Source organism: Humulus lupulus, chromosome 1 (assembly GCF_963169125.1).
Source record: "Humulus lupulus chromosome 1, drHumLupu1.1, whole genome shotgun sequence".
Classification (NCBI taxonomy): Eukaryota; Viridiplantae; Streptophyta; class Magnoliopsida; order Rosales; family Cannabaceae; genus Humulus; species Humulus lupulus.
The window spans coordinates 45,308,768-45,380,856 of record NC_084793.1 but is presented as its reverse complement, the minus strand read 5'-3'; the positions used below and the strand labels follow the sequence as shown (position 1 = coordinate 45,380,856).

Below are 72,089 nucleotides of genomic sequence, written 5' to 3'. Positions count from 1 at the left end.
AGATAGAAAACTAAAATTGAAAAGAGGAGAGGGTAATATGATTCAGATAAAAGGTGAGCATAACACAAGGGCTACACGTATATATATATATAACTTGTGGCCTACGGAGTTGATGTAGTGCATGCTAGTATATGGTAACGTGTGTACAAGTTATACTTGGTAGTGATATTTGATTTATCAGTAAACAAGGCACTACAGATTGCATATGATCTGAATTAGGTGATAACACACAGGTAATAAGTCAGTTACTTGAATATTTAACATGTTGACTTGTCCGTATGTCTTACTTACTTCCATAAGGTATGACATTACTTGACAAAAAAATTCTGAAACACGTAACCCGTTATGGGAGTGAGTCAAACGTTGATTGGCATTTAACTTTTAATATGTACAGTTAAAGTAATTAGCACACCGTTAAGTTTTTTTTTCTTATATAAAAGGCTGCCTTTATGGACCCAATATATATAAAAATGGCCGTTAAATCTCTTCTCTTCCATCATTAAACTAAATTCTCAATAACACCACATGGAGGCAGACATAGTTGGGTCCACCCAGCCAATAAACTAATATGGTTCTATGTGTTGTATCTTTCTCCCCCTTTACAAGTTTCGTGTGCTATAAGAAGAAGTTCAATAGTACACAAGGGCCCACATAATGGATCTAATTGAGATGTGTCATCAGATTCATCATTACAAGATATAGAGCAGGTAGTTGGAGTAGACCCTTTATTGAACATTTCTCACTTGATAAAAAGAATTTAATTTCGGAACTAAATATCAATATTTTTTTTTTTGTTTTGGTTGCAGGAATTAGTTATGGATTCTTACTCTACTGTCAATTCGTGCAATGTGAAGGTGGTAGCCGACTTACGATGGGGAGAAGCATATCTCCCAGATTTGAAACATTCAAGTGAGTACAGACTCACAACCCTCCCACCTGACCCAATCGGATACATTAATAATCTAAAGAAGACATTACATGAGAAGGAGCACGAGATTTTCTCAATCAACCAGGACAAGCACCTATTGGAGGAACACAACAAGTCGGTCAAAGAGAAGATATTGCAGTTGGAGGCAAAGCTTGGTGAGAAGACGAACAAGCTACAAGAATTGATCCATGATGCAGTGTACTCATATGAGGAGTGGAAGATAGATTATGAACGACTTTCGCAAGTGATCCACCACCTGATGGAGGAGCCTATAAATCGATACCAAGAATACCTAGAGCAAAGAGTAAATAACATTGTCGGCCATGAGGTGTCCTTGGATAATGGAAGGGGATAACCACACATATTATCTACCTCGGGACGATTACTTTTTTAATATTGAGGTAATTAGAAATACTTGGTAATCTTATTGTTGTTTGTTAAGTCCTTGCTTTAAGTTAGATGTTGTAACTATGTTATTGTAAATTATAAATTAGTCTACAACATGGAGTTTTAGGACTACTATAGGGCGGTGTTGAAGTGGTCAGAGTACGATAATGAGCTATATTTTTTATTAGGAAGACAAAAATTAGATTTTGGCTAGGTCACAACTTATTGAAGATGAGATTTTTTTTTAGAAATTTTTAAATTTTTTTTTTGGAGTAGTTCATTTGCCACCTTACCTTGTACTGTTCCAATTCGTAGCACATATCAATACATTAGGAGGCTATTGTAGTAGTGGGTGGACTTAACAAAAAATAACAAGGGTTTTTACTCAATGTCAGGAATATATTTACTCTTCATGGTGTACCTAATTTTGTGGGATACACTGGCAAATCAATGGATTTGGGTGCAAATCTAACATTTTCATATTCTTCTGTGGGGGCCACCAAAGTGATGTACAATTGAAGGACAAATCCTTCATACTACACGTTTACCATGTCAAAAAAATTAAAAAATAAGAAATTTTAAGATATCAATTTTGAGACAGAGATTGAACTCTCAATTTTGTTATATTATCTGGTATAAAATCTTTCAAACTTTTGTGTTTCAGATGGAACCAATAATAACAGTTTTTTATTAAATTTTATTATTGTTCATTCATATAACCTTAACTAAAGAAGTGGTTTGTTTTGACTTCAAAATTTAAAATGCAAACATTACCATTATTAAAAGTTAAAGAGACGAATGCCTTGCCATTATAATTTCCAAGAAGTTCCATATTATCATCTGTTACACCCAGATTTCGAGCTATGCAAATTATGACCTCGAAAGTTGGATTCGCAAATAAGTGGACTCATAAGGTTGGAAACATGCTCCAGGATTGTATGTCGAGCTTGCAGGATATAGACGACCTCGAGTATGGTGACCTCGAAGTATTCATGATCTCGAAAGATAGCTCCGGGAACACATTCATCTCCAGGGATGACCTCGGGTCAGGGGTCCTGAGCTCGACGCACATACGATCTCGAAAGCCATGTGACCTCGGAAGATGTCTCCAGCTCGAAAGGTGACGGGAAACCTGGGAGGCTAAAGCCTTAGAGATACGTGATAACCACCTTGAATATCTAAAAGTGTTATAAATATGAGATGTAATCCTCATTTATTATTGTAAATCCCCTAGAATCATGGGATATTATTTGGTCAGTTATACGCCCCTGGTCTTCAGGGGACGTTTCCTTTTATATCAGATTATAGGCATTTAAGGCCATTAATTTTATTTATACAAAAAGAGTAACTACCCAAAATATGTGGGATAGTATTCTTTAGCCTTCTCTATAAATAGAGAGGCCATGCACCATTGTAAAGGACCGAAATTCTGATCCTTGAGAGAAAACTCTGGAGAATTCATTCTTGAAGAATTCCTAGAGATAATCTTGAGTTTAATAACAAAGACTCGTGGACTAGGCAGATTTAACTGCTGAACCACGTAAAAATCGTGTGTTTACATTGTTTTATTTCAATTGGCCATTTTCAGTTATTGTTTACGTGCTCTTCTTTCACTGTTTGACGAAAAACGGCGTCAACAGTTTGGTGCTTTCATTGAGAGCCTTAAGCATTCATCCCTGAGAAAATCATGGCCACAAACAATCAGAACACCCCTGAAGAAAATTACCCAAGACGTCCTGGAAAACAACCAATGGAGAACCCGGACGTTGAGGAGATTAGTGGGTCTTCTGATTCCCGGGGACCACCGCCTCCACCAAGGGATGAGGATATGTACTACAATCCTGAGCGTTACGTTCCTATTGTAGAACTGGAAAACCAGCAGTTGAAACAGCTGTTGGCAGAGGCCAACAAACGGAATGAGGAGTTGACTAGGATAGCCGCAGAGGCGCAGGTGGCTCAGCCCCCGCCTCCGCGCGAGAACCAAGTCCCTCCTCCAAGGGACGTGCATGTTCCTCCCCGGAGGCCCCGTGGGCGTCCGCGAAAGGATGCTGCCACAAGAAGGCTGACTCAACCCTCGGCGCCAGCAGAGCCATCTGCTCCTCCTAGGCCCCAGAGGAGTACCCGAGCTCGGGTCCCGCCTAACCCGCCTGTGGAAGTGCCTGTGGGAACTGAGAATAACCGAACCCCTGCAGAGGCTCGTACTCAGGTACCTGGGAGAGCACCGAACGCGACTGACCCATCTCGGGAAAATTCTGGACCCTCTAGGCCGTGACAAGGGTGGCAGCCACCGTCGCCTATACGGTTCCCTCCGTCACCCATAAGATATCCTTCGCCACCTCGCAGAAATGCTCAACCTGTTCGAGATCAGGATCAAGGGCGTGCAGGGGATGGACAAGGAAACAGGGAGACTTTCCAGGAGCAGAGAGGCACTCCATCTGAGAGAAGACAAATGTCTCGGTCTCGCACCGCGGAGACGAGGCGACGTGGAAATAATCCATCGCGAAACAACCGAGCAATGAGTCTCACCAGTGACGAATCCGGAGAGACCAGGTCCGTCAGCAAACATGACCGAGGTCGTAAAAATACTGGAAGTCACAAGAATCGTCCCGACCTGCGAAATCATCTGAATCAGAGTAGGGGGAAGGGAGATCAAACAAATCCGGACCTGAGGGATCGCTTGAATAGGCGTAGATATCCCTCGCGGAGACGTGAGCCTGGAATCACGATCAATGACCGTCAATTCCAGACAGTACTTCCTACTGACCCAGTCCAAGAAAGAATCGATCAGCTCGAAAAAGCCTTTAGGCTTTTGAAGAATGAACGAGGATTAGGTCGATATGAGGACTCTGATGAGGAGCTTGAGCCGTTTGCTCCCCATATTTCCAACACTCAATTTCCTCAAGGGTTCCGGATTCCTCATGTCCCAACGTTCGAAGGAAAAACCGACCCATGTAGTCACCTGAGTACGTTCAACACTATTATGAGAGCCAGTAACGTGGGTTACGAGCTCAGGTGCATGTTGTTTCCAACATCATTGGCAGGACCTGCCAAAAGTTGGTTCGAAAAATATAAAAGACACTCAATAACTTCGTGGGAGCAGTTGTCTAGAGACTTTAAGAAGCAGTTCCGAGCTATGATGGGAGTCAGACCAGAGGCATCCACCCTAACTAACGTCTGACAACAGCCGGGCGAAACACTGAAAAGCTACCTGACAAGATTTAATCTGGAAGTCGCCCGAGCTCAGGACGTGGATGACAGTGGACACCTAATGGCCATCCGAGCTGGTGTTTTACCCGGAAGTGCCCTTTGGGATGACATGCAAGAGAAACCGGTGAGGTCGATAACCGAGTTTAACAGACGTGCGCAGATATTTGTCAATGTAGAGGAGGCGAGGTCAACGTTCAAAGCGACCTCGCAGACTGAAACTACAACGATAAACATCAACTCTGCCTCAACCTCGGCTGACCCAGCAGCTCCACAGCCGACCTCGGAGAATCCCTCCAAGAGGAAAAAGAACGAAGGAAATAATCCCGAAGCTGAGGGAGGAAAGAAAAAGAAAGGAGAGAGGTATTTCTCCGTGTATAAAGTGCACACCGAGCTCAACGAGTCTCGGGAAAACATATACCTGGCTAATGAAAACCAGGTCCCCTTCAGGCGTCCGGACCCAATGAGAAATCAAAAATCCAAGAGGGATTCCAGTAAGTATTGCCGGTTCCACAGAGACACCGGACACACAACTGATGAATGTCGACAACTGAAGGACGAGATCGAAGGGTTGATCTCGAGAGGTTACTTCCGGCAGTATGTCAAAAACCAGAGTACTGGACAGACTACCGTGAGCCAGAGAGTAGCCGCGCCTCCGACGACACAAAACAATAATTCCCGATCTCGGGAAGAAGACAGACCCCCACCAATAGATGGAGAGGACGTAATAACCATCTCGGGAGGGCCTCATCTCGCAGGAGGGGGCAGGAATGCCCAAAAGAGATATGTTAACGAGCTTAAGACAGGGGACGGGTCTCCTTATGAACCCGAACCTAGGGCACCTAAAAGCCAGAGGATTGAAACACAACCCATAACCTTCACTGAGGAGGACGCCTCCCATGTTCAGTTCCCACATCATGATCCGCTGGTTATTACTCTTCAGCTCGCCAACAAAAGAGTCCACCGAGTTCTCATAGATAATGGGAGCTCAGTCAATATTCTTTACAAAGCAACCCTCGAGAAAATGGGACTCTCCCTTCGCGACCTGAAGGTATGTGCAACTACTTTGTACGGCTTTTCAGGAGAAGGAACTGCCTGCGTGGGATCCATTGAGCTCCCCGTGACCTTGGGAGACTATCCAGTCTCGGAGACCAAGATAATGGAGTTCGTGGTGGTAGACTTGCCATCTGCCTACAATGTGCTGCTCGGGAGACCCGCCCTGGTCGGGCTGGGGGCAGTTTCATCAGTAAGGCATCTGGCCCTTAAGTTCCCGACCCCTAGCGGAGTCGGGACATTAAAAGAGGACCAACTGGCAGGGAGAGAGTGCTATAGCATCTCTTTGAGAAAGAAGCAAACGAGCGCTCAGGCACTCGTTATCATAAAAAATAAAGATGGAATGGTCTTAGAAATCGACGAGGAGATTGATCCGAGGATTGAGGAGAAAGTTGACCTCGAACCTCTAGAGGAGCTCGAAGAAATTCAGCTCGAGGAAGCTGAACCCTTGAGAAAGGTGAAGGTCGGGAAACACCTCCCAGATGAGAGAAAATAGCAATTAATTTGCTTTCTGAAGAAAAACCAGGATGTCTTCGCATGGTCGCATTCCGACATGGTGGGGATAAGCCCGAATGTAGCAAGCCATGCTCTAAACATAGACAAAAGTTTTCTCCCAAAACAACAAAAACGAAGACAGTTGGACGAAGACAGAAAGAAAGCATTAAAGGAGGAAGTTGACAGGTTAAAAGCAAACCATTTCATTAGGGATGCCTTTTACCCTGACTGGGTGGCCAATCCGGTGTTGGTCCCAAAGCCCAATGGGACGTGGAGAACCTGTATTGACTACTCGGATCTCAACAAAGCATGCCCAAAAGACTGTTTTCCATTGCCAAGGATTGATCAGCTCGTGGATGCCACGGCGGGGCATGGCCTGATGTCATTCATGGATGCCTATTCTGGATATAACCAGATTCCCATGCATGCCCCCGACCAAGAACATACGAGCTTCATCACAGATAAAGGGCTCTACTGCTACAATGTCATGCCGTTCAGACTCAAGAATGCTGGAGCCACGTACCAGCGGCTCGTAAACATGATGTTTTCGGAAAAAATTGGGAACAACATGGAGGTTTATGTTGATGACATGCTTGTAAAGTCTCAACTCAACAAGAACCATGTTGATGACCTCGAAGAGTGCTTCGGCGTGCTCAGGAAGTATAACATGAAGCTAAATCCTCAGAAGTGCACTTTTGGGGTATCTTCAGGAAAATTTATGGGCTTTATTGTGAACTCTCGTGGAATCGAGGCTAACCCTGACAAGATCAAGGCCCTGATTGACATGCCTTCACCTCAGAAGCACAAAGATGTCCAAAGTCTGACTGGCAGAATGGCGGCCCTAAGCAGATTCATCTCGAAATCTACGGATCGTGGTCTTCCATTTTTCAACTTACTGAGAGGAGGTAAAAAATTTGAATGGACAGAAGAGTGCGAACTGGCCTTTCAGGAGCTCAAAAAGCACCTAGCGGAACCGCCCATCCTATCAAAACCTGAAACGGGAGAAGTATTGTACCTATACCTCTCAACCACCGAACACGCGATAAGCGCAGTGCTCATTCGAGAAGAAGAGAGGGTGCAGAGACCCGTTTACTACATCAGTAAAAGATTACTGGGGGCAGAGTCAAGATATCCACTGATGGAGAAACTCGCGCTCAGCCTGATTCATTCATCCCGTAAGCTCCGCCCCTACTTTCAGGCACATCCCATCCATGTGCTGACTGATCAACCACTTAGACAAGTCCTATCTAAACCAGAGGCTTCAGGTCGACTCCTTAAATGGGCTGTTGAGCTCGAACAGTTCGAGATCACCTACCACCCGAGGACGACCATTAAGGCACAGGCACTGGCGGACTTTATAGTGGAATGTACAGGAATAGCCGACGACGAGGTAATAACCACGGCCCACGAGCTATGGAAACTTTACGTCGACGGCTCATCAAATGAAAACGGAGCAGGGGCAGGGGTTATTCTGATCACCCCCGCAGGGAGTATATTTCACTCCGCTTTAAGATTTGGCTTTAAAGCATCGAATAATGAGGCCGAGTACGAGGCCCTACTCGCGGGACTACGAATAGCAAAGGAGCTCAAGGCTAAAGCTATACATTGCTACAGTGACTCCCAACTCGTGGTTAATCAAATCTTGGGAGAATATCAGGCTCGAGGCACAAGAATGGCAGCTTACCTGGAGAAGGAAAAATCTGCATTAGAGTATTTTGAGTTTTATACGATCGAACAAATCCCCCGAGAACGGAACTCAAATGCAGATGCCTTAGCTCGACTCGCCACATCCACCGAAAATGAAGAGTTGAATGTTGTACCCATAGAACACCTATCAGCACCTAGCATAATCGACCCAGAAGAGGATGATGTGTGTATGATCGAGACAGAGCCGACTTGGATAACCCCGATAGTTGATTATCTCGAAAATGGAGTTCTTCCAAAAGATCGGAACCAAGCTCGAAAGTTGATGTACCAACTTCCCCGTTACACAATTTTGGATGGAAGGCTGTACCGAAGGGGATATTCCATGCCATTACTCAGGTGCGTAACCCCTCCCGAGGCTAAGAAAATCACCGAAGAAATTCATGAAGGGTTCTGCGGAGATCACACTGGGGGGCACAGCCTGTCCAAGAAGATCATACGCCAGGGATATTTCTGGCCAACCATTAAAGCAGATTCTTTCGAGTATGTGAAGAAATGCGACAAATACCAGAGATTCGCCACGATACCCTAAGCTCCACCAAGCGAGCTAACCATGTTGACATCCCCATGGCCTTTTGCAGTATGGGGCATCGACCTCATAGGCTCTCTCCCGACTGGAAAAGGCGGAGTAAAATATGCTGTAGTCGCCGTGGATTACTTCACAAAATGGACGGAGGCCGAACCATTGGCAACTATAACTTCAAAGAAAATCCTTGATTTCGTTGTAAAGAGCATCGTGTGCCGATATGGAGTACCGAGGAAGATCGTATCCGACAACGGAACTCAGTTCGATTGCGACCTATTCACCAATTTTTGTGAGAAGAACGGTATAATAAAGAGTTTTTCATCAGTGGCCCACCCTTAAGCGAATGGTCAGGTCGAAGCCGTTAACAAAACTCTCAAGAGTTCTCTAAAGAAAAAGTTGGAGGAAGCGAAGGGACGATGGCCCGAGGAATTGCCTCAAGTCCTTTGGGGGTATAGGACCACAGCTCAGACATCAACAGGACATACCCCGTTCTCTCTAGCATACAGCTGCGAGGCAATGTTGCCCATCGAAGTCGAAATCCCAACGATCTGAACTCAGACCTACGACCAAAGTTCAAACCATACTCAGCTCGAGGAAACCCTAGACTTGATCGAAGAAAAAAGAGAAGAGGCTCAGCTGAGAAATGCTGCTTACCAGCAACGCACTATCAGATATTTCAACAAGAGGGTTCGAGATCGAAAGTTCGGAATGGGAGATCTGGTGTTGAGACGCGTATTCTAACAACCCGAGATCCAGCAGCTGGAGTGCTCGGGCCGAACTGGGAAGGACCGTACCAGATAGAGTCAGTCATCCGACCTGGCGTATACAAACTTGCGAGATTGGACGGGAGCCTAGTACCACGAGCATGGAATGGCGAACACCTTAGACCTTACTATCAGTAGTGTAGGAAGAGTGTTGCCTGTAACCATGATTTTCTATCTGTATCAGCTTGTCTGTTTTTGAATTCCATCAAATAAAAGATCTATTTTGTTCAATATGTAATCTATTTTTGTTTTTTATTTTTGCAATCTCTCTTAATTTAATAACCTATGGTCACACTCATAGGATATTAAGGGGGCATCATTGGTATATATACCATCAGCTTAAAAAATAAAAAAATATATATATAAAGTATTTGGATGTAACCAAGTACGCGAGCTTAGATAGTTCGGACATAACTGAATTATCAAAAATATATATATTAAGTATTTGGATGTAACCAAGTACGCAAGCTTAGATAGTTCGAACATAACCGAATTATCAAAAATATATATAAAGTATTTGGATGTAACCAAGTACGCGAGCTTAGATAGTTCGGACATAACCGAATTATCAAAAACATAAAGTACTTGGATGTAACTAAATACGCGAGCTTAGATAGTTCGGACATAACCGAACCATCAAAAACTTGAAACATTTGGAGTTAACCAGAGGTGCAAACCTAACAGGTTTGGAACAAACCGGCCAAAAAAATTAATCGATAATAAGTAGGAACCTAAACCTACTTCGAGATGAGTCGAGATCGAGGCTGGAATATCTTAAAGAAAAATAGTTTCGAACTCTTAACCTCGGAGCAAAAACTGAGGATGAGGAAAAGTGACTAAACAAAAGATATAACCAAATCATATACATTACATACCATATAAGTACTTTCGGGTTCATGGTTAAAGTAATATCCGACCTTGATAAATAACGAGGTCGGAAGCGGATAATTCGAACAAACTATGCATGAATGCATCGAGTTTCGAGCCTAAAATCCAAACTATGTTTGTATGAATAAATAAACATAACTGATTCATCAACATAAAATGTGCAAAATATTTCGAGCCAAGAAATGTAAAGCATGTAAAAGAATAGTTAAAGAAATTGTATCAGCCCCGTGGGCATAAATTAAAATAATTACAAAATAGGGGGCGCAGCCCCAATAAATGATCTCCTTGAGGTCAGATTCAAGGAAGAGGAGTCTCCTTGGCCTTCTCAGCATCTGCAACACCGGATTCCTCAGGACGAATAGCATGACTATCCTCCTGAGCTCCCCCCGAAACGGCGTCCCGAGCAGCCTTTTCCTTCTCGAGCTGCTCAGCCTTCTCCTTCTTGAGTTGTTCAGCTTCTTCCTTCTCGAGCCGAGCATTCCACCTTTCAAGAAGCGGCGCCTCGTGAGGACCTAAGAAGTTGGTGTCCAGATCTTCATTGTAGGCCCACATCCGGTACATGGCCGAGTCGACCGCCTTCTCTTTCTTCTCTTTGTACTCGGCAAGGAGACGAGCTTTTGCATCCTCCATGATGTCGAAGGTGGCGGCCTTGTCCTCTTCAAGCTTCTTATTGGTCTCCCGAAGCTGGATGATCTCTTTTTTATGCTCCTCGAGCTCAGCCTTCAACTTCCCGAGCTCGGTGGCCATATCCTCACGCTCCTTAACTCCTGCCTCGAGCTTCGCATTCGCTGCCTTCAGATCATCGCTCGCCTTGAGGTGAAGATCTTTCGCCTCCTGAGCATGAATCTTGCTCGAATGGATCTCATGGTTTAATTGGTAATTGAGCTGAGCAGTGAAGGCAAGAGCCTGAAAAAGAAATAAACCACCATTAGCTCCAGGTCAGTATGATTACAAGTAGAAAAGGAAGGAGTATAGAAGAATACTTACCGCGGCGGTGTGCTCGATACTCTTCTCATAAAGAGCAGTGCAGTCTCGGGTATCATTTAGGCACTACCACTGGGGAGCTTCGAGGCTGCCATAGCTCTGGCCGATCCGGGACATGACATCCGAGACCAGCGTGGATCCATGGGACCCAGCAGCATTGTCCACCGCATATGCGTCCATATGGGTGGAGATTGATAGCTTCTGAACTCGGGAAGCAGAAGGCCTTTTGGAAAGCGGAGCAGAGGATGATTGACCCACCACAGGAGGTTGGGGCTCAACCATGATGGGGGCACCAACCAGCGTAGTCGGTGCCACCGCAGAGACGACGACCTGCGAGGAGGGCGCCGTCGTGGAAGTGCCGGCCTGAGTAGTCAACGCAGCAACAGAGCTCGGAACCGGCGGTTCAAGGGGAGGTTTTTTCTTGGACCTCTTAGAGCCTTTGCCCGGCTGGCCGGTCTTCAGCGACCTCGCCCTAGGGCGTTTGCTCCTCTTGGCACCAGCAGTGTTGATGAGGGTGTCGAGGTCGGAGTCCATCTCGCATGCACAAGTCACAGACATATAGAGTGATGATAGAAGAAACCTAACTGGAACTCTCCCCCGAGCTCGAGCTTGGGGACCATGAAATTCCCCCGTCTTCAGAGGAGGCGGGGGGAGTGCCTTCCCTATAAGTAGGTGATAACCTCGAGAGGTCCCTATAATCATTGGTCCCGTACTGCACAGCTATCCCATTCCACATCTCGTCCGTGGTGTACATGGTGTCGTATTTCCCGAGCCCACTATCAAACCTATGGACACAGTCATCTACCCAACTCCATATGTAGAAGTGGTATCTATCCTGTGGGCACGAGACTAACCTATTGGGCCTGTGTTTTAGTAAAGTGGGGGACCACATTCTCGAAGTAGGGAGGACTTTACCTTCATCTGAATTCGAGCTCGAAGCTTCATCATTGGCCTCATTCCCAGACCGCGGACTCCTCAGGCGAACTGGGAGTGATGGCCTCGTTTCTCTCCTCGGAGGAAGGGCGCCTGTGGGCAGTGGCACCTCCTCCCAGTGTTCATATTTTTTATTGGACCAGTCAGAGGTTGAATGGCCCTCTCCCAACAGCCCACAAGCTCGGAGCTTGCCCTCGTGTAATAGATACGAGAGAGATCTCCTGCCATAAGGGAGTTGGAGCAAGGCCTCTCTGTGCCCCTTCATTGTTTCATCGGGGGTGGGACGCTGAAAATTAGCTGAAAGGCGAGACACATTTCAACTAAATATGGATTTAAGAACTAAAGTCTCGAGCACAGAAATAAAGGTAACGAGAATACTTACGAATCCGCCTGAACGAATAATGTCGAGACGGGGACAAACCATCTGTCCAGAAGAAGGCCCTTTTGAAATCAGGCGGGTGGTTGGGAAGATCCTCAAAAACCTTCGTCTCCTTGGGGTAGCTCGAGAGGTAGTAAAATCCATCCCCTCCCCGAGCTCGGGAGGGGTTACTTTTTAAACAAAAGAGATATAAAATCTCTTGAGGTGAAGGTCCTTTCCACCCCAGCTCGTGGTACAAGGACCTCAGGGTAGACAGCACCCTGTACGAATTGGTGTTGAGTTGGAACGGAGCCAACCCAACGAAATCAGTAAAAGTCTTTGAAAAAAGACTTCAAGGGTAGCAGTGCTCCCGCCCTCATGTGCTCCTGGCTCCATGCCGCATATTTCACTGTGGCGTTGCGGCCGCCAGGGGCGAAGCAGCTCCGTTCATGACCAGTCAGAGCTCGACACTTCAAGGTGCCCGACAAACCAAGGCCATGGAAAGCCAAGATTTCAGTTATTTGACTGGTATTGGTAACCGAGCTCCAGTAGAGCTCAGCCTCGAACATCTCTCTCCTCGACTGCGAGGATGAAGGTTCCCCCATTAGTGAAAATTTGAGCTCTCTGGGGTGGTATGCGACAGTAACCTTTAAAGCAGGATCGAGAGGAATCGGCCTAGGACCTGAATTGGATTCCGGATAGATGGCCTCCCGAAGAACTCTCCTCTTCCCCTCTATGACTTCGTCTATCTGAAGGCGGTAGTGAGTTCGAATGTCCTCTTGCTCGCGCGCAAGCTCGTATTCTCTTATCCGACGTTGATTCCGGGCGAACAGCGATTCTGGGCTCGGAGATTTTGGCTCGTAAGGGATTGCCAGCAATGACCCCCACCGTCTTTCCAAATTCTGTGACATCTAACGAGAAAGAAAAAATGGTGAGGGTCATGCATGCAAGAATCACGAGCTCGATGGGATGAGCTCGGAGATTTAGGAACAAGACAAACTAAATATTAAGACCCTTATTGAGGAGTCAGGGCGTGTGTTCCACGAAAAAGAAAGGGAGCATGGATAATTTTTTGAAAATCCCGAAATTCAAGGGAAAGAAGAGTGGCGGTTAATCAGGAAAGGCATTCTTGGGTTTCGTGCATATGTCAAGGACAAGGGTTTTTACCCGAAAACTTAGTGTACAAGAAACGTCGCCTAAAATTTTTTCAAAACCCAGAAAATAAGAACCTCATTCAAACATCAAAACTGGGTATGAACCAGAGATGTAAATCCAGGATGGAAGTCTAAAAAGTATAAGAGCTTATCAGATCAAAACCTCCTATCGTATTATGCTAAGGACGTAAACCAGTATATACACGTACACAGCAAGAACAGCGTGAATAAAAACTGACAAAATGGAAAACAAAAATTGCATACTTACACAGTAATGGCGATTGCAGAGAGATTGTCGATTGAAGAAGAGGTTGCAAATAAGAACTCACTGACTCGAACAGACCAGGATTTCTTTGTCTCTTTGGCCGAGAAAACATGCGCGGGACAGAAGCTTTTTAGGAAGGTCTCTGGTTTTCTTTTTTCTTCTTTTCTTGCTTATGGTGAACGAAGGTAAAAGTGAAGGTGAAGAGTGGAGTCTTGTATATATAGGTGGGAAAAAGGAGTTAATCTGGAGTGTTGAACAAAATCCTTGCAAAATCCAATGGTCAGGGATCAATGACAAGATAGCGCCGAAAAGGTGTCAGACGGACGATCATGGGCGTGTTTCCAAGGTACTCAAGTACCAAAAATGAGCAATACCCAATTGACGCGTGTCCATTTTCAAGAGTGTGTGACGGTACAGTTCTCAAAGAAAGTAGTTCAAAAGTTTCCTTCTCTCAGGATTCGAACAAATACTTTTGAGGGGGCAAGATGTTACACCCAGATTTCGAGCTATGCAAATTATGACCTCGAAAGTTGGATTCGCAAATAAGTGGACTCATAAGGTTGGAAACATGCTCCAGGATTGTATGTCAAGCTTGCAGGATATAGACGACCTCGAGTATGGTGACCTCGAAGTATTCATGATCTCGAAAGATAGCTCCGGGAACACATTCATCTCCAGGGATGACCTCGGGTCAGGGGTCCCAAGCTCGACGCACATACGATCTCGAAAGCCATGTGACCTCGAAAGATGTCTCCAGCTCGAAAGGTGACGGGAAACCTGGGAGGCTAAAGCCTTAGAGATACGTGATAACCACCTTGAATATCTACAAGTGTTATAAATATGAGATGTAATCCTCATTTATTATTGTAAATCCCCTAGAATCATGGGATATTATTTGGTCAGTTATACGTCCCCTGGTCTTCAGGGGACGTTTCCTTTTATATCAGATTATAGGCATTTAAGGCCATTAATTTTATTTATACAAAAAGAGTAACTACCCAAAATATGTGGGATAGTATTCTTTAGCCTTCTCTATAAATAGAGAGGCCATGCACCATTGTGAAGGACCGAAATTCTGATCCTTGAGAGAAAACTCTGGAGAATTCATTCTTGAAGAATTCCTAGAGATAATCTTGAGTTTAATAACAAAGACTCGTGGACTAGGCAGATTTAACTGCTGAACCACGTAAAAATCGTGTGTTTACATTGTTTTATTTCAATTGGCCATTTTCAGTTATTGTTTACGTGCTCTTCTTTCACTGTTTGACGAAAAACGGCGTCAACATCATCACATAACCCCAATCTGGGCCATTTCTTCAACTATAGGCATTGTAGGAGTCAAAGGAGGTCACCTATATTGTCAGTTTTTGTTGATGACCTCAATTCAAATATTGTGACATTCTTCTTTATGCTCATTATCCCTCCCAGATTTGTGAAGGAAAAATATGTGCAGGAAAGAGTAAATTGTTTGTAAACAAATACTAAAGTAATAAAGTTTTAAATTTGATGGTTGCGCCTACGAAATATAGTTAATTTAATGGTAAATGAAAGTAGTGCCAAAATTGTACAAGGCAGGTGGATGGTGGTTAAGTTCAATCAGTTCTTCCTCTTTCTCTTACCCAACTTGGACCAGTGTTTGTCTCTAGCCTTTTTCGTTGATAGCATGGGAGGTACAGCCGAAGCTTTTGGAGGATAACAAGACCGCTCTTTTAAGTCAAGGAATTTCTCAACGCTACTTAAACAAGCTTTATAATAAGTCGCTGCGTTATCTTTCACTCCCAATCGAAGCCTATTGGACTCACAGGTCAAGATATCGATTGCAATGTCGAGTCTAGCAACATCCTCAACTTTCTGCAAAATCAGAACAAGGCGCTTAAAATCTAAAACCGCAATTTTAGGACTTATTTAATAAAGCGTTTATAAAATATTAATTAACTAGTAAAAACTTACATAGGACTTCGGGGGTGATTCCCCATCCACAATCCACTCCATAAACTTCATGACAAAAACACCACAGTCATGACCATTATCTTGCTGAGGTACTTGACCAGAGGGCACTACACTAAAAAGGGAAAAAAACGGGACCACCAACACGAGCACTACCCATGATCGTATGAAGCAACACATCAAGCTTCTTTAACTATATCAAAGAAGTATATATAGATTTAATATAATGAAAAATGACATGTCACAAGACTATTAGTATACTCAGGAGACACCCATACCAGTTCGCTTAGTATATGTGTCCTGACCCGTGTCCTATATCGACCAGACACTGAGTCCCACACGCTTGCACAACCTTTCTGGCAGTGTATAACGGCTAGTATCCAATGATTGTTTTCGACATCCTTCATTGGCACTAGGATCTAACAAGAAGAAAATAAAACTCAATTAGCTAACTCACTTTGACAAGGCACTAAGTGGTAAAATAAATCTAATATAACTACCTTCTGCACTTTCTTGAGCAGCATATCAAGATTTACATTGGTACCAAGAAAGGCAGTGTTGCCGGTGTCCCAAAAATATGCACCATTATGACATCGCTGTTTCAAGTTATTTTATTGAAATAACTTTTTAAATTCAAAACAAAAAAATGGAATATTGAACCCAGGAAATTCAAATTTGTATTACAACATACCAGGCCGGACCAATAGGTTGGGAAAATCAAAGTTTGAGCATCGTCATCTATTACACCATCAGGGTTGTCTCTATATCTTAATACACACCCAAAAGCATCAATAATCTGCAAAGCAGTATGAAGTGTCAAATATTTTTCTCAACTTCTTCATATTGAAGAAAAAAAGATTTGGGCAATGTGCTACAAGATCATAATTTTGTTACTTCAACAAAGGTGAACTTTAAATAGAACAGTATTTACCTTCATGTCCACCTCGGCTTCAGGTCTAAGGCTTCTGAAGTACCACCGCTCCAACTGTCCCATTACATTATCGACCAACACATCTCTGAAAATTATTGACTTCATTAATGAACAAAAGTGTCCTAACATGATTGAAACAAAGGAAAAATGGTGATGTCAATAGCCAAAAAAATTATTCACATAAGAATTTATCACCTACCGTAACGACAAACTAAAGTCAAATAGGAAAAGTCCAAGTTCGAACTTGGACTATGGTAGGGCTACTTTCAAATTAAATGCACCAATCTGCTTGCCTTTGCTTTTGTTATACTTAAGAATCATATCCTGAAATGATTTGTCCATTTTGCAAAGCTCTTTGTCTCTCCTTAAAATAGTAGGATCAATCTTCACGTTGTCATCGTCCTCTATTTTGTGAATAACAGGAGTGTCTGTGGTACCATACACACTGACTTCGTATGGAATGACATCTTCTGGTATAACTTCAAAATTCAAAATACCCAAGTCCTCCTTCTCCTTCTCCTTCCCTTCCATGCAAAATTTAGAAGCATCATCTTCCAAACCAATCTCATTCTCAACATCTATCTTCTCATTCCCTGAACATGATAGTACACCATCAACGTTCTGGATATCATTGTAAGGCCCAACATCAACATTGTACTTGTCTGAGGGTAAAACTGTTGGTTCATAATCATTGAAATCATTTTCTATTGCCCCTTTTTCCCTCTCGATATCAGAAATTGAACCCTTTCTGTAAGAATCTTCAAACTCATTTGGACGACCTATGCCGCACTCCAAAAGCATGAGGTCAATTGTCATCTTATGCTGGCTCAACTTTGTTTTCTCATGCAAGTAAATGGTTGGCTCGATTGGGTCTTTAGTCAACTTCCCAAACTGCACACACTTAGCAGCCTCTTCCTTGCTAATATGGGGGGAAGCATTCCCGGGAACCATTGAACTTATCGCAGTATTGAAACTTTGATGTAATCGTTCGAATCCTTTGTCGAAATACAATTTCATCTCCTCTTTAAAATTGTCAATTTGAATGACGTAATGATTTGGAGTACTCAAACTTTGTTGTAAGCGTTGAAATCCCATGTCCAGTTGAATCTTCATCTCCTCTTTAAATTTATCCATTTCATTCTCCTTAGCAATCAATTTCTTCTCCAAAGATTCAACCATTACACACAAAGACGATATCGTGGCAGGTAACTTCAATTGATCGACCCCTTCTTGCAATTCTAACATGGGGATCTGAAAAAAAATTACATAATATTATTAACTCCGACATATTATAGACTTTGCCATCATAACAACAAAGAAAAAAATGACTAAATTTTATCCCATGCTTACTGTATTCGATTCAAACCCCCCTTCCTCTTCAACCCAGTCAAGCAAAGCCTTGGTATCATCATCACACCAAACACCAATAGGGCATAGGGACCTATCTACATACCCTTCCTTCCAAATAATATGGTGACAGTAAAATACCTACAAAATGCAAAGACATACAAAATTATTATGCACCATTCACCAATGCCAACATTATTGCAAAAAACTAAAAAGAAAAAAGTACTTGTAAAAAATAGACGCATCCTCCAACGAACTTCGATGCTTTGCCATGATACCGTCTTATGTTTTTCCACAGATGCGTATATGCCATTGACGCCCAATTAACACGACAAACAGCAGCAACGTCAGTTAAGGACATTATAGGACCCTCACCCTCTCGAGCAACATGGAGAGACGTATTAGGCAGCAAAAAAACACTAACCAAAAATAACAAAAATTGCCGAACAAAGGACATGTCGGCCAATTCACGACGCCTCAATTTCTCCTCCAACAAACTAACAGTATTCTTCTCACCTTTCTTGTAAAAAGGTTGTTCAACAGGGTTACCATGTTTTTGTAAATCTTCGACACCATCATTAACACCCATGGTAGGACTAAAAACTTTACTGTCCAGTTTGAAGTGCTTCCCATGAACATCCAAAGATCCATCATCTACGTTGAACCTACTCAACAACCAAAATATAAGATTTCTTCTCAAGTTACAATCTTTCATCCCTAATAGTGCCCCGAATCCAAACTCTTTGAGCATCTCTTTTTGACCCCCATTCATATGGGAAATAAGGGTGAAGATCCTATGAGGAGAGCATCTATAGTCTAATTTATCAGGTTCAGCCATTTTGAAATCCACTTTAGAAGAAAATGTTCACCTGCCATTAAAATAATAAAAGAGAACACAATGATATATGGCAACAAAATTCTTTTCAATTAATGGGGAAAAAAAATAAATACACAAAGTACCAATGATCTACAGTGGAAATCAATTCAAACTCAGGTACTGCAATTGGTTATCATTAACTTGTGTATATATATTTCAAACATTGAAAAATATAACAACTATGGCAATCAAATATTTAATTTCAATCTCATGTAATACTTACTAATATACAAGTAATAGATTCTTACAGACAAACACAGTCCTTCTCAAGTAACAATGACTAGTGTACAAGTAACCAGTCCACTTCGCTAGATAACAAGGTTGAATATAAAAGTAATAGATTAATATGGACAAATACAGTCATTCAACTATATCAATGCTTCATTCCATGAAATCCCACAAGTAAGAACGACTAGATGTTTTTAAATCCTACAAGTAAGACTCAGTCCAGTTTAAATCCTAGAAAAGTTCATAGTACTGAAAGTGTACAGTTTGAGGTGGAGCGTAATGGAAAACTTGAAGAAGAACAAACTAGAAGTTGGTTACTTGGATAGGAGGAACCAGATAAAGAGCAGCAAAGAACTGATAGCTATTGGTTAGCACGTGATAGAAGCAGAAGAGAGATTAAGCCTCCTGAAAGATATGGATATGCAGATTTAATTGCATTCTCTTTGATTGCTGCAAGTGAAGTGCTAGAAGAAAAATCAAGAAGTTTCAAGGCAGCTTTAGCTAGTAAGGAGAGGCATGAATGGCTTAAGGCTATGAATGAAGAAATAAAGTCCCTGCATGACAACCATAATTGGGACTTGATTGTAAACCCTACGAACTTTAGAATAGAAAGCTGCAAGTGGATTTTCAAAAGGAAGGAATGGATTCCTGGAGTTGAACCAGCTCGGTTTAAACCAAGACTTGTTGCTTGTGGCTTCACTAAAAAAGAGGGTATCGATTTTAATGATGTTTTTTCACCTGTGGTTAATCATAGATCAATATGAATTATTTTGGCAATGGTAGCAGAATTTAATCTACAATAAGAACAGATGGAAGTAAAAACTGCATTCTTATATGGTGAGCTTGATGAAAACATTTTAATGGCTCAACCTGAAGGATTTAAGGTCAGAGGAAGAGAAGATCATGTATGCAAGTTAAATAAGTCCTTATATGGATTAAAGCAATCCCTTGGATAGTGGAATAGGAGATTTGATGACTTCATCACCAAAATCAGGTTTCAGAGAAGCAGGTATGATAATTGTGTATATTTCAAGTTCCTTTCTAACAATGATTTTGTTATATTACTGTTATATGTTGATGATATTCTAATAACAAGTAATAGTAAGTATGAGATAGAAAAGGCAAAAGAAAATCTAAGAAGGGAATTTGAGATGAAGGATCTTGGAGCTGCAAAGAAGATCCTGGAATTGAGATTAGCCGAGATAGGGAAAGGAAACTACTGTATTTGTCTCAGGAAATATATCTCAAGAAGATCCTTAGTAAGTTTGGTATGTTTAATTCCAAACCTGTAATAACTCCAATATCTCAGCAGTATAAACTGAGCGTGTATCAAGCACCAAAGACCAATGAAGATAAGGAATATATGGATAGTATACCATATGCAAATATTGTGGGATCTCTAATGTATGCTATGGTTTGTACTCGTCCAGACATAGCTTATGCAGTGAGTAATGTCAATAGATTTATGTCAAATCCTGGAAACTCTCATAGGCAAGCTCTAACGTGGATTCTTAGGTATATCAAAGGATCACTTGGAAGAGTTTTAGTTTATGGTGGAGCTACAGAGAAGAGCAGAACAACTGTTATTGAAGGGTTGGTCGACTCAGACTATGCTGCCTGTCTTGATACAAGGAAGTCACTCACTAGCTATGTTTTTACTGCTTTTGGCACTGCTATCAGCTGGAAAGCAAACTTGCAAAAGGTTGTAGCCTTATCTACCACTGAGGCATAATACATGGCACTCACCGAAGTTGTTAAGGAAGCTCTATGGTTAGGAGGCATTGCTAGAGAATTGAAACTGCAAAACCAAGTCATCACAGTTTATTGTGATAACCAAAGTGCCATTCACCTGTCCAACAACCAAGTCTATCATGAAAGGACAAAGCAGGTACACATTAAACTACACTTTGTCAGGGAAGTTATAGCTCGTGGATCAATTATAGTTCAGAAGATTTCTATTGATCATAACCCTTCAGATATGATCACCAAACTTCTTCCAAGCAGTAAGTTCTTTCACTACTTGGATCTGATTCAGCTGAAAGGAGATTAAGCCCTTTAGGGGGCTTGAAGTGCAGTCACTAAATCTGGAAGTGTTACTGATCCAAGGTGGAGATTTGTTACTTATTTGGCTCACTCAACATTCTGTTATAACAGCCTACTATCATTTGTAAATCTTTTTTGACAGTTAATAGTCGGTTGCTATTACTATATATATAGTTTTTATTGTATAGTTTTATATGATTTCCAGAAACAGAGAAAAAACTTGTAATTTGAGACATTCTATACTAGAAGAGAGAGTAGAGACATCTGTACTCAAATAAAGTTGAAGATCAAGTTCTAATAAAAGTGACTGCCCCTGGATGTAGGTTAGAGTTGTCTTGCCTCTAATTCCAACCACGTAAAAGATTGTGTTTTGCATTGTGTTTTTCCACCTCTGTTTTACTGATTGGTTTGTGAGTTATTGTGACTTTTAACTTGGTTGTTTAGTTGTGATTCTTGGAGGTTCGTTTTCTGTGGTGAAGTTCTTAATTGAGCCCTACAATCTTAGCATTATCGAACTCCGAAAATGCATCTCAAACTTCACAACTCAAAAAATTTCATAAATTGAAGCAATGCCCACTGCAAATTTCACTAATTTCTACATTTCAAGAAAAAAAATTGCCCGAATAAATTCCAAACATCAGAAGTTTCATAAATACCCAAACTCAAGATTCATGCAAATATCTTAACTAGTAATTACAAAAAGAGGATTTTTGCCAAAAAAACAAAACAACACTGCGAGAGATAACAACTTACCAGTAACATAACAGCTCTTTTCTCCAACTCCGACACTGCAAAATGCGAAACTCACGTAGCCGAACCCTTTAAACAGTAGGTAACCACGCTCCACCCACAACCCACTCCAACGATATAGCAATGGCAGAAAGAACCAGGACGTTACTCAGTAATACTCGGTTGAAGAGGAAGTTTTTTTTTTTTTTTTTTCTTGTTTGCTTAAGGGTAAATGGCAATCGGTACCCGGTTAAAGGGGGTCCCTAAGGGTATATGTGTATTTTTGTATCATTCAATCAACAAATTCAAATCCAACCATTCACTCTAAAAACTAACATATCCTATGGTTGATAATCAATGTTCGACTTAGTCATGAAAATGGAACTGATGGAGTAAAGAAGTCCCCTAATAAATAAATAAAAGTATTATAAGTTTTTTTTGGCAGCAAAAATAATTATAAGTTTTGACTGCATCATTTATGTTACTAATCCGAAGTATTCTCTTCTATAATTCCTTTTCAATTTTTTTTATTTATTTAAAAAAAAAACTCGACCGGTACCTTTATCTATAGCTTGAAATTGCTGGTTCTCATGCAATCGGTCACAAAACTGAGCCAGAGTCAATGGCCACTCTAGCTTTCTCATCCGCTCTGTTCTTCTCTTCTCCATCCACCAATAAGCTTCTTCATCCAACTTACTCCATTGTTTCCTCATCTCCACGCCTCTCTCACTCCTCTGCTCTCTCTTCTTCTCTTTCTATTTTCCCCACTTTTCTCTCAAAGCCTGTATCAACAAGCTCCAGAAGCTTTAATGTATGTTCCTTGAGTGCCAAGGCTAGCGCCGCCGAGAAGAAAAAGGTCCTCATAGTGAACACCAACAGTGGTGGGCATGCCGTAATTGGGTTCTACTTGGCAAAAGAGCTTCTGGGTTCTGGCCATGAGGTCACAATACTCACTGTTGGTGATGAAGGCTCTGATAAGATGAAGAAGCCCCCTTTTAACAGATTCTCAGTTAGTATTATATCGGTTTTGATCCATCATTATGACTTGAATTGAGTCAATTATTGAACTTTTTAACATGGGATTTGTTTATATTTATAGGAAATTGTAGGTGGTGGAGGAAAAACCGTTTGGGGAGACCCATCAGAAGTTGGCAAAGTTGTGGGAGGAGCAGCTTTTGATGTGGTGTTGGATAACAATGGCAAGGATTTGGACACAGTAAAGTATGTTTGATTTTTTTGTTTTATTAATCTGATTTAGGAAGTAGGTAACTGTGTTCGATAATCCTAGAATAAGACACAACTTGCATATGCTATAGTTTTGCTGAACCTATATTTTCTGATCACATTTTATGGTTTATACTATCTATAAATTTTATGAACAGGAAAGCTTGTTTTTGATATTTTGAGTATTGTAAGCTATATTCTTTCATGGAAATATAGTAAGTAGGCAAGCATCTTTATTAATATTTTGGCTCTAGAGGATAGCATGGAGAAGTCAAGTGACCACCATTCTCATTATAATCTTCATAGGCCTGTGGTAGATTGGGCTAAGGGCTCTGGTGTGAAGCAATTCTTGTTCATAAGCAGCGCTGGGATCTACAAGCCAACTGACGAGCCTCCTCACGTTGAAGGGGTTTGTTTATTCATCACTTTCATTGTGTTATCTCCACATGAATACCTCAGTTATTTTATAAAAGCTGACGCCTGAATTTCTTATATAGGATGCTGTAAAAGCTGATGCTGGTCATGTTGGAGTGGAGAAGTACATTGCAGAAGCATTTGATTCTTGGGCAATATTTCGTCCCCAGTATATGACTGGATCTGGAAACAACAAAGACTGCGAGGAGTGGTTCTTCGATCGTAAGTTGATTAGATCATAAACTTTTGCATTAATTTATGTTCAGTATATGAACCCTGCTCTAAAGACTAGGATAATACTTGGCATAAGATGCTTCAAGCAAGAAGGTAGCTAAGATAATGAACAGGATAATACATTAATTTGTATTAGTTAATGTTGCTATTTTTTTTTTCTATAGTGATCTAACTATACGAGCAGGAATTGTTAGGGATAGACCAGTTCCAATCCCAGGTTCAGGGATGCAACTCACCAACATTTCCCATGTAAGGGACTTATCCTCCATGCTTACTCTAGCTGTGGAGAAGCCAGAGGCAGCAAGTGGCAACATATTCAACTGCGTAAGCGATCGAGCTGTAACTTTGGATGGACTAGCCAAGCTCTGTGCTCAAGCTGCTGGTCGCCCGGTCAACATAGTGCATTATGATCCAAAAACCATAGGGAAGGATGCAAAGAAAGCTTTTCCTTTCCGTAACATGGTAATGCAATTATTTTATTTTTATCTTTACAGAAAATTAAAACTACATTTGGGATAAGTTCTTTTGCAAACTACATCCTAATTAGGAACTAACAATTTGACTGATGGGTATTTCAACTCTACGATACATGTTAATATATGAATATATTTGTTGTACTTTGCAGCACTTTTATGCCGAACCAAGAGCTGCAAAGGAAATTTTGGGATGGCAAGCTACCACAAACCTTCCTGAAGACTTGAAAGAGAGATTGGATGAGTACATACAGATTGGTAGAGACAAGAAAGAAGTCAAATTCGAGTTAGATGACAAGATATTAGAATCCCTTAAGGTTCCAGTAGGTGTATGATTGATCAACAAAATTGCTTCTTTTCATCTCCCTGTCGTTTGCTTGCTTGAATAAACACTACACTGAAGACTGAGATTAACAATTTTTTTTTTCTTCTTTATTGTAATAATCAAACATAGATGATATGAGAATCTTTTAAAAAAATAAAATCTAATAAATAACGAGACAAATCATGCTGCAAGTTTATTATCTAAATTATTCTAAATATAACCGCTAGATCACGAAATTCCATCTCAAAAACAACCGACAATGAATAGAGTAGTCCATATTCTGAGAAACACTACTATAAACAATCGCATAGCACTAGAAAAAAGATCATAGAAACTGTAATTGGGACCACCATATGATTAAGCTTTTGTCACCAAGAAATAAATATTTCACAAATTTAATGTCGAGCAAACATTAGAAACTGCACGAGTCAGCAACTGAATATAGCAGGTAAATTGGAGTAGTCAGCTAGCTCCACTAAACATGAATGTGCTGAATACTAAACCTAATCTACAACAAAGGAAGCTGGAACTACTCATGGTAATAAAATAAAATGTAAATTTTGATCCATAATTTCAATCAAGATAAATCCAAATGAGCAGAAGGCATGCGCTAGAGTTCTACTCATCTTGCTTGATCTCAAGGCCCTTGAGTCTTGATTCCAGTTCGTCATCATTATCAGCATCTTCCTCATCAGCATCATCCTCTCCTTCTGGGTCGTTCTCATCCAATAGCCCCAGCATACTGGGTGAATTCTTAAAAATATCCTTCACCTCATCAATTCCTTCATCAGATATGTAGTTTCCATTAATATTTAGCAGCTTGAAACCAGATTTAAGCAAAACAACTTGAGCCAAAAACCGTGCTCCAGCTCTTCTGATCATATTTGTGCTCATATCAACCTCCTTCAACTGGCCATGACCATCTTCCAATGCTTTGCCGATCAGAATGGCACCTTCGTCCTTCAGCTCATTCTCAGACAAGTTTAATATGGTAAGGAATTGTTTTGCAGCTATAGTTGTAGCTAAAGCAGCAGCAGATTTTGTAGTAATGTCATTTCCAGCCATTTCCAGCACTTCAAGTGAAGGAGCAGAATCCTTGAGAGCATGGGCAAGTGCTTCTGTACCTTCATCTTCCAAGTTAAGGTAACTAAGGTAAATTTCAGTAAGATCTGAGAAGGCAGGTATAGAATTACTCAAAGCTAATCCAGCTTCTACACCAAACATATTGTCACGTAGATCTAGCTTCTTCAAATAGGTACAAGTCGCAAGTGCTTCAGCTAGTGCCACACCCCCTTCAGAACCCACCCTTGTTGAAGAACATCGGAAATCCTCCAAAACAGGTGAATGCCCTAACATCTTTGATATCGCAATTGCCCCCTCATCTCCTGTCATGTTATTGTGAAAATGAAGAATCCTAAGCTTCTCTGTTGATGGAATTAAGTCAGAAATGGCTCTAGCAGCTTCCTCTGAGATTCCATCATTCATCAAATAAAGCTCCTCCAAACTATGTTGTGACCTCAATAGTGAACCAAATGCCCTGACACCCTTCTCGCCCATGGCGTTGTTTGAAAGGTCCAGAAACCTCAAAACACATCCTTCCAAGGCTGCAGAAAATATATTCATAACTTCAAGTGCTTCGGCCTCAGGCCTTCCTGCAATAAAATCTGATAGATTCACTTCTGTCAATTGATCTTTAATGGATAATAAGATAGGCTCAGCAACACGAGCTGCATCTAAACCAAAGCTTCTATTGCTGAAGCAAATCTTAGTGTATTTATTTCCCTGTACTGATAGTGGCTTTAAAAGCTCCTCAGCCTCCTTTGCATCAATAAAGGATCGATGACCGCCAGATATATCAAAGACAGTCTCATGAGCAGCACTGTCTTTTTCAGATGTTTGTATCTCTTCATCCTTCTTTCTAGGACCTCTTTTTAAAACTTCCAGCATAAGCCTACTTGATTCTTTGGCATATATTTGCACTGCAGAACCTCCATCACCATCTGGCTCCTTCTCAAAATGCTGGTTTGCAGTTGCAAAAGCAATATTCTCTATTTGCTTTGAATCCTGCTCAGCCTCTTCTTTATTAAGCAGGCCATACTTCCTAGAGAAAATGGATGGAGTTATGAGATTCTTGGTCATTCTTTCTACAAGCAACAGCCTGGTACTCTGGCTGGGGGGCCATAATTTGATTGATGTCAACCGGTGGTTGAAAGTTTGTGCAGTAGAATCCATGTCAAAATTACCTGAAAATGATGTGAACTTACTAGTTTAGAAACTCGTATCAAGCTCAAAAGCTAGGAAAATGTTAACGACGGAAGAATACCAATAAGCAATTTTAGTCAGTAAGTCATTGTCACTATTCACTACCGAGGTGGCAAGGTGCGTATATGTGCATTGTGCACAAACAAACTCCACTTGGCTCCATAATGGTAGAGTTCGCATACATTTTTATATAGTCAAGTCAAAAGACACTCCACAAATTACATAGAGATTACCCAATGGAACCAATGGCAAAAATAACAGCGGAAGTAACAGTCGTATTGATCAGAAATTCAGTTGATGGCATTAAAGACAACAACAGTTCACGAGTATCTCGAAAAATGTATGTAGGAACACATATATTATGCAAACGACAGAACAGTCAAAAGTTGAAGCATAAACAGTTAAACTCATTACAGCAAACGCCTAAAGTTTATTGTTGATATTTCAGTCGTATTTTATTGAAAGATAATTGACTAAAAACTCTCCTTTTCATTTATTAATACTTAACAATGCTGGTTACATAACAGCCATAGAAACATAAAAAGATAAAATTTTCCCAAATTGAATTGCATATGAAAGAAAAACAAGAAAAAAAGACCATGACAGACAAAGAAACCCATCAGGAATTGCACACCATACAATTTATTTTACTATCAAGTATCAAAACATAATCAATTCTATAGAACTATCTAAATCAACAAAAATACATCAGTTTTACAGATCCATGAAATAACGTACATATATTTATATAGATCTATGGTGAATAGTGACAACACCCTAGAATGCAAATTGAGAATAAATCTCAAATATCTGCATACAGAAAAAAGGAAATTCGCAAAAAAATAAAATAATAATTATTAAAAAAAAGATATATATATATATATATATGTTAAAGCATAGTTAGTGTACCTGAGAAGTAGCGAAACCCTAAAACTTTGGCAAATTAAGGTGTCTGGGAATAAGAAAGGAGAAAGAAAGTTGCACTTACTGCAGATGAATTTTCCGGGATTTATATGATTGAGAGGAGGGTTTTGAGGTTTGATTGCGTGCGGCGAAGAGCAAATGATGAAACTATTGAGTGATACCCAAAATGAAAAGAGAATGAAAGTGGAGAGTGGGTGTGCGTGAGGAGGATATTGGAGGGAAACTAATCATTAAACCCTCCGTCTCAAATCTCAAAAATTAAAAATTAAATCGAGAGCCAAAGCGTAGGCACTACGTTCTTCCATTTCCAATGAAATGACTATAATACCTCTTTCTTTACATCTTATTTGCATTCTTACTCACTTTTGTGGGCCGGGTCAGATTTTCTATTCCGTTTGAACGAAGAAATTAAGTTTTATATGATATTTTTAATAAAGTGGCAAAAATATGGTTTTTATTTTAAAAAAAATTTAATTTATGGCTTTTTTTTTAGAATTTTCATTTTTATAAGTTTATTTTTTTATATTTTTATATAAAAGTTGGTTTATGTTATAATTTTAATCTTAATCAAATTTTATTAATTTGGAAAAGTATGTTTGTAATTTGATTATTATTTTTTTTAGCTTATTTGTTTTTTTATATTAAATTTTTATTTGGTTGTTTTGCAAATTTTTTTGTAATATGAATTGTTTTTAAAATTATTTTTTATTTATTATAAAAAAAAAATTCATTTTTTTTAGATCATACGTTTCTTTTTTCAAATCCTGGATAAGGTAACCAGTTACTTGATTGATCTTTGACAGTTATGTAAAAAAAACCCTAAAGCAATGTTAAATAATATGTACCAGGAGGGGTAACCAGTTATCTTAAGAGGAGTAACTTTCTGCCGTAAAAGGGGTAACCAGTTACCATAAGAGAGGTGACGAGTTACTCATATTAAATAAGAAAAAAAACATCAAATTTGAAGGGAAAAAAGGAAGAGCACTTCATTAAAAAAGGAAGAAGAAGTAACTATGATTTTAGTAATATAGGTAACCAGTTATCATAAAGAACCCATAAATATACACACAAAGAACGTGAAGATAACCAGTTATCCATTCACGTTTTCATATTTTTATTAGTTTTCTTTCCAAATTTTGGTATTCCTATAAGTGTTACAAAAAAGGAAAATGCTGGAAAAAATTGATTTGAATTTTTTTACATTTAGTGGAAAAAACTATAAAAAAATTACAATAATAAAATAGTAAAATAATTATGTAATATTAAAATATATGTGTGAAACAAATGAAAAAAAATGGAATGAGAAAGGAATAAGTACAAAAATGAAAAAAAATATGGAAAAAAAACAGGTGAATAAATAAAAATGAAAAGAAGAAGAAGAAAAAAAATGCAAAATGAAAAGAAAAAAATATGAATGAAAAAAATGGTAGAAAAAAAGAAATAAAAAAAAAAAGCTTATATGTGTGAAAAAAAGAAAAAATGGGAAAAAATAATAAATACAAAAATGAAGAAAAAATAGAAGGAAAAAAAAGAAAGAACAATGAAAAAATATGAACAAAAAAAACAAAATAATACAAATGATAGAGAAAAAAAAATAGATAAATAAATAAAAATGAGAAGAAGAATAATGGAAAAATAGAAAGAAAAAAATGATGAAGGAAAAAATTGGTAGGAAAAAAAAAAGAAAAAGGAAAAAATGGAATAAAAAATAAGTAAGAAAAAACAACCGAAAAAAATAATCAAAAGATGAAGAAAAAATTAAAATTAAATAAAATTACCTTTAAAATCAAAGAAACATAATTGTGATAAAAAAAATGTGGTATTTCCATATTTTAGTTAGCTACTAATTGTATTTCTCATACTTTAATTTTTTCTTTAATAGATTTTCCCATACAAATTAAGAAAAGTATAATTATCATATTTTTGCATATTGATATTATATGTTGTACCTTAATTTTAGCCCGAGTTCATTCACTCAGCTTGGGTACAACTAGCAAATAAATATACGGAGAAATAACCAAGGGAATGATATCTGCTTATTATCCACGTGGACAACTCGAGTTTCACGTGGTCACGCGTGCGTCCTAGGTTTAACCCAAGCTAGGGATATGAAAGCTATGAAGCACGAGCTCAGAATATTAAAACAGTTGTCAAAGCACAAGCTTGGAGGAGATATCCATCTCGTGGTAGTTCTAGTATATTGCATACCTGCGGATCCCCAGAGACTCGGGATCCATTTATACGTATATTTATGACCAGACTGTCATATTTAATATCCCAGATATTAGAAGTATATTTACCTTGTGATCAAATCATATCCCAATATAAATGAGAATTATTTGTATTAAATGTAATAATTATGTAAATGTGTGATTGACTCACGCGGTTACCCAAACCTGTCCATGAAATTCCCTTATAAATACTGGAAATATTGGACAGGAAAGGGGACCATTATTCTGTAATGCCGAAACTCTGCCAAAATAGAGAGAGAGAGAGAGAGAAACAGCAATAATATAGACTCGCGGACTATGTGGATTTTAATCACTGAACCACGTAAAAATTCTGTGTTTTTGAGTGAATTCGTTTATTTTTTTTATGGTTTATTAAGCACTAATCTATCTTATTATTTCTTAATACATTGTTGGCGAAAAACTGCATCAACAGTATAAAAGCCATATTTTTTAAAATATCTCAACAAATTATGTGGAATATGGAATTTTTTCTTCTCATTTCATAAATATACATATGTTATGATTTTTTTTAATCTATGACTTTTTCTTAATTTAAGCTAATTGTATAGAAAAATATTTCCATATTGTTAAGTTTTTTAAAAAGAAGCAAACCAAATGCTACACCAATCTCAATAATGATCTACTTTATAGTTGCAAGCCTTCATGAATTATGAAACTACTTGTTGCGTAATAAAGGTGGTCGATAAAAAAAAATATGTGCATATAAATACATTTAATATATATTCTTAAGTATAAGAATGATATTAACAGAAATAGTATTGTTATAATTTTGATATTGTAGTTATATAAGGTGCAATTTATAATTCTCAATTGTAAATTACTTGATTACTTTCTTTTGTTGACTTTGTTATAATTTTAATATTCTTGGTTACTTTTATTATAGGAAATTTAGTTATTTGGTACCTTGTGATTTTGCAAAGTATCATTTTGGTATCATCTATTTTCAATAATGCTTATATGACACCCTATATTTTAAAATCATACATATTTAGTACCCTAGACTTTGATTTGATATATAAAATTTTGTCAATGTGACCAAGCCGTCATCAATTATATGTAATTAAGTAATTAATTATAAATTTGGAACTTATATAATTGAGAGCATTTTGATTAAATTTGTAAAATTTTATTAATTAAATTTGAGTTGAGGGTATCAAATCTGTACGATTTCAAAATACAGGGTACCAAATGAGCATTATTGTAAACACAAGGTACTAAAATGATATTTTGCAAAAACACAGGGTACCAAATAGTTACCTACCATTTATTATATCTAAAAAGTATCAAATTACTTAATGGAGTCAAAAAAGTAAAATGTTAGTTTTTATTATTGTCTTAGGTTACTCTTAGTTGAGGTAACTTTTTGTTATCTTTTTTATGCTTGTAATATTCTAGGTTATTTTTATGGTGTCTAAAAAATACAAAGTTACTTTTTATTATTGTCTTTATTATTTTTATAGAATACAAAGTGTTAGGTTACTTAATGGAGTCTAAAAAGTAACAGGTTAAATTTTATTATTATATTTACAGGTAACTTTTTATTGTTATCTTTGTTATTTACGGGTTATTTTGATGGTATCTAAAGAGTACAAAGTTATTTTTTTATTATTGTACTTTTTTGTTATTTTTATAGATTACAAAGTATTAGTTATTCATTATGACTTTCGTTGTAATGCTTGTAATTATTCAAAGTTACTTTATAGTGTTAAAAAAAATACTAAATTACTTTTTGTTATTATTCTTTTTACATTTTCATTGCAAATTTGGTATATATAAATATATATACTTTATTCTCCAGAAATAATCCTTAAAAATTAAGCTTCAGAAAAAATGAAATGGAAAATTAGTAAAATTGTGTACATACATTTAACGATCACAACTCTCACCACTACAAGTTTTCCTAGTGAGAATGTTCATTGGAAAGAAGCTTAGAATGAAAAAAAAAATACATTTATCACATAGAAACACCACCCAGCGATGTTAACATTCTAACCATCCAGTCTTTTTATTAAATAGAAAAACACTAAATAGCATTGATGAACCCAAAACGGGTATGTTTTAAATATTTATAACTCGCAAGCGCACGAATCGTATTATACAATAGTGTTCGTGTAAGCAAGAATATCGCACCCAAATGAGTTGTCTTAAAATCGAAAAAGAGAACTATTTTAAACCAAAATTAATAAATTCTAACCTAGTTCCAAAAATTGATGAGAATTTGTAATAATAAAAATAAAATAAAAGATAATAATAAAAAAATTAAAAACAATATATATAACATAAATTAATAATAGAAATGAAGATGGTAAAATAAGATTATTAAGGATTAAAATCCACAAAATATAAGTTCAATAATATTTATAAGTACATTGATTCCCAAGTTTTAGTGATAGTTAAAATAAATCAAACTATCATTTTCCAAGTAGATTTATAATTTTAAGCACAAATTACTTATAAAAAGATATGATTTTTCTTCACTTTTCAAAATTATAATTTCAAAGCATTTAGTGTAAATCAATTTAATGAAATAACAAATAAATCAATGAATATTATTTATAAGGCAAAACATAATATTTTTGTTCTAAGCATGGATGTGTACAATTTAATGACACATCTTACACAAAGAATATTATGTATTTGCACTAATGAAGAACAAAGTTTAAATATGTGCTTACAATCCAAAATACATGATATTTAAGATGAAAGAAGATATTTGAAGAAGAAAATTCCATAAGCTTTGTTGCACAAAATGGGAAATCAATATACAAAATAAACACTATCTAGTTACATATTGTTTCATCATCACCTTAATAATCTTAAAAAGATTAGAAACTCATAACTAGAATAATAAATACAAACATAAATAGGAAAATTTGGAGGAGAAACCCCCAAATTTTTCCTCTAAAAATACATAGAAAAAAATAAAAAGAAGAAGAAGATGAAGAGAATTGAGAGGTTTTGAATGTGTAGAAACTTTGTGTAGAGTAACCTCCCTCTCAAATGGACACCAAACTCCCTTATTTATAGCCAAAAAGTGGTATTAAAATAATCAATTCAAATTAATTAAATTGATTAAATTAATTATAATATGACAAATAGGGATAAATTATATGGTGTAATAATTATGTTTTGGGGTAAAAAGTGTAGAAAGTGGAGTAAAAATGTGGTATTTTTGGAGAAAATGAGACAAATGAACATTGATATTTATGGGCTCAATGCAAAATAAAGAAGTTTGGGGCTGCTTTATGGCAGGTGGGTGCTGGGGCGTGTTGGAGGCATGCGGCTGGGATTTGGGCCGAATGCTGGGCACTGGCATTTGTTGGTGCATGGCTTGCTGAAGGAGAAGTTGGAGGCTGGACAGGTGGCGGCTTGTGGCGCAGGGACATTAGTGAATTGCTGAAGCAAGGATGAATTGAACTTGGCTGATGGAGTGCTGAACGTGGGAAGGCAGGTGGGCTTCTTGGGCGTGGGCCTAGTTTGCTGAAGGAGGCCCAAGTGGTTGTGGAGAAAAATGCCACATCTCAAGATATTTTCTTTCAAATTTGTCACTTGTTTTCCTTTCTTTTCTTTATTTTTCAAAGCCAAAAAAATACAACTTACTCCCTACAAAATAAACACAAATTAAATCAAATTCAAATATTTTCAATTATAAAATAAATCAAGCTAATTCTTTGAAAATATTAATTATAACTTAATTTATATTTAACACTTAAGCTCAATAATATAACATTTTTTTACCACAAATTAAACTACAATAATTCAAATAATTAAACTACAATATATTACAACAAAATAACTATAAAAACACACAAAAATATATAAAATCATGATAAGACTAATAAATTCAAAATTACTTAAAAACTTAATAAATTACTTAAAAACTCAAGAATTAAGCAACAATTAGCACATAAAAAGTGGTAAAATAACTCTATTTTGTAGAGTTATCAAGCATAAAAACTTCAAAACAAAAACAAAATATACAGGTGATATCGATCTACCGATTACTAGTTTGGTTTCATGGCTAATTTGAACAATTTCATAGCTTTCTAACTTCAAATCTTTCATCTTTGGTCTTGTTCACTCCTTTTCTTTTAATAGCTTTCAAATCATTCAATGAATGTCGCTCATTTGGAGCTTGAAGAACTCACCGTCGGCGCTGCTAGAGCGACCCACAATTCTTGTCCATGGTGTCGCCAAAGTTGGAGAAGCAGTGGTGAAGAGCAATTGTAGCACAAAAGAAGGAGAGAGCAAAGATCGACATATGAAGAAAGGGGGAGAGAGAGAGAGAGAGAAGAAAGGAAAAGGAAAGTAATTTAGGGTTTTATGAAAATTTAAGTTATATAGGAATAAAAAAATTCGAGATTTTAAGAAAAAGTAAAAAAAAAACCACATTATGTAAAAAAAAAAAAAAACTATTAATCCATATTTATGAAAAAAAAACCCTTTAGTTCGAGTAGTGTCATTGCATTTAGATGAAAATTTTTTGAAAACTACTCACTTTTATCTTTTATTAATTATAAATAGTCACACAATTTATTTTTATAATTAATACTCACAATTAGAGACGAAGTGACTAAAATACTTCTGGCTTACATTTTTAGGCTTCTGTTTTATATTTATGAACGTGTGGTTTACATTTTTTGCTTGTAATTTACATTTCAAAGCCTAATAGTTTATATTTTAAAAGATTGTGGTTTACATTTTAAATAGTTGTATTTTACATTTCAAAAGTTTGTGATTTATATTTCAAAATCTAGAAAAGGTAAAATAAGCATTGTGATTAAAAAAGTGGGCATTATAATTAACTGTTTAAAATTTTAGGTAAACATAAGATGAACTAACTAAATTTGGGCACTACATGTAATTTCTTTAGATGGATCTACTCTCTCTTTGATACATTGTAAAGAAAAATGAAAGTATATATAAAGATTAGGAGTATTTGGAGTACACATTTAAAAATATAACTAATATAATTTATTAAGTATAAATTTTATATTTTGATAATCTAATATGGAGTGTAATTGTAAATTAATCCAATTTATTTTGTAATAGTACAAGTTAGATCAGCTATCTTTTAATCTTAAATTATATATGAACTCTAATATTTTATTACTAAAAACAAATAATTTACTTTAGTAACAAATTAAGCTAAACACTCAAATAATGAACTAAATATACTATTCACTTTTAAATATAACTTCTTTCTTTTCTTTTCTTTTTTTATTTAAATGTTGTGTATATTAAGAGTAATTTTCTAAGCTCAATTGAAAGGTCCATATAAGTAGTCATGAGCATAAGCCCACTATGAGCTCATCCTTTGTACATTGTTAGGGTATAACCCTAGCTCATTCCTGTGAACACCTCTGATGGAATGCATAACTCTTCAAGAGTTTTGGTATGCATCTTTGGGGTGAGCACACCATGCAACCTGGGAACTTTACACGTCACATTTGTCTTGAAATAGCCTCCTTGACCTGAGCTTGCCAATTATGAACTCTAAGTTAATGAGTAGAGCTTAAGATCAAAAGCACGCTGTAGATCGGTCTAAGGAATATCTTTTGTGCATTTTTCTTAGGAAAGTGCATCGCACACAATCTCAATACAGTCACATCATAACAGGACAAACCTAGCGAGATCACCTATCCCTTTATCATGTATCTATCTTATCTCCTCAATAAAAAATTCTCACATCAATTAAAATATTATCAATTTATCAAACGGTTTAGTTAATACTAATCCTTTGCCTTTTTTTTTCTCTCTTTTTTTAGTTTTTTTTTTCAAATGAGCCTCCTTAAACGCAAATGACACTAGTAGGAACTTCATTAAAGTCCATCATGGTAAAATTTAAAAAACAAAACAAAAAAGGTTTGACAGCAAATTAAACATACCAAAACACACAAAGTAATTAAGATAACTAAACTAACACTTAAAACAAGCATAAACGCCCTTAACGCCAGTCGCCAAAGATTTAAGAAATAAGAAGAAGTTCAAACAAAACAAATCAAAAAAATATATAGAAAATTACAACATGACTTCTCTATTGACTTTGTAAATTTCCCACAAAGGGGTCTTTGAGCAAAAGTTTTCGTTGATTTTTTCTCTCATCGATTGCTCTACCAAGCTTTAAAAAAAATGAATTGTATAGTGATATTGCAAGAAGGCAAATAATGTGAAAGATCACCCATCAAACATACTTGTAAAATTTAAAAAACAAACTAGCTTAAGAAGAAAAACTCATTTCATGATTTGGTGATTCATCATCATAAGAGCAAATGATAACTCTAGGATATAGAATTATTTTATTACTTTTAAGTTTACATCTTAATTAAGAAAATAGTATTTTAGGGTCTTTTGTAGTATTTTTTTAATTGTTTTTATGCTAATATATTAATTTGAGTCTGTTAATGTGAAATTGTTGACGCCGTTTTTCGTCAACAGTGAAAGGAGAGCACGTAAACAATAACTGATAATGGCCAATTAAAATATGACAATACAAACACACGATTTTTACGTGGTTCAGCAGTTAAATCTGCCTAGTCCACAAGTCTCTGTTATTAAACTCAAGATTATCTCTGAAAATTCTTAAGCATGAATTCTTCAGAGTTTTCTCTCAAGGTTCAGAATTTCGGTCCATTACAATGGTGCATGACCTCTCTATTTATAGAGAAGGCTGCAGAATACTATCCCACATATTTTGGGTAGTTACTCTTTTTGTGTAAATAAAATAAATGGCTTTAGATGCCTATAATCAGATATAAAAGGAAACGTCCCCTGGAGACCAGGGGGCGTATAACTAATCAAATAATATCTCACGATTCTAGGGGATTTACAATAATAAATGCAGACTGCGTCTCTTGTGGACAACACTTGTAGATATTCAAAGTTATTATCATATATCTCCGAGGCTTTATTCTCCCAGGTCTCACATCATCGTTCGAGCTAACGACATCTCCCGAGGTCACATGTCTTTCGAGATCGTATGCGCGTCAGGGCTCGGAACCCCTGATCCGAGGTCATTCCTGAAGATAGATGCGTCTCGGAAACTACCTTTCGAGATCGTAAATATTTCGAGGTCACCATAATCGAGGTCGTCTCAGTTTTGTAGGCTCGATATTTAATCCTGGAGCATGCTTCAAACTATACGAGTTCATTTGCTGTGAATCCAGCTTTCGAGGTCACATTTAACATGGCTCGAAAACTGGGTACAACATCTTGCCCCCTCAAAAGTATTTGTTCGAATCCTAAGAGAAGGAAACTTTTGAACTACTTTCCTCGGGAACCATACCGTCATACATTTTTTGAAAATGGACACGCGTCAGCCAGGTATTGCTCATTTTTGGTACTTGAGTACCTTAGAAACATGCCCACGATCATCCGTCTGCAACCTTTTCGGCGCCATCTTGTCATTGATCCCCATCCGTTGGATCTAGCAAGGATTTCATTCAACGCCCCAGATTAATCCCCCTTTTTCCATCTATATATACGAGACCCCACTCTTTATCTTCTTTTTTATTTTCGTTCACCAGAAGCAAGAAAAGAAGAAAAAACGAAACCAGAGACCTTCCTGTAAAGTTTCTATCTTGTGCATGTTTTCTCAGCCAAAGAAACAAAGAAACCCTGGTTTGTTCGAGTCCGTGAGTTCTTATTTGCAACCTCTCCTTCAATCGACAATCTCTCTGCAATCGCCATTATTGTGTAAGTATGCAATCTTTGTTTTTCATTTTGTTAGTTTTTGTTCTTGCTGTGTCTGTGTATGTACTAGTTTACATCCTTAGCATAATATGATAGGAGGTTTCTATCCGATAGGCTCTTGTGCTTTTTTAGACTCCCAACATTGAATTTACATCACTGGTTCATATCCAGTTTTGATGTTTGAACAAGATTCCTGTTTTCTGGGTTTTAAAATTATAAGAGACATTTCTTGTACACCAAGATTTTGGGTAAAAAACATTGGCCTTGACAAATGCACGAAACCCAAGGCTGCCTTTTCTGGTTAACCGCCACTCTTTTTTCCCTTGATTTTCGGGATTTTCAAAAAATTATCTACTCTCCTTCCTTTCTCGTGGAACGCACGTCCTGACTCTTTAATAAGGGCCTTAATATATAGCTTGTTTTGTTCCTAAACCCCGAGCTCGTAACTTCGAGCTCGCAACTCTTGCATGCATGGCCCTCACCATTTTTTCTTTCTCGCTAGATGTCACAGAATCTGGAAAGACGGTGGGGGTCGTTGCTGGCAATCCCTTACGAGCCAAAAACCCCGAGCCCAGAATCGCTGTTCGCCCGGAATCAACGTCGGATAAGGGAGTACGAGCTTGCGCGCGAGCAGGAGGATATTCGAGCTCATTACCACCGCCAGATAGACGAGGTCATAGAGGGGAAGAGGAGAGTTCTTCGGGAGGCCCTCTATCCGGAATCCAATTCAGGACCTAGGCCGATTCCCCTCGACCCTGCACTAAAGGTCACTGTCGCATACCATCCAGGAGAGCTCCAATTTTCACTAATGGGGGAACCTTCTTCCTCGCAGCCGAGGAGAGAAATGTTTGAGGCCGAGCACTATTGGAGCTCAGTTACCACAACTAGTCAGATAACTGAAATCCTGGCTTTCCACGGCCTCAGCCTGTCAGGCTCCTTGAAGTGTCGAGCTCCGGTCGACCATGAACGAAGCTGTTTCGCCCCTGGGGGCCATGACGCCAGGTTGAAGTACGCAACGTGGAGCCAGGAACACATGAGGGCGGGAGCACTGTTGCCCTTGAAGTCTTCTTTCAAGGACTTCACAGATTTCGTTGGGTTGGCCCCATTCCAACTCAACACCAATTCTTACAGGGTGCTGTCTGCCCTGAGGTCCTTATACCACGAGATGGGGTGGAAAGGACCTTCGCCTCAAGAGATTTTGTATCTCTTTTGTCTGAAAAGTAACCCCTCCCGAGCTCGGGGAGGGGATGGCTTTTATTATCTCTCGAGCTATCCCAAGGAGAAGAAGGTCTTTGAAGATCTTCCCAATCATCCGCCTGATTTCAAAAGGGCCTTCTTCTGGACAGACGGTCTGTCCCCGTCTCGACACTACTCGTTCAGGCGGATTCGTAAGTATTCTCGTTATCTTTATTTTTGTGCTCGAGATTTTAGCTCTTAGATCCGTACTTAGTAGAAATATGTCTTGTCTTTCAGCCAATTTTCAGCGTCCCACTCCTGACGAGACAATGAAGGAGCATAGAGAGACCCTGCTCCAACTCCCCCATGGCAGGAGGTCTCTCTTATACCTTTTACACGAGGATAGGCTCCGAAAGTGCGGACTTTTGGGGGAGGGCCAGTCCACCTCTGACTGGTCCAATAAAAAGTATGAACTTTGGGAGCAGGTGCCTCTACCCACAGGCGTCCTTCCTCCGAGGAGAGAGGCAAGGCCCCTACTTCCAGCCCGTAGGAGGAGTCCGCCATCGGGGAACGAGGCCAATGACGAAGCCTCGAGCCCAGATTCGGATGAAGGTAAAGCCCTCCCTACCTCGAGAATGTGGTCCCCCACTCTACTAAAGCATAAGCCCAATAGGTTAGTCTCATGCCCACATAATAGATACCATTTCTACATATGGAGTTGGGTAGACGACTGTGTTCATAGGTTTGATAGTGGGCTCGGGAAGTACGACACCATGCATACTACGGACGAGGTGTGGAACGGGATAGCTGTTCAGTACGGGACCAACGATTATAGGGACCTTTCGAGGTTATCACCCACCTATAGGGAAGGTCCTCCCCCTGCTTCTTCTGAAGATGGGGGAATTTCATGGTCCCCGAGCTCTAGTTCGGGGAAGAGTTCCAGTTAGGTCTTTTCTTTACCTGGTTTTCTTTTCTCTTTCCAAACTTATTATCATTGTCTAACTTAGATTGGAACTGCGCAGGTGCCATGGATCCCGATCTCGACGCTGTGTTTTTTAGCGATGGGGGAGCCGAAGCTCAGAAGAGCAAACGTCCGAGAATACCGCGGAAGTCCGACCGACCATCCAAGATCCCCAGACGCCACAAGATGACCCCAACGGCCCAGACTACTGCGAGCACAACCGCGGAACCGACTGTCCAGGTTGATGTGTCTGGCTCGACCACGCCCCTCTCGCTTCCTCCGACCGATACTCAAATAACAGTCGGTCGGCCCCCGAAGAAACCTCTTGTCTCCAAGGTCCAGCTGCCGACGGCCCGACCTCATATTGAGGAGTTCGTGCTTGATGGCACTGCTGGGACCCAAGGGGCTATGCTCAGCTCGGATGTCCTCTCTCGAGTGGGTCAGAGCTTTTCAGGCTTCGGTGCCGACCATTGGGACCTCATGCACAAGGCCTCGGACTGCAATACTCTTTATGATAAGAGTATCGAACTTACTGCCGCGGTAACCTTCGCAACTCTCCTTTAAATGTTTGTATCTCAGCTCGCGATCTAATTCGTTCTTCGTATTTCAGGCCCTTGTCGTCTCAGCACAACTTAACTATAAGCTGACCAACGAGGTACACACGAGCATGTCTCTGGCCCAAAAGTCGAAGGATCTCGAGCTTAAAATGGTTGACGAACTCAAGGACTCGAAGTCTGAACTTGAAAAAATGAAGACCCGTCTCGAGGAGCTGGAGAAGACGAATGCCGAGCTTGAACAGGTGAAGACTCGTCTTGAGAAGGCCAATGCCAAGCTCGAAGAGGAGAAATCTGCCACCTTCGACATCATGGAGAGCGAGAAGGCCCGCCTCCTGGACGAGTTTAAGGATCAGAAGGAGAAAGCGGTCAACCAAGCCATGTAAAAACTTTGGGCTGATAATGCTGACCTCGATACCTGCTTCCTGGGCCCTCTCGAGGCCAAATATGTTGAGCGGTGGAATGCTCGTCTTGAGGCAAGTGAAGCTGCTCGAGAGGCTGCTCAGAAGGATAGTCATGCTATTTGTCCTAGGGGGTCCGGTGCTACTGATGCTGAGAAGGCCAAGGAGACTCCTCTTCCTTAAATCTGATCTCGGGGAAATCACTTATTGGGGCTGCGTCCCCTGATTTTTGTAACTATTTTAATTTATGCCCATGGGGCTGATACAATTTCTTTTAACATTGACTTTCATATGCTTTAAATTTCTTGGCTCGAAATATTTTGCACATTTTTTATGGATGAATCATTTATGTTTATTTATTCATACAAACATATTGTGGATTTAGGTTCGAAGCTCAATGCATTCATGCACAGTTTGTTCAAATTATCCACTCCCGACCTCGTTATTCATCAAATTCGGATGTTACTTTAACCATGAACTCGAAAGTACTTATATGATATGTAACGTGAATGGTTTGGTTATATCTTTTTTTTTTGCTTAGTTACTTTTCCTCGTCCTCGGTTTTCATTCCAAGGTTAAGAGTTTGAAACTATTTTTCTTTAAGATATTCCAGCCTCGATCTCGACTTATCCCGAAGTAGGTTTAGGTTCCTACTTATCATCGATTAGTTTTTTTTTTTTTTTTTTTTTTGCTGGTTTGTTCCAAACCTGTTGAGTTTTCACATTTGGTTAATTCCAAACGTTTTCTGTTTTTGATAATTCGGTTATGTCCGAACTATCTAAGCTCGCGCATCTGGTTATATCCAAATACTTCATGTTTTTGATAACTCGGTTATGTCCGAACTATCTAAGCTCGCGCATCTGGTTATATCCAAATGCTTCATGTTTTTTATAACTCGGTTATGTCCGAACTATCTAAGCTCGCGCATTTGGTTATATCCAAATGCTTCATGTTTTTGATAACTCAGTTATGTCCGAACTATCTAAGCTCGCGCATCTGGTTATATCCAAATGCTTCATGTTTTTGATAACTCGGTTATGTCCGAACTATCTAAGCTCGCGCATCTGGTTATATCCAAATGCTTCATATATTTTTTATTTTTTAAGCTGATGGTATATATACCAATGATGCCCCCTTAATATCCTATGAGTGTGACCATAGGTTATTAAATTAAGAGAGATTGCAAAAAAAAAAAAAAAGAGATAATATACTGAATGAAATAAATCTTTATTTGATGGTAATCAAAAGACAAACAAACTAATACAAATAGAAACTCATGGTTATAGGCAACACTTTTCCTACACTACTGATAGTAAGGTCTAAGGTGTTCGCCATTCCATGCTCGAGGTACTAGGCTCCCGTCTAATCTCGCAAGTTTGTACACACCAGGCCGGATGATTGACTCTATCTGGTACGGTCCTTCCCAGTTCGGCCCGAGCACTCCAGCTGCTGGATCTCGAGTTGCCAAGAATACGCGTCTCAACACCAGATCTCCCATTCCGAACTTTCGATCTCGAACCCTCTTGTTGAAATATCTGGTAGTTCGTTGCTGGTAGGCAGCATTTCTCAGCTGAGCCTCTTCTCTTTTTTCTTCAATCAAGTCTAGGGTTTCTTCGAGCTGAGTGTGGTTTGAACTTTGATCGTAAATCTGAGTTCGGATCGTTGGGATTTCTACCTCAATGGGCAACATTGCCTCGCAGCCGTATGCTAGAGAGAACGGGGTATGTCCGGTTGAGGTTCGAGTTGTGGTCCTGTATCCCCAAAGGACTTGGGGCAATTCTTCGGGCCACCGTCCCTTTGCTTCCTCCAACTTTTTCTTTAAAGAACTTTTGAGAGTTTTGTTCACAGCTTCGACCTGGACATTCGCTTGAGGGTGAGCCACTGATGAAAAACTCTTTATTATACCGTTCTTTTCACAAAAGTTGGTGAACAAGTCGCAATCGAACTGGGTTCCGTTGTCGGATACGATCTTCCTCGGCACTCCGTATCGGCACACGATGCTCTTTACAACGAAATCAAGGATCTTCTTTGAGGTTATAGTTGCCAATGGTTCAGCCTCCGTCCATATCGAAAGAATCTGTTTTAATGGTTGGCCAGAAATATCCCTGGCGTATGATCTTCCTGGACAGGCTATGCCCCCCGGTGTGATCTCCGCAGAACCCTTCATGAATTTCTTCAATGATTTTCTTAGCTTCGGGAGGGGTTACGCACCTAAGTAACGGCATGGAATACCCCCTTCGGTATAGCCTTCCATCCAAAATTGTGTAACGGGGAAGTTGATACATCAACTTTCGAGCCTGATTCCGATCTTTTGGAAGAGTTCCATTTTCGAGATAATCAACTATCGGGGTCATCCAGGTCGGCTCTATTTCGATCATACACACACCTTCCTCTTCTGGCTCGTTAATGCTAGGTTCTGATAGGTGTTCTATGGGTACAACATTCAGCTCTTCATTTTCGGCGGATGTGGCGAGTCGAGCTAAGGCATCCGCATTTGAGTTCCATTCTCGGGGAACCTGTTCAATTGCATAAAACTCGAAATACTCCAATGCGGATTTTGCCTTCTCCAGATAAGCTGCCATTCTAGTGCCACGAGCCTGGTATTCTCCTAGGATTTGATTAACCATGAGCTGGGAGTCACTGTAGCAGTGTATAGCTTTAGCTTTGAGCTCCTTTGCTATACGATGTCCCGCGAGTAAAGCCTTGTATTCGGCCTCGTTATTCGATGCTTTAAAGCTAAATCTTAGGGCAGAATGAAATCTGCTTCCTGCGGGGGTAACCAAAATGACCCCTGCCCCTGCTCCATTTTCATTTGACGAGCCGTTGACGTAAAGTTTCCACAGCTCGTGGGCCGTGGTTATTACCTCGTCGTCGGCTATACCTGTACATTCCACTATAAAGTCTGCCAATGCCTGTGCCTTAATGGTCATTCTGGGGTGGTAGGTGATCTCGAACTGTCCGAGCTCAACAGCCCATTTAAGAAGTCGACCTGAAGCTTCTGGTTTAGACAGGACTTGCCTAAGTGGTTGATCAGTCAGCACATGGATGGGATGTGCCTGAAAGTAGGGGCGGAGCTTACGGGATGAATGAATTAGACTGAGCGCGAGTTTCTCCATCAATGGATATCTTGACTATGCCCCCAGTAATCTTTTACTGATGTAGTAAACGGGTCTTTGCACCCTCTCTTCTTCTCGAACGAGCACTGCGCTTATCGCGTGGTCGGTGGTTGAAAGGTATAGGTACAATACTTCTCCCGTTTCAGGTTTTGACAGGATGGGTGGTTCCGCTAGGTGCTTTTTGAGCTCCTGAAAGGCCAACTCGCATTCCTCTGTCCATTCAAACTTCTTACCTCTTCTCAGTAAGTTAAAAAATGGAAGACCACGATCCGTAGATTTCGAGATGAATCTGCTTAGGGCTGCCATCCTGCCAGTCAGACTTTGGACATCTTTGTGCCTTCGAGGTGAGGGCATGTCAATCAGGGCCTTGATCTTGTCGGGGTTAGCCTCGATTCCACGAGAGTTCACAATAAAGCCCAAAAATTTTCTTGAAGATACCCCGAAAGTGCACTTCTGAGGATTTAGCTTCATGTTGTATTTCCTGAGCACGCCAAAGCACTCTTCGAGGTCATCAACATGGTTTTTGTTGAGTTGAGACTTTACAAGCATGTCATCAACATAAACCTCCATGTTGTTCCCTATTTGTTCTGAAAACATTATGTTTACGAGCCGCTGGTATGTGGCTCCAGCATTCTTGAGTCCGAATGGCATGACATTATAGCAGTATAGCCCTTTATCCGTGATGAAGCTCGTATGTTCTTGGTCGGGGGCATGCATGGGAATCTGGTTATATCCAGAATATGCATCCATGAACGACATCAGGCCGTGCCCCGCCGTGGCATCCACGAGCTGGTCAATCCTTGGTAACGGAAAACAGTCTTTTTGGCAAGCTTTGTTGAGATCTGAGTAGTCAATACAAGTTCTCCACGTCCCATTGGGCTTTGGGACCAACACCGGATTGGCTACCCAGTTAGGGTAAAAGGCATCCCTAATGAATCAGTTGGCCTTTAACCTGTCGACCTCCTCCTTTAGCGCCTTCTTCCTGTCTTCGTCCAGCTGTCTTCGCTTTTGTTGCTTGGGAGGAAAGCTTTTGTCTATGTTTAGTGCGTGGCTTGCTACATTCGGGCTTATCCCCACCATGTCTGAGTGTGACCACACGAAGACATCCAGGTTTTTCTTTAAAATACAAATTAATTGCTATTTTGCCTCGTCTTGGAGGTGTTTTTCGACCTTCACCTTCTTCGAGGGATCAGTTTCCTCGAGCTGAATTTCTTCGAGCTCCTCTAAAGGTTCGAGGTCAACTTTCTCCTCAATCCTCGGATCAATCTCCTCGTAAATTTCTAAAACCGTTCCGTCTTTGTTTTGTATGATAACGAGTGCTTGAGCGTTCATTTGTTTCTTTCCCCTCAAGGAGATGCTATAGCATTCCCTCCCTGCCAATTGGTCTCCTTTTAATGTCCCGACTCCGCTAGGGGTCGGGAACTTAAGGGCCAGATGCCTTACTGATGAAACTGCCCCCAGCCCGACTAGGGCGGGTCTCCCGAGCAGCACATTGTAGGCAGATGGTAAGTCTACTACCACGAACTCCATTATCTTGGTCACCGAGACTGGATAGTCTCCCAAGGTTATGGGGAGCTCAATAGATCCCATCCAGGCAGTTCCTTCTCCTGAAAAGCCGTACAAAGTAGTTGCACATGCTTTCAGGTCGCGAAGGGAGAGTCCCATCTTCTCGAGAGTTGCTTTATAAAGGATGTTGACTGAGCTCCCATTATCTATGAGAACTCGGTGGACCCTTTTATTGGCCAACTGAAGAGTAATGACCAGCGGATCATGATGAGGGAACTGAACATGGGAGGCGTCTTCCTCGGTGAAGGTTATTGGTTGTGTTTCAATCCTCTGGCTTTTTGGTGCCCTAGGTTCGGGTTCATAAGGAGACCCGTCCCTTGTCTTTAATTCGTTAACATATCTCTTTTGGGCATTCCTGCCTCCTCCTGCGAGGTGAGGCCCTCTCGAGATGGTTATTACATCCTCTCCATCTATCGGCGGGGGCCTATCCTCTTCCCGAGCTCGGGAGTTATTGTTTTGTGTCGTCGGAGGCGCGGCTACTCTCTGGCTCGCGGCCGTCTGACCAGTACTTTGGTTTTTGACATATTGCCGGAAGTAACCTCTCGAGATCAACCCTTTGATCTCGTCCTTCAATTGTCGACATTCATCTGTTGTATGCCCGGTGTCTCTGTGGAACCGGCAATATTTACTGGAATCCCTCTTGGATTTTTTATTTCTCATCGGGTCCGGACGCCTAAAGGGGACCTGGTTTTCATTAGCCAGGTATATGTTTTCCCGAGACTCATTGAGCTCGGTGTATACTCTATACACGGAGAAATACCTCTCCCCTTTCTTTTTCTTTCCTCCCTCAGCTTCGGGGTTACTTCCTTCGTTCTTTTTTCTCTTGGAGGGGTTCTCCGTGGCAGGCTTTGGAGCTGCTGGGTCTGCCGAGGTTGAGGCACAATTGATGTTTATCGTTGTAGTTTCGGACTGGGAAGTCGCTTTGAGCGTCGACCTCGCTTCCTCTACATTGACAAACCTCTGCGCTCGTCTGTTAAACTCGGTTATTGACCTTACCGGTTTCCCTTGCATGTCATCCCAAAGGGCACTTCCCGGTAATACACCAGCTCGGATAGCCATTAGGTGCCCACTGTCATCTACGTCCCAAGCTCGGGCGACTTCCAGATTGAATCTTGTTAGGTAACTTTTTAGTGTTTCGCCCGGCTGTTGTCGGACGTTAGTTAAGGTGGATGCCTCTGGTCTGACCCCCATCATTGCTTTGAACTGCTTCTTAAAGTCTTTGGACAACTGCTCCCGAGAAGTTATTGAGTGTCTCTTATATTTTTCGAACCAAATTTTGGCAGGTCCTGCCAATGATGTTGGAAACAACATGCACCTGAGCTCGTAACCCACATTACTGGCTCTCATGATAGTGTTGAACGTGCTCAGGTGACTACACGGGTCGGTCTTTCCTTCAAATGTTGGGACATGAGGAATCCGAAACCCTTGAGGAAATTGAGTGTTGGAAATATGAGGAGCAAATGGCTCGAGCTCCTCGTCAGAGTCCTCATATCGACCATTTCCTCGTTCATTCTTCAAAAGCCTAAAGGCTCTTTCGAGCTGATCGATTCTTTCTTCGACTGGGTCAGTAGGAGGTACTGTCTGGAATTGATTGTCATCGATCGTGATTCCAGGTTCGCGTCTCCGCATGGGATCTCTACGCCTATTCAAGCGATTCCTCAAGTCAGGATTCGTTTGGTCACCATTACCCCGACTCTGATTCAGGTGGTCTCGCAGGTCGTGACGATTTTTGTGGCTTCCGGTATTCTTACGACCTCGGTCATGCTTACTGACTGACCTGGTATCTCCAGAATCTTCACTGGTAAAACTCATTGCTTGGTTATTTCATGATGAATTTTTCCCACGTCGCCTCGTCTCCGCAGTGCGAGACCGAGACGTCTGAATTATCTCAGACGGGGCGCCTCTCCACTCCTGGAAAGTCTCCCTGTTTCCTTGTCTTTCCCCCGCATGCCCTTCATTTTGATCTCGAACGGGTTGAGCGTTCCTGCGGGGGGGCGAAGGATATCTTATGGGTGACGGAGGGAACCGTATAGGCGACGGTGGCTGCCACCCTTGTCGCGGCCTAGAGGGTCCAGAATTCGCCCGAGATGGGTCGGTCGCATTTGGTGCGCTCCCAGGTACCTGAGTCCAAGCCTCTGCAGGGGTTTGGTTATTCTCAGTTCCTGCAGGCACTTCCACAGGCGGGTTAGCCGGGGCCCGAGCCCGAGTACTCCTCTGGGGCCTAGGTGGAGCGGATGGCTCTGCTGGTGCCGGAGGTTGAGTCGGCCTCCTTGTGGCAGCGTCTTTTCGTGGACGCCCACGGGGTCTCCGGGGAGGAACTTGCACGTCCCTTGGAGGAGGGACTTGGTTTTCGCGCAGAGGTGGGGGCTGAGCCACCTGCGCCTCTGCAGATATCCTTGTCAACTCCTCATTTCGTTTGTTGGCCTCTGCCAACAGCTGTTTCAACTGCCGGTTTTCAAGTTCCACAATAGGAACGTACCGCTCAGGATTGTAGTACATATCCTCTTCTCTTGGTGGAGGAGGTGGTCCCCGGGAATCAGAAGACCCACTTCTCTCTTCAACATCCGGATTCTCCATTGGCTGTTTTCCAGGACGTCTTGGGTAATTTTCTTCAGGTGTGTTCTGATTGTTTGTGGCCATGATTTTCTCAGGGATGAATGCTTAAGGCTCTCAATGAAAGCACCAAACTGTTGACGCCGTTTTTCGTCAACAGTGAAAGGAGAGCACGTAAACAATAACTGATAATGGCCAATTAAAATATGACAATACAAACACACGATTTTTACGTGGTTCAATAGTTAAATCTGCCTAGTCCACGAGTCTCTGTTATTAAACTCAAGATTATCTCTGAAAATTCTTAAGCATGAATTCTTTAGAGTTTTCTCTCAAGGTTCAGAATTTCGGTCCATTACAATGGTGCATGACCTCTCTATTTATAGAGAAGGCTGCAGAATACTATCCCACATATTTTGGGTAGTTACTATTTTTGTGTAAATAAAATAAATGGCTTTAGATGCCTATAATCAGATATAAAAGGAAACGTCCCCTGAAGACCAGGGGGCGTATAACTAATCAAATAATATCCCACGATTCTAGGGGATTTACAATAATAAATGCAGACTGCGTCTCTTGTGGACAACACTTGTAGATATTCAAAGTTATTATCATATATCTCCGAGGCTTTATTCTCCCAGGTCTCACATCATCGTTCGAGCTAACGACATCTCCCGAGGTCACATGTCTTTCGAGATCGTATGCGCGTCAGGGCTCGGAACCCCTGATCCGAGGTCATTCCTGAAGATAGATGCGTCTCGGAAACTACCTTTCGAGATCGTAAATATTTTGAGGTCACCATAATCGAGGTCGTCTCAGTTTTGTAGGCTCGATATTTAATCCTGGAGCATGCTTCAAACTGTACGAGTTCATTCGCTGCGAATCCAGCTTTCGAGGTCACATTTAACATGGCTCGAAAACTGGGTACAACAGAAATATTTATAATATGCTAGAAAAAGAGCTAAAAATGTTAATTTTGTCTTTGAAGGTGGGAATGAAACTTGGAATTTTTGGGGAAGCAATTGCCATATTTGATGAAGCAAAAAATCTAGAAGAGATGCCACCTCATCAATTAATTTAGCCTATTTTGACTTCAATTTTGACATGGGAAGGTTTATAGTTGACGACCTTTGCTTTAATTGGTGGCTCAAAGAATATGGGAGGCTTTCATGTGAGCTTAAGGAAAAGAAAGAGAATGGGAGCCCAAAATCATATATAACCATCACTTCCCCTTTTTTTAGGGGATACACTAGCAGTAAGAAAAGGAGGGAGTGACCACTATTGAAGAAACAAGAGAATGAAGAAAAAGAAAAGGGAGAAAGAAGGGAGAGAGAGAAAACACAAAGGAGGAGAGCTTGAAGACAAGAGTCATTTGAAGACATTCATTTTGGCTTGATTCTTTCTACCCTCATCTTAATATTTTTGTTTCTTTTTATTTTTTCCTTTGAATTTTCTTAACTATGAATTGTTTGAATATGGGTGTTGTTGAGCTTTTGATTATGAGCTAAACTTTTCATAGCTAGGATAATTAATGAACTCTATTATGTAATTATTGGTACTTGTTATTAATGTCAAATGCTAAATTGAGGTTTATTCATTCAAGTAATTCTATTGTTTACTATTTGCTTTGTTTGGACATCAATTGTGAGTAATTAAATTAACTTTTAATATCGAAAGGGTTAGGGTTAATGGACACAAGACTTTAATGGTACAAGATTACTCTCTTTGATTGTAATTTGTAATTGTGTAGACAAATATTATTACCTTGCATAACTTGATGGAATTGGTGCTTGGAAATATATTATTGAAGTTAGATTGGCATAGACATATGCTTAGTTTAACTAAATAATTTAAATCATAGTGACTTCGACGAAAGCCTATGAACTTGCTTGGAATTCCTAGTTAATAATACTCAGTTTGTTACAGCATTCCCGTAGCATTAATGTCATTTTTTGCACATAGAAGGAATTATTTATTCTAGCTCTTTTATTTTTATCTTGATATCTTATTATTTTGTTTATTTTATTTACTTTCCAGCTTAGTTTTTGTTGGGGTTAGGCTATAAACAACCTTAGTTTTGTGTTACAACTCAAAACAAAAGATACAAGTAATTTAACTTTAATGATAGTAAACACAAATTACATAAACACAAAGAGATCAAGGTATAGAGTAGACATTTCTTGAAGAGCAACCCTTAGAACATAAAATCACATATCTATGATTTTATGTGAAACACAAAAGTTGCAAGGCTCGACACAAATGTAGATTAGTTGTTCAAAAATCTCTATTCCTAGCCTTATCTATGGAAATGCTTGAAGCTACTACAATGGAATAAGATTGGGATACATAATACTTGGGTCTTCATAAGCCAATCTTTCTTGATGAAGATCTTGGAGAAAACTAGTAATCTTGAAAACGAGAAAGAGAGAGAGAGGTGAGTGATAAAATCACCAATTAACTCATATCAACCATTTAAATAGTATATGACCCTCATTAGACTCAACCAATGAGATTAGAGCATTTAAATTTAAGTTTTGGAGCTAAAACACGTAACTGTACATACACGTATGGATAGCCCATGCAATGTGTGGCCTGGAACCAGGCGATGCATCACCTTGCACCAGGCGATGTATCACCTGGTCCGTTTTAGTCCGTTTTCAAGGGCCACATGACGCGTTGCCTCCCAGAGGCAACGCATCGCTGATGCCTCTGTAATAACACTCCAAACTTTGTCCCAAAACGTCCCCAAATGCTCCCAAACTTCTTGGGTACTCTTTTATACTCCAAATAAACATTTTGGACCCAAAAAGATGATTTAGAAATGCCTATATCGAAAGTCAACTTTCACATGTTAACTTTTGTGAAATCGTTATTGTTTTTACACCTCTTCGTGCCTAGACAATTTCACCATGTATTTAACCAATCACAACATTCCCCTAATTGGTTAAATACATCCTCAATTCTCTAGCCAAACAATATTAGTGTATAAAGTAAAGTACGTTTTGGGTTTGAACTTTACCTTAGTGAAAGCACTACAAAGCTTAAATCAAAATGCTAAGGTATTCTTAAAAGATTGAACCCAACATTCCTAGTGATAAAACCGGTAATGTCTTACACACCTCTATCTGATTACTTATGTATTTCACACTGTTCGCGCTCACCACTTTTAATGGCCTTGTGCTTGATCTATTCATGAACCATCCGAAGAGAAAAGTCTTACTCTCTCGAGAGGCGGCACCACCCCTAGGTTCACACAGGTGAAATTCTTACAACATATTTGCTACCTTTAGAGATGCTTGTTTCTCTTCAACTGAATTTCATTAAAAACCTAAGGCTTAACTCTCATGTCTGGTAGCAACCAACATTAACTCACCCTTGATGGGGCCTTTAAGTTGTTAATGTTAAAACCAGTCCCTTATCGAATGACTTGTCTTACCCATTGAACTCTACGCTCGATGTAAATAAGTTTTGAGTTGGGTTGCCATCATTTGAGAATCTATTATTCATGAAGTTTTAGTCTCTTCCCTTTATTTTTAGAATTAACCAAATCTCTCCCAAGAGGTTTGGTTAACGGATCCGCTAAGTTCTCACATGATTTCACATATGAGATTGATATGATACTCTTATCAATCAATTCCCTCACATAGTTATGTCTTAGACTTATATGTCTAGACTTCCTATTATAAATTTTAATGTAAGCACTAATCAAAGTGGCTTGATTATCACAATGTATCGAAATCGTTGATACATCAACCGCAGTTTTCGGTATCTCCAACATGAGATCTCTTATCCATTCGGCCTCTTTGTCGATTGCCGCTAGAGCAACAAACTCAGACTCCATGGTTGAGTGACATATACATGTTTGTTTCTTAGATCCCCAAGAAAGGACACCCCCACCAAGGGTGAACACCCAACCGATTGTGGAGAGATTATTTCCTACACCAGATATCCAACTTGCATCAGAATATCCCTCAAGTATCTTAGGAAACTTAGAATATTGGAGGTCTAACTCTTTAATCCTTTTAAGGTATCCAAATACTCTTTCAACGACCTTCCAATGTAAGATACTTAGGTTGCTAGTAAACCTACTTAGTTTACTAACCGTAAATGCAATGTCCGCTCTAGTATAATGAGCGACATACATCAAACTCCCAATTGCACTTGCGTACTCTAGTTGAGCCACCGCTCTCCCTTCATTCTTTTAAGGATTTTGACCTTGATCGAATGGTTTGTTTGCCTCTTTGATATTAAGATGACCAAACTTTTCAAGCATTTTCCAAACATAATGAGCTTGACCTAAGGCACACCCATCAATAATTTCTCCCAACTTTAATACCTAATATGGTATCAACCTCTCCAAGGTCCTTCATTTTGAAGTTAGAAGATAGAAACTTCTTCGTTTCTATAATGCCTTTCATGTCATTGCTTAATATCAACATATAGATACACTAAGATGACATAGTGATCACAAGTCTTAGAGTATAAACACTTGTCCGCACTATTGTGTCTAAACCCATCCGAAACAATGACCTTATCAAACTTCTCATGTCATTGTTTTGGGACTTGTTTCAAACCATATAATGATTTAAAAAGCCTACACACCTTATGTTCATTTCCCCTTAGAACAAACCCTTTCGGTTGTTCCATGTACACCTCCTCATCGAGGTTACCATTTAGGAATGTCGTTTCGACATCTATTTGATGAACATATAGGTTGTGTATTGATGATAAGGCAAATAACAATCTTATAGATGTTGTCCTTGTTGGGTTTTATGCCCTAATTAAAACCCAATTTCTTTGTAATCTCATTTATTATCAATAAAAGAATAGAAATCATTTTTTGACTTGATCAATCACTTTGCTCACATGTTTTATTTTCATGATTATTTGTTTAATATAAACTTCTATTAAATCCCGAGCATACAACTAATCATATTCATAGCGACGTAATCACAGTGGAATATAAATATATTACATGTTCAAAATAAGTTAGTCCTAAGATTAGTCAGTGCACATGATTTACATTGACTTGCTAATCTATGATATGATTTACTTTCACATCGCAGTGTTATGTTCTTTCCAGAACATTAGCAAAGTATATAAGATCAGATGTATTTGTTACATTAGACTGGACCGATATTGAAAGTAGACAAGATAAGTAAACATACTGTTATTATCTAGTCTAGTCATATCATATAGTTGACCATAGGTCAATACAATCTCAATTTTGAGTGGTTAGAATTCTAAATGATTGTATTATTTGAGTTCTTTGACTTGTTTGTTACCAGCTTACCCTACAGACTAGCCCATACTTACATCTTGGGAACTCGGTAGTGTAATTGAATGAGAGTGTTAATCATAGATATGAACATCTATAGCTTCTGATGAAGAAGTGAAATGATGGTTTCCTTTTAGTTTGGTTCAAGGTGCAAAATGATAGAGATCTCATTTCAATAATTACTATTAGTTTACTAAAATATCATTTACAAGGAACTAAGTGTTTTAAGAATAAAATATAATGAGGGGTTGTAACGTCCCGTAAAATTTCTTAACATAATTTGCGGAAAACATAACTATTTTCTAAAATAAGGAAATCGAAAATCCATATAAAAAAAAAACGTTTCAAAACATGCAAGAGTTTAGAAGTATGCGCATACTTAAAAGTAAATTATAGTGTCATAATTTTAAAACATTCAACAAGCCCAAAATAATTTCCTAGTTATCGGATGGGTTCTAGTTCCCAAAACATAAATTCCCCAAAAGGTCGGTTCACATGTACATCCTCGCAGATAAACTCCAGCGCTCACTGATTCACTTTGCCTTTGAGGTTACCTACAACATGAAACAGCTAGGTAAGCGAAACGCTTAGTAAGAACAACTTAACAAACATAGCCACATAAATGAAGCAAGAACTTAACTAACTATAACTAGGCATATAATCAACCAAGAATAAGATTCTGATGAAACCAAACCCTAACATACAATTTAAGAACGTGCGAACGTCCTGGAAAACTTATGGTCATGCCTCATAACCAAAATTTGTATCCTGAAAGTACACTTGCATGCAGAAAATCCCAGAGCATACATACAGTCTTAACTGGTAACATACATACTTACTCAGTCGTATCATAACATGCATACTTACTTAGTCATTCGTATCATGTCATACATACTTACTTAGGGTTCTGGAGGAACCTTCAACACATCTTAACATATCTCAATATATCTTAGCATATCTTAATACATCTTAACATATCTCACCATAGCGTCGACGGGTGTAAACTAGTTACACCGGTTACCCAGACTCCTAGAGGAATTCAACATACTTTCTTAGCCATAGAGATTTAATTTCAAAATTAACTTACTTACGTGTCACGGAGTTTAATCAGACTTTTATGTCATGGGTGTTAAGCCAGACTTCTTACATATTGTGGTGGCCAACCGACCTTAGTCCCACAGACATCAGTGGCAAACCGGTTTCTCACATAGTTCCCCAGTGGCTAGCCAGAGTTCATAGTTGTCAAGGTAGCTAGCTAGATTCGGAATAAACTTACTTATGTGTCCCGGAGTTTAACCAAACTCTTATGTCATGGGTGTTCAGCCAGACTTCTTACATATTGCGATGGCCAACCGACTTTAGCCACACAGGCATCGGTGGCGAACCGATTTCTCACATAGTTCCCCGGTGGCTAGCCGGAGTTCATAGTTGTCATGGTAGCTAGTCAGACTCTTATGCCACAAGTGTTAAGCCGGACTTCTTACATATTGCGATGGCCAACTGACCTTAGCCACACAGGCATCGGTGGTAAACTGGTTTCTCAAATAGTTCCCCAGTGGCTAGCCGGAGTTCATAGTCGTCGCAGTAGATAGCCGGACTGCTTACCTTAGTCATGAGTATGCAAATTCTCTAGGACCACGTTCTTGAGTAAACCTTCTAGGACTAGTTCAAATTATTAACTAATAACTCAGTTATCTAAACTAGTCATTAATGTGTTGTAGCCAAACATATCATAAGTTGTCTTACCCGGATTCCTTAGCGCTTGCTTGTGGAAACCTTCTATCTAGAAGCGAGCCTTCACGCTTCGATAACACTGTAGTGAAACCACACAGTGACTCGGATTAAATTATGGCATATTCTTATAGTTAATATTCCACATAGCTACATTCAATAAAGTTCTCTTAGAGACTCTATACAGACATTTCTCTTATACAATTTACAGTGTATAAGACTAGATTCTGTTTTAAATAAATTTACGATTTTATAAAACCTAACTCCCATTTTTTTACCATCTTTGAAGCCATAACCTAGGATCTCTATTACGTCATTTTCGAAAAGAAAGAGCAATTGGACCCCGAGTTTAGAAAATGGTAAAAATAACTTCTCAATAACCTTAAACTAATTTGGGATTTTTTAGATATCCAAAACTTTAGCAATTTTGAAAACAACTTCATTTCCAATTCCGAACCTAACTTTTTCACTATTCATTTTAACGTGATAAAAAAATCCCTCTTTTAAGCTCATAATCAATGTTAGGTTCTCTAACCACAACCCTTTAAAAATTTTGTTCACGTATTATGCGTCCTATTGACGGGAACTAGGTGAAAGCTCATGTCAAAAATTCAATTTAGGTTAGGAGAACTAACCTCCCAAAATTCGTATTTTGTTAAGGTTTGAAATTACTATTTTTCCCTGTTTTTAGGTAACTTAGAAGAATTACTACTCTTAAACTTGAAATATTTTAATCTAACATTTTACCAAAGCCTTAATACCTATCTTAAAAATTTTCTCACCAAGTTTCAAAATTTTTGGGAAGGCAAAACCCATTAAACCACTTAAAGAAATCTGGGCAGTGCCTGCTGCCTAGGAGTTTTTCTCAGATCTTTAGGGTTCTTAGAAAAATTATTTCTCTTACATCGTAACCCATTTTTTTTTTAATTTTTACCAGAATATTTAATCATATCTAATTTAGTTTCTCTCAAAATTTCATAATTTTTAGGATAGGGAAACACATTAAAAAATGTAAGACAATCTGGACAGTGTTTGCTGCCCATAAATTTCATTTTCAGATTATTAGGGCAAACTTTGAAAAACCATTACACTTTAACCATTTTGCATTTTCCTCTAAAAAAATTCTGTGATCCTTATACATATTTAAAATAACAGTTTGCCAAATTTCATAGCTTTTGACTCTGTAAAATGTGTTCAATATTTAAAACAATCTGGTAGTGCATGCTGCCCAAAATTTTTACAGATTGCATCAAGATGCCAAAAAGTTCATAACTTCGGTTTGAAAACACATTTTTTCGATTTTCAAAAGCCTAAACCCAAGTACTCATCTAGAAATATGCAACCATACAAATTATTTCCACAAACAGAGATATTTGGGTACGATCTAACCCGTTGGAAGTCAGACCACGAAAACTTGGCAACATGCATTTTTACACATTCTAGCAAAACTAAATACAATTAGCAAAATCCTAGCCACATGCATGCATGCAAATCAAAAAATCAACCAATCTAACCCTCAAGCATAAAATAAACTTATAAAACTAACAAAACAACCTATACAACCAGATCTATAACCAATAACAAAAAAAAAAAAAAACTCAAAACCAACCAAAGATCAACCTTTGATGATTATAGCTTGGAGATGATAGTCCTTAGCTTGTCCAAACTTATTTCTTGGATTCTATACCCTCAAACTGAGCCCCATAGGTTTCACATGCAGATTTTTAGAGGGTGTTAGGGTAGAATATGGAGATGAGTTGAAAGAGAAAAAAAAAACATAACCAAATCCTAAAATCTTACCTTGATTCTCACTAAAGCACCAAAGAGCTTCCAAACCTTGAAATCTCCTTAGAACCACTTCCCTTTTTGCCCGAGAACACAAGATCCATGCCATGCATGGACATTAGAACCACATGCATGCACAGAAAATCCCCTTAGGGTTTCAGATTTGAAAGAAAAAAAAAAGAAGAGAAGGAAGAGCTATGATCCGAAACTTACAATGCTATAACTCTTGAAGATCTCCTTCCTTCAATGGAGGTGAGTACTCTTGAGCTTATGAAGAAGAGAGGAAATGCAGCAATGGAGGTTTAGGGGACTTAGGGTTTCGATTTTGAGAGTGTAGGGGAAGAAAGAAAGTTTGCTTGAGTGGAAAAAAAATGATTTTTGAGGGAAGTGTGTAGTTTTGGTGAAAAAGGGATTAAGGACAAAAATATGGAAGAGCGCTAATCATTAGGGTAGTCTCTTAATTTTCCCTAGGATATGTGTCATAAGACACTTGAGTGCATAGGCATAGCCTAGCCGCGCACATTTCTCTCTCCTCCCTTGTGAAAAGACTTTTATGCCCCTGCCAAATTTTGCCACACTATAAGGCATTCGATGACCGTTTGGTAATTTCACTTCTAATTTTGAACCAAAATTTTACCCTAAAGTTTTTAAATATCCCAAGCTAAAATTAATTAAATAAATGTGACCAAAAATAAATTTTTTCACATAACACATAATTTGGTAATTTACTCAAATTGACCAAAACGCCCTTAGGGGCTCAGGCAAGAATTTCCATTCTTTAACCCGGTAAATTGGAATTAAATCCTCAATCAATTTTTTTCTTAAATTTATTGGCTCGATTATACAATCCCAGTTGCCAAATATTTTTATGCCATAGTATTCCTTATTTTACATAATCTGAGATATTTACCTGATTAGGATTTTTTACCTGGTCCACGACCAAAGGTCTCGGTTTCTAAAAAAAATCGCACTTACCACATAATGGAAAACATTCACACATCACAACTTCTTGTAACATAAAATGTTCCCCTAACATAATATATAATATAGGGAAAAAAATATTCGAACTAGGGTTTACCCGGTGCCCTAAACGCGGGGCGTTACAATACCTACAATTTATACAAGTTTCATCCTCGAAACTTAGAACAACTGTGGGTATAACTCTCTCATCTGGTCTCCGGGTTCTCGTGTTGCTTCTTCTACCCCGTGGTTACACCACTGCACCTTTACCAAAGGTATTGTTTTGTTCCTTAATACCTTGTCTTTCCGACCCAGAATTGCGATCGGTTTTTCCTCATAGCTTAGTTGAGGATCTATGCTAATTTCATCGTAACTTAGCACATGAGTGGGGTCGTTTATGTCTTCCGTAATGTTGACACATGGAATACATTGTGAACTCTAGACAACGCAGGCAGAAGGGCTAGTCGATAAGTCACCTTTCCAATGCGTTCTAGAACCACAAGCGGTCCTATATACCTAGGGCTCAATTTGCCCTTTTTCCCGAACCTCATAACTCCTCTTAGTGGAGCTATCTTTAACAGTACCTTTTCCCAAACTTCAAATTCTAATGGTCTTCAACGACGATTGGCATATTTTCGTTGTCGATCTATAGAGGTCTGCAACCTTTGACGGATTGATCTAATGTCTTTAGTAGCTTGGTCTGCCTCTTCTGATCCTAAGCATTTCCTCTCACCGGTCTCATGTCAGTGGATTGGAGATCGGTACTGTAATGCCCCCACGTCACTATGGCTGCTTCTTGGAATGATGATTGGCCCTACAAACCAACACGAGTCTTTCCAGCGTGTTTTGTCCTCACTCGCATGCTTTCTGGGAAAACTTCCCAGGAGGTCACCCATTATGAGATTACTCCAGGTCAAGCACGCTTAACTTTGAAGTTCTCAAGTGATGGACTACCGAAAAGAAGATGCATCTTGTTGGCATAGGTAGTACCTATCAATCCATTTAAGCCATCTTCAACTGTGTAGTCCTATACCTACATAGTATTAGAATCATCACACTTGACCTTCCCCAGGCGATGTGGGATTACACAGCTTTATCCAGTCTTTCCCCTTGTGGATCACGAGATTCTAACTGTCATAATCACCCCCCCTTTGGGGTCCGACATCCCCGTCAGCCACACTTCCAGCTAGGTCAAGGCTCTAATACCATTTGTAATGCCCCACGTCACTATGGCTGCTTCATGGAATGATGACTGGCCCTGCAAACTAACACGAGTCTTTCCAGCGTGTTTTGTCCTCACTTACACGCTTCATGGGAAAACTTCCCAGGAGGTCACCCATCATGAGATTACTCCAAGTCAAGCATGCTTGACATTGGAGTTCTCAAGCGATGGGCTATCGAAAAGAAGATCACTTGAGAACTCCAAAGTTAAGCGTGCTTGACCTGGAGTAATCTCATGATGGGTGACCTCTTGGGAAGTTTTCCTAGGAAGCGTGCAAGTGAGGACAAAACACACTGGAAGACTCGTGTTGGTTTGCAGGACCATTCATCATTCCAGGAAGCAACCATAGTGATGTGGGGCGTTACATGTACTTTCTTCCGTATAGTGCCTCATACGGAGGCATTTTTATCGAGTCATGATAGCTATTGTTGTAGGCGAACTCAATTAATGGAAGTTTTCCACTCCACGATCCTTGAAAATCCAGCACGCAAGCTCTCAACATGTCTTCTAAGGTCTGAATCGTTCATTTGCTCTGGCCATCTGTCTGTGGATTGAAGGCAGTACTAAACTTGAGTTTAGTTCCCAATCCCATTTGCATTCGTCTCCAAAATGCGAAGGTAAAATCGTCCATCATGATCAGACACTATAGAGATGAGAAATCCATGTAATCATGCTATCTCAATGATGTACCAGTCTGCCAACTTATCTGCACCATCCCTCATCTTAATAGGCAAGAAATGGGTGGATTTTATCAATCTATCCACGATAACCCAAATTGCACCGTGCCCTTTCGGAGTGTGTGGTCACCCGGTAACAAAGTCCATGGTGACCATTTCCCATTTACACTCAGGGATCTCTAGCGGTTGCAATAACCTTGCAGGTTACTGATGCTCCATCTTGGTTTGTTGACATGTTAAACAGTGTGGCACATATTCCGCTACATCTTTCTTCATTCCTACCCACCAAAAGTATCTTTTGAGATCCTGATACATCTTAGGGGTTCTCGGGTGAATAGCGTAAGGAGTATTGTGAGCCTCATAAAATATTTTCCCATTGATAACCTCATCATCGGGCGCGCATATTCTGCCCTTGAAACCCAACACTTGATCCTCCGAGATGTGAAACCCTGGTCGCATGTCTTTCATCGTCTCATGCACCGATCGTTGGATCCACGGATCTATGAGCTGTCCCACCTTGGATCACTTCCATGATCGTGGGTTGCACGGATAACCGTGCCAATCTTCCCACTCCTATCTCCAAATCCAATTTGGATATATCAATTTGTAGTTCTTGGGGTATTTCATTCACTGAAATTTCATAAGCCATTGGCTATCGACTCAATGTGTCAACTAATTTATTAGCCTTGTCTGGGTGGTACAATATATCGCAATTGTAATCATTGAACAATTCTAAGCACCTCTGTTGTCTCATGTTTAACTCTTTCTGAGTGAAGAAATATTTCAGATTCTTGTGATTTGTGTATATATCGCAGTGGATCCCATAGATATAGTGTCTCCAGATCTTCAATGCGAACACTACCGCTGCTAATTCCAAGTCATGAGTTAGATAGTTTTTTTTCGTAATTTTTTTCAGTTGTTGGGAGGCATAAGCGATCACTTTCCTGTGTTGCATCAATACTGCCTCGAGTCCCTGACTTGATGCATCACTGTAAATGGCGTAGCCCTCTGTGCCTTTTGGGATAGTGAGCACTGGAGCAGTTGTTAATCTGGTTTTTAGCTCTTGAAAACTATGTTCGCACTTGTCTGTCCACTCAAACTTGATGTTCTTCCGGGTCAGTGCGGTCATAGCATAGCTATTTAGGATAAATCCCCCACAAAGCGCCTGTAATACCCTGCCAAACCCAAGAAACTGCGAACCTCTTGTGTGTTCTTTGGGGCTTTCCATTGTTTCACCACCTCAATTTTGGCCGGATCGACTGCAATCCCGTCTCCGGACTCCACGTGTCCTAGAAAACTCACTTGAGTCAACCAAAATTCGCACATGGAGAACTTGGCATACAACTTTGTCTCACGCAATTGCTGTAAGATTAGTTCTAGGTGTTGAGCATGTTCTTCTTGGTTTTGTGAGTATACGAGTATATCGTCTATAAACATGATCGCGAATTTGTCTAGGTACTCACCCAATACTCCATGCATAAGATCCATGAATGTCGCGGGCACGTTGGTGAGTCCAAGAGACATTACCACGTTTAGAATGTGGTCTTGGGAATATTCGATTCCTTGACTTTCAACTAGTGGTATCCGGATCTCAAGTCGATCTTCGAGAATAATAATGTTGACGGTGAGAACTCATCAACGATATATGATCAAAAAACTCAAACTGCATTGCAAAAACTATGTAGGAAGAAGATAGAAAGAACTTAAAGGAGAAAGATGCAGAACTACAATGGAGCAAAAAATGTATATTCGAGCATACCAAGAATTTTTCAACCCCCCATTCTGAGGAATGGAGGTTTATTTATAGCAGGGCACTATTGGCCCCTGATACACGTTGGTCCCAAGGGACAAGATCGTACATAGGTACATTGTTAGGGTAGTGTTGTAGAATGTAATTGTGTAGAGGATCGTGGTGTCGACTCTGGTATATGGGTATGCAGAGCATGCCACCACTTCTCGTACTAATTCATGTCACCACTGCTTGTCGGATACGGATGTTAGGTCACACATTTGCCACCTTTATAGCTGTATATCCCGTACTCGTATGCGTGCCTTGTACCTGATGGTCCTTCTTTCATTTCGAAGATACGAATTCCCTCCAAGCTTCCTTATATTTTTCTAAGTGTTGGATAGCATCATGGGCTCTTCATTAACATAGAATGGATTTCCTTTACAAGGTTTCCATGTTGAGGCACTTTCATGAAATAGGCCTTGGATAGTGGGGCCCTACTGCGTATCGGCCTCGCGACATGGAGTTTGGATAACCCAGCCTTGATATACGAGGCCCTCCCTTGTGTTTTTGTGCATCTCGCGACATGTGGTATGGAGAACTGGGCCTCGTTATGAGAGGCCCTCCATCTTCACGCAGGCCTCGCGCCAAGGGGTATGAAGGCTTGAGCCTTGCACCGAGGAGCCTTGCTACATGGTGTCAATCTTCGCCCATTCGGCCTTGCATATCGAGGCGCCCTTATTCACGTTGGCCTCACACCAAGGCGCATGGAGCCTTAAGTCGTGCACCAAGGAGCCTCACCACCTAGTGTCGACCTTTGCCCACTCGGCCTTGCATAGCGAGGTACCCTTCTTCACGCGGGCCTCGTTCCAAGTTGAATGAGGCTTTAAGCCTTGCATCAAGGAGTCTCGATCTTGAGGCACCCATGAGTGCTAGAATAGTGAGTTGGGCCTCGTTATGGGAGGCCCTTGCCTATTGAGGGGTGTGTCAAGTGGCTGCGGGGGTATGTGCGAACGTCTAAGGCTAGCTGGGCCTCAGATAACGAGGCCTTCACCCCTTCGATGCTCACGCCCATATGCGCCGAAAGATGCTTCAAGGGAAATTATTCCACATTCACACTTGCCTCCGAGTCTATAAGTATACTTTTAAGTGTTCTTGTAGACTCCTTCCTAAGTCCTTTATATGACATGATCAACACTAGAGCTATGCTTTACTTCAGGAAGCTTGGGAGGCTCAATATTGATGTGTTATCTGTTGGTGCATGAAGAAACACAAAGTGTATTTGGGTGGTGTGTTTCTTTGTAGTGTATAAAGAAACACAAAAACCAAATAACTAAGGTGGTGATCCAAGTACACCCTTGTAGTTGAGTTAGGGCCGATCATTTTTGGGTGCGAATCCCAAGGTTGCCAAGGCTCTTGATCTCCACCATTCATCTAGATTTGATCTAATGGCTAGGAAGTTGTTGACTTTCCTTATAAATACCCCAATACTTGGATTCATCTCTTTACACCAAAACTTGCTTAACTTAGTGGTATCTCCTTTAAGCTATTTCTAAGGGATTCATCTATCCCTTATAGAGGTGTAGAGTCCCAGAACTTTACTTAGCTAGTTAGACAGTAGTAGTAGTAGTAGCTAATAGTAGTTATAGTATGATAGTTACTGTGGATTTTGGTTCAAGCCGGAACTTAGTTGAACATTCGTAGCAACACTTATAGATTTTATAAGTTTAACCTATAGTTTAAGAATATTAATTATAACATAAGGTTTGATTAATATAGCTGATTATAAAGTTGTCATTTATTATATTATAAGGTTTAGATAGAATTAATAAGAGCATGACACTTGTCACAATCTTGTTTATTTGAGGATTTAAGCATTTTAAGTGGATAATTCAAAAATAGAAGTTTCTAGAAGCTCTAGACCCTTCCAGAACTTGCTGGAATCTTGTACTACTCAGCCAAACCTAATTAATCAATTAAAATTAAGCTGATAAAGTGCAATTACGTGTCTAATATTTCAACGTATGCCTATATATCGCAGTTATAGGGGCGATATATCACCACATGGGAGATACGAAAAACACGTCAACTTTGCACGACCGAAACCACGAGCACTCGGGACATAGGGACATGTGATATATCGCCTAGGGTGGGTGATATATTGGCCCTAAGACCACTTTTTCAAATGTTGTAGAAACCGAGCTTGATTCATTCTTTAACCTCTTGACTAGCCGCTGAACGTTTTGACCGAGTCTTCAGCACCTGTTGAATGAATATTCAAATATTTTTTAATTAATATTCATTATTTTATTCAAGCTAAAAGGAGGTAGTTTTTAATGACCCAACTAATTCTAAGACCTTGGACCATTAAAAACTACTAGACTTAGCTACTATTTTTTAAAAAACATACATAAGAAATATTCACAACTTTATTAAAAACTCCAAAGTAAATATTGAAATACATAAATGCGGGGTATGGGATCCCATTGTTTTAAAATAAAACATAACTTTAAACTGAAGGAAATTGTTTACAAAGCTAAATGCGGAAAATACATAAAAACATAATTTAAAGAGACTAAAAATGACGTCGTCCTCGAATCGTTCATGCAGTACATCGAATCCCTTCATCCTTAATATACAAACCAAGCTATCAAGAATCCTTTCGCCACCATAACTATTTTCCTGCATACATAAAAATAAAGGAGTAAGCCTAATGCCCAGCAAGGAAAATCTACTTTCACATACAACATAAAACATAAACATAAGACTACAAAACATATGACTATAAAACATGCATTATAATGGCCATCATACTTCTTGGGGCTTTCTAGCTAAGCAATCATATGCCCATAAATTTAAGGGGCTTAGTTATCTAAACAAGTCATAAAAATTTATGGGGTTCGTTATCTAAACAATCATATGCCCAAGGAATATATTATTGGGACTTGTTATCTAAACAACTTATATATTTTTATCTAAACAAATTATGTGATTGTTATCTAAACAATTTATATGCTAAAAAAAACTAAAACATATCATACATAAATCATAGCATATATCAAAACATAAAAGCATACAAAATCTGTCCTATTTTCCTTACCAATACCGGGATTTATGAGAACAAGGACGAGATTTGGAACACTCCTAAAACCAACAATAAGAATGTGAGTATTTCTAAAGAAAGAGATGATAAAGAGATGAACTAAACCACCAAGAAGAAACTTACCGAAAAGAAATCTTAAGTTCAAAGAACTTGAATACCTAACCAAGAATTTAAACAACAAGTTAGGATTTGAGTAAAGAAAGCTAAAGCAAACTAAGGAACCATATAGAAATGAACTTAAGATTAGGAATACCTTTGAATGTACTAGAACCGATCTACACCTCGATATTGAAAACACACTACTTATCTCACTTACCAAGTGTTTATAAAGCTTAAGATGATAAGACTTTTATCCCAACCCAAGTGTTTATCACTCTATAGTAGCCCTAGCAGCTTGAAGGCTCTGAACACAGCTTGAAGAATGAGAAAAATGGCTGGGTATTAGGTCCTATTTATAGAGTTCAAGGAGTGAACTATCTCCTTTTAGCTTGAATAAAAATAATGAGTATTAATTGAAAAATATTTGAATATTCGTTCAACAGGTGCTGAAGACTCGGTTAAAACGTTCAGAGGCTAGTTAAGAGGTTAGGGAATGAATCAAGCTCAGTTTCAACAACGTTCAAAATTATGGCCCTAGGGCCGATATATCGCCCATCATGGGCGATAATCGCCTGACCCTATGTCCTGAGTGCTCGTCGTTTCATTTGTGCGAAGTTGATGTGTTTTTCATATTCCCCGTGTGGCGATACATCAACTCCTATGCTGCGATATATCGGCATACGTGAATATATTAAACACGTAATTGCACTTTTCAGCATAATTTGAATTGATTAATCAGGTTTGACTGAGTAATACGAGATTCCAACAAGTTCAGGAAGGGTCTAGAGCCTCTAGAAACTTCTATTTTTGAATTATCCACTTAAAATACTTAAATCCTCAAATAAACAAGATTGTGACAAATGTCATGCTCTTAATGGTCTTGGAAGGTTCTAGAGCTTTCTTGGACTTTCTTTTATTTAAACTATAATTAAATCCTTAAATAAACATGCACACGACAAGTGTCATGATCTTATTAATTCTATCTAAACCTTATAGTATAATAAATAATATCTTTATAATAAGCTATATTAATCAAAGCTTATGTTATAATTAATATTCTTAAAATATAGGTTAAACTTATAAAATCTATAAGTGTTGCTACGAGTGTTCAACTAAGTCTCGGCATGAACCAAAATCCACAGTAACTAAAGTTCTGGGACTCTACATAGTTTCACTCCTTGAACTCTATAAATAGGACCTAGTACCCAGCCATTTCTCTCATTCTTCAAGCTATGTTCAGAGCCTTCAAGCTGCTAGGGTTACTATAGAGTGATAAACACTTGGGTTGGGGTAAAATCTTTATCATCTTAAGCTTTATAAACACTTGGGAAGTGAGTTATAGAGTGTGTTTTCAATATCGAGGTGTAGATCGGTTCTAGTACATTCAAAGGTATTCCTAATCTTGAGTTCATTTCTGTATGGTTCTTTAGTTTCCTTTAGTTTTCTTTATTCAAATCCTCGATGTTTTCAATTCTTGGTTAGGTATTTAAGTTCTTTGAACTTAGAAATACTCACATTCTTATTGTTGGTTTTAGGAGTGTTCCAAATCTTGTCCTTGTTCTCAAATATCCTGGTGTTGGTAAGGAAAATAGGATAGAATTTTATATGTTTATATGATTTGTTATGCTTATGTTATGCTTATGTTATGATTATGTTATGTTATGTATAGTATATAGTCCTTGGTCATATGACTTGTCTAGCTAGCAAGCCCCAATGATTTATGGGCATATGACTTGCTTGGCTAGCAAGCCCTACAAATCTTTGGGCATATGACTTGCTTAGTTAACAAGCCCCAAGAGGTATGATGGCCATTGTAATTTATAGAATATATGTTTTATAGCACATGTTTATGATATAGTTCTATGTATATGCTTATATGTGCTAGTATATTTTCCTTGCTGGGCATTAGGCTCACTCCTTTATTTTTATATGCAGGAAAATAGTTATGGCGGCAGAAGGATTCATGGCAGCTTGGCTTGTGTATTAAGGATGAAGGGATTTGATGGACAGCGTGACGATTCGAGGATGATGTTATTTTTAGTCTCTTTAAATTATGTTTCTTTGTATTTTTCCGCATTTAGTTTTGTAAACAATTTCCTTTAGTTTAAAGTTATGTTTTATTTTAAAACAATGGGATCCCATACCGCTCATTTATGTATTTCAATATTTACTTCGGAGTTTTTAATAAAGTTATGAATATTCCTTATGTATATTTTATTTAAATTAGTAGCTATGTCTAGTAGTTTTAATGGTCTAAGGTCTTAGAATTAGTTGGGTCATTACAGTTGGTATCAGAGAAATAGTTCATTCGCATGAAGTTCTCCTTGATACACACGCCCAAGCTCCGAATCTAACCGCCAATGTAAGTATTTATGTTATAGTTATTATGTTTATATGTATAGTTAACGTTTTAGCCTTATGTTTTCAGTTAAGAATGAATGGAGCATTAACTTATGAGGATATCCGAGCCATTAAGGCCTTGAAAAGAATTAGAGAACCAAGAAATACCATAGGAGTGCTAGAAAGAATCACTCGGAGACTACTCTTATTCCACAGGGAGATAGGTCACCTCCAAGCAACTAAGCAAATCATGATGAGAGCGACAGAGCAATATGTTTTAGTGATTAGACTTTTTAAAGATTATCCTACTGTAATTGCAGCCTTAGAAGATAAATGGGAGACTATAGATGATGAAGATGAATTACTAGTAGCTATGAGGTATTATTTTCTCATACTTAGGTTCACTTCTAAAATGGAATTCCAATTCACAAGCGAGCAAAAACATAGAATCTTTACGAATCTTCCTTGAGGGCATTTTGAGGCTCAAGATAATGAAGACTATGAAGAGATAGACGATGATATGTTAGATGAAGGATCAGATGTAGAAGATCTCGATTTTTAGAATAGATTAGTTTCTTTATTTATTTTATTTATTATTTTCGCTTTTATGATTGTATTTAGTGAAAACTGTTTTTCCAAATAAATATCATTGTTATTTTGATGACATGTATGAGTTTGATTTTCTTTTGCAATCATAATAAATAATAGATTTAATAAATAATGACCAAGTTCGGTGAGGGTGGATACAAATCAATGGACCGAGTTCCATATTGAGAGTTAGGGGGCCATAGTAGTGGGAACGATTTTATTGATCCCAGCCCTCCCTCAATATGGTTAACTTTGGAACAACGACGAGTTTCGAGCCTGAGAATTTAGTCATATATGATGATTAGAAACACACTTAGAAAATAATAAAGATGGCTTATTTTTCTAAGTATAGAAACACACCCTGATTAAAAGAAAGCTTATATAATTCTTTTCATAAGAAATCATAATAAATAGGTCCGAGTTATGTTTGCTTAGATTAAGTTTTTACCTTAGAGCCTATTAGGGCAAGTTCTAACATGTTTTTCTCAACTGTTAGAGCTCTGCTGAAGATGTCGCTCAGAAGGTCTGCTCGCACCAATGCTAATGCCTCCAATGCCGCCCCTGAGAGCAATGAAGCCCCTCGAGTTCCCAAAAGGGGAGTGCGTGCTACTGCCAATCGAAATGCACCGCCGCCGCTGGTTGACAACACTACAGAAATTGCAAGACTATGACATCAAGTTGAGGAATTATTGCAGCAACAGAGACAATAGAATCAAACTCAGCCTCCGCCATGATAACAGCCTCAGCAAATGGCTCCAGCACCCCAACAAGTTGGTCCATATGGGGGATGGCCAATGGCGAACTATGTGCCATACCCAGCTTAGCACATGGAGCCAATTTATGAGCGGTTTCGTAAGCAACACGCTTCGAACTTTGAAGGGACAACAGACCCCTTCGAGGCGGAAGAATGGCTCAGAAATGTGGGGCCAATCTTAGGGCACATGAATCTCGGAACCGCGGACCACATATCCTACGTTTCGTCTCTGCTTAAGAAAGATGCTAGAATATGGTGGGACTTAGTTTAGCAGACTCACGATGTCACCACCATGACTTGGACCGGATTTGTGGGGCTGTTCCACAAAAAGTACTATAATTTGGTAGTCATCGCTTCAAGGGTTGAGGAGTTCGCTGGTCTGAAGCAAGGGAACTTATCAGTAGCAGAATATGCTCGGCAGTTCGACCGATTAGCCAAGTTTGCACCATAAATTGTTCCAACTGACTTTCTGAGGGTGACCAAGTTTGTTAGAGGACTTCAACCAAAGATTGAGCTAGGGGTTAAGCTATAAAACTCGGGAAATACTACCTATGTCGATGTTCTTGAAACGGCAATAGAAGTAGAAAGGCTTCAGGAGAATGTTAGTAAGGAGGAGGCCAGTAAGCCTGAGCCTAAACAGAAAAGTCAACCTCAAAATGGTCGAAACAACCACAACAACAATCAGTCTAGCAACAATAGTAATGGTCAGAAGAGACGGCATCTTGACAACAAGCAGTCCGACAACGATAAAAGGGTACGACCGAACAATGGAGCTATTAGGCCGGGTTATGTAGAATACCCGCAATGTGCCAAGTGCTAAAAGAAACATCCTGGTGAATGTCGTGCAAACACCAAAGGATGCTACAACTATGGTTAGGAAGGACATCAGAAGAGAGAATGTCCCCAACTCAAGACAGAGGAGAAAAGGGACAACAAGATGGTTCCTGCCAGGGTATTTGCCTTAACCCAAGGAGAAGATGATGCTAGCAATAAAGTGGTTACAGGTTAGGTTTTTATCCTCAATAATGTATGTTCTGTATTATTTGATTTGGGAGCCACTCACTTGTATATCTCGTTAGAAATGATAGAAAAATTAGACAAACCGTGTGAAAGATTTAGAACTAGGTTTGTAACAGAATTGCCTTCGGGTGAAATAGTCCTATCATCACGGATAGTACAAGGCGTACCGATCAAAATTGAGGACATAGAATTAGAAGGAGACCTGATAGAACTGGAGATCAAAGAATTCGATGTAATATTGGGAATAGACTGGCTAGCAAGGCATGGTGCAACCATCGACTGCAGACGTAAGCAAGTAATGTTCGAGACTCCTGACGGTCAGAGACTATACTTTATGGGAAAAGTTTCAGGGTTATGCACACCACTTATTTCATCTCTCAAAGCTCGTAGGATGATAGAAAAAGGATGTCAAGAATTTTAATCAGCGTCACAGATGTGGTAAAGGAAACACCATTAAAGGTTGGAAACGTTCACATCGTAAAGGAATTTCCAGAAGTATTTCTTGACGACTTACCAGGGTTGCCGCCGACTCGGGAAATTAACTTCATAATCGAACTAGTACCGGGCACCGAGCCTATCTCCAAGGCACCATACCGGATGGCACCTACCGAATTCAAGGAGTTAAAGATGCAGCTACAAGAACTCTTAGACTTGGGTTTCATTAGATCGAGCCATTTTCCATGGGGAGCATCTGTTCTATTTGTGAAGAAAAAGGACGGAAGCATGCGGATGTGCATAGATTACCGCGAGCTGAATAAGGTGACGATTAAGAATAAGTACCTGCTACCTCGAATTGACGACTTGTTTGACCAACTCCGAGGTGCGATCGTGTTTTCAAAGATTAATTTACGGTCCGGGTACCACCAGCTCAAGGTATGGGAAGAGGATATTCCTAAGACATCTTTTAGAACTTGTTATAGGCATTACGGGTTTCTAGTTATGTCTTTCGGTCTTACCAACTCTCCAGCCACGTTTATGGATTTAATGAATATGGTCTTTAAAGACTACTTGGATAAATTCGTCGTAGTGTTCATCGACGATATCTTGGTGTACTCAAAAGACGAAGTCGAGCACGAGGAACATTTAAGGTTGATTTTGTTACAACTGAAGGAGCATCAACTTTACGCTAACTTCAAGAAGTGCGAATTTTGGCTTTCGCAAGTAGCATTCCTCGGGCACATTGTATCCAAGGACGGAGTTGCAGTAGACCCATCTAAGGTAGAGGTTGTGAAGCATTGGCCTAGACCAAAGAACGCATCAGAGGTAAGAAGCTTTATGGGATTAGCAGGTTATTATCGGAGGTTCGTAGAAGGCTTTTCTAAGATAGCCACTCCGCTCACAAACTTGACCCGAAAGCAACAAAGGTTCAACTGGAAGGATTAGTGTGAAGAGAGCTTCCAGTTGCTTAAAGATAAGTTGTGCTCAGCACCAGTACTTTGTGTACCGACACCCAACGACAAGTTTGTAGTCTACTGTGATGCGTCGAAGCAAGGGTTGGGTTGTGTGCTGATGCAGAACGACAAGGTGATAGCCTACGCCTCAAGGCAGCTGAAGGAATACGAGCAACACTATCCAACACATGATATGGAGTTGGCAGCGGTGGTCTTTGCGTTAAAAATTTGGCGCCACTATCTTTATGGAGAACGGTGCGAGATTTATACGGACCACAAAAGCTTAAAGCATTTCTTCACTTAGAAGGAGCTTAGCATGAGGCAGCGCAGGTGGTTAGAACTAGTGAAGGATTATGACTGCGAAATCCTATACCACCCGGGTAAGGCAAACGTAGTTGCTGATGCGCTAAGTAGGAAAAGTTATGGAAGTCTAGCAGCATTAGCTGGAATAGAAAAGCGACTACAGCAGGAGCTGATCAGTGGCAGTATAGAAGTAGTCATCGGTAAGCTGGCTAACTTGTCTATCCAGTCAAGTCTGTTAGAAGAAATATAGATTGGACAAGGGCATGATGACACATTAGTAGCACATATGGATGCAGTTAGAGAAGGTAAGGCCACATATTTCTCGATATCAGGTCATGGGTTATTGAGATATAAGGATCGGGTATGCGTGCCGAATGATAAAGGGGTTAAGATAAGGATCTAAGAAGAAGCGTACAATACCCCATACTTAGTTCACCCAGGATCGACCAAGATGACTCACGACATTAAGGCAATATATTGGTGGTCAGGAATGAAGAAGGATATAGTGGAATTTGTGTCTAAATGTTTAGTATGCCAGCAAGTAAAAGCAGAACATCAACGACGTGCAGGCTTATTGCAATCGCTTAGCATTCCAAAATGGAAATAGGATGATATAGCCATGGATTTCGTGACGAGTTTGCCACGAACAAGTAAGCAGCATGATTCGGCTTGGGTAGTAATAGATAGACTAACCAAGTCAGCTCGTTTCCTGCCTGTTAAGACTTCATATACAGCAGATCAATACGCAGACATTTATGTCCAAGAAATAGTACGACTGCATGGAATCCCTAAGACAATAGTATCCGATAGACGATCGGTATTTACATCGAGATTTTGGGGAAGTTTGCAACAAGCCATGGGTACCAAGTTAAGTCTTAGTACGACATTTCATCCTCAAACAGACGGTCAGTCCGAGCATACCGTACAGATTTTAGAAGATATGTTGCGCGCTTGTGTACTTGATTTTGGAGGATCATGGAGTAAGTATTTGTTGCTGATAGAATTCTCCTACAACAATAGCTACCAGTCAACGATCGGGATGGCACCTTACGAGCTACTTTATGGAAGAAGGTGTCGATCGCTATTACATTGGGACGAGGTAGGAGAAAGGAAACTTCTTGGTCCCGAAGCTGTTAGAAAAGCTCAGGAAGCAGTAGCGCTGATTAGAAAACGCATGCTCGCTGCTCAAAGCCGTCAGAAAAGTTATGCGGATGCCAAGCGACGTGATGTGGAATTC

At 39.5% G+C, this 72,089-nt stretch overlaps 2 protein-coding genes across 3 annotated transcripts; one reads left to right on the top strand and one right to left on the bottom strand.

Annotated features, from left to right (window-relative positions):
* Positions 1 to 22,321: 22,321 nt before the first annotated feature.
* Positions 22,322 to 24,517, top strand: LOC133791929 (chloroplast stem-loop binding protein of 41 kDa a, chloroplastic). Its single transcript, XM_062229837.1, has 6 exons — positions 22,322 to 22,754; positions 22,845 to 22,966; positions 23,276 to 23,378; positions 23,467 to 23,605; positions 23,802 to 24,079; positions 24,243 to 24,517. The coding sequence occupies exons 1-6, from the start codon at positions 22,368 to 22,370 to the stop codon at positions 24,423 to 24,425; spliced, it is 1,212 nt and encodes a 403-aa protein (XP_062085821.1). The 5' UTR covers positions 22,322 to 22,367; the 3' UTR covers positions 24,426 to 24,517.
* A 228-nt stretch (positions 24,518 to 24,745) lies between these two features.
* LOC133791917 (RAN GTPase-activating protein 1) lies at positions 24,746 to 27,913 on the bottom strand. Of its 2 annotated transcripts, none has more exons than XM_062229824.1 (2): positions 27,587 to 27,913; positions 24,746 to 26,658 (listed from the first exon to the last, which is right to left on the bottom strand). In XM_062229824.1, exon 2 carries the CDS (start codon positions 26,645 to 26,647, stop codon positions 25,034 to 25,036), a length of 1,614 nt encoding a protein of 537 aa, XP_062085808.1. In that variant the 5' UTR covers positions 26,648 to 26,658; positions 27,587 to 27,913; the 3' UTR covers positions 24,746 to 25,033. The 2 variants fall into 2 exon arrangements, with proteins under 2 accessions (XP_062085808.1, XP_062085816.1); XM_062229832.1 differs by having other exon boundaries at positions 27,666 to 27,913.
* Positions 27,914 to 72,089: the final 44,176 nt, after the last annotated feature.

Bases quoted from the DNA above. Each gene is read 5' to 3' on its own strand.
- LOC133791929 (XM_062229837.1), top strand. From the start codon at position 22,368: ATGGCCACTCTAGCTTTCTCATCCGCTCTGTTCTTCTCTTCTCCATCC. The intron at 22,967-23,275 runs GTATGTTTGATT...TAATCTTCATAG, and splicing joins AAGGATTTGGACACAGTAAA to GCCTGTGGTAGATTGGGCTA. The intron at 24,080-24,242 runs GTAATGCAATTA...TGTACTTTGCAG, and splicing joins CTTTTCCTTTCCGTAACATG to CACTTTTATGCCGAACCAAG.
- LOC133791917 (XM_062229824.1), bottom strand. From the start codon at position 26,647: ATGGATTCTACTGCACAAACTTTCAACCACCGGTTGACATCAATCAAA.